Genomic DNA, 72,089 nt, shown 5'->3' on the forward strand with positions numbered 1-72,089 from the left:
AGCACGGTGTGCAACTGTCTCAAATTCAGTTTTACAAAACCTACATTTGTCTGTTTCTCCTACATGTTCAATGGACTTTATAAACCAACGTGTATGCAGCCCACAACCTGTATATATGTTTATATGTGAGTGCAGTGAGCACTGTCGAGCCATATTTTATTGAGTCCCATATCATTCAATCCAGTCCATTAAAACTCAGCATATCAAATACCAAGAGCAGAACAGTGGGATTTACCCCCCACCTGATAACCCATGCTGTACAGAGCTTGATGATCTAGGAGTCAATAAAACATGACTCGACAACACCCACTGCTTATATATATATATATATATATATATATATATATATATATATATATATATATATATATATATATATATATATTTATGTCATTGTCATCATGACCATCTACCTCCTTTCTCCCATTTTCTACATGGGGTTGGGATGTTGTGTAAATTGATGCCATTTCTCTTCACTTGGTGCCACTGTCCTACCTACCTTCTTTGACAGCCATGCTCGACTGTCTCTCACACAATCCAACAACTTCTTTACCAGTTGCTCTCATTTTCTCTTGCCTTCTACCTGTCAGTCCTAAATCTTCTTCACCAGATCATCTTTTGCTCTCCTGCCCATGCACCCGAACAACCATAATCTGTTCTCTTTGACTTTTTCTGCAATTGGAGCTAATTTGGGTTCTGGACTTAAGTTGTCATTTCTTCATCTGTCCCACAGTGTGCATTCTACCTTCCATCTCATTCACTTCATCTCCATCACATCTAGCTTCCTCCACTGCCCAGCCTGATGTACCATACAGCAATACTGGTCACACCACCATTTTAGACACCTTACTTTTCAGTTTCTTGGGCACTCTTCTATCATATACTGTCCCTGACGCACTCTGCCAGTTGGTCCTATTTCCCCATGTCCAGCTTTGACTTTCTCATTTAGAGTTCCCTCTTTTCAATCATTTCTCTCACGTACTTGAAGCTGTTAACCTTTGCGCTGTTTTCTCTTCAATCTCAGTTTTCAGACTCTTCTGATTTTTTTCCACTTGCTACCATGACTATGTGTGTGTATATATATATATATATATATATATATATATATATATATATATGGGTCCCCCTTTACATTACCGAAACAACACTTCACCGACACGCAGAAGACCGAGACGAAACGACCGACAAGCAGGTTGATCAAAAAGGTGATTTGCCGACAGCCGAAAGACCGACAAGGGTAACGTGTGAGCACGACTCGGTAAGTGTGCGATAGTGACGGAGTTAGGAGCAGTCAGGTAAGTGTGCGATATTGTGGGATTTTGGGTTAGGGTGAGGGAAAGGTGAGTGTGTGGTAGTGTCGGAGTTAGGGTTCGAGTAAGGTAAGTGTGTGATAGTGACGGACTGTAGTTTAGGGATGGGTTAAGTGAGTTAGGTTTAGAGTGCGGGTAGGGTGAGTGTGCGATAGTGACGGGCTTTATGTTTTAGGGTGGGTTAAGTGAGTTAGGGTTAGGGTGCAGGTAGGTTAAGTGTGCGATAGTGACAGTCTTTAGGTGTAGGGGTGGGTTAAGTGAGTTAGGGTTAGGGTGCGGGTAGGGTAACTGTGTGGTAGTGTCGGACCTTAGGGTTAGGGTTTGGGTTAGGGTTAGTGGATATGTCATTGTGTGTCATGTGTAGTTTACATTGTTTGTGTCGGTGTAATTGTGTTCGGTTTTGTGAGTTGTCGGTGTTGTGTGTTGTCGGTTATTTGGGGTCGGTGTTTTGTGTGTCGGTGAAGTGTCGTTTCGGTAATGTAAAGTAGACCCATATATATATATATATATATATATATATATATATATATATATGGATCTACTTCAGTAGATCGAACATATAATAAGTTCGAACCACATATGGCCGAGACCATATGTTTGAACTTGTAATAGTTCAAACACTGAAGTAAAAAAAGAAAAAAACGACACAAAAACAAAATTAAATGTCTGTAGCAGGGGTCGGGGTCTATGCCCCTCTCCACCCCCCACACCCGCTTACTTAAATATGCCAACTCCAAGATTGCAGTACAATGTGGAAAAGGGAAATCTTCCCGTTCCGCACTGTATGGAGATCTCCATTCAGTCCAACTGAACATTTACAAGTCCAAACATATGGTCTCGGCCATATGAGGTTCGAACTTGTTATATGTTCGATCTACTGAAGGGGACCCATATAAATATATATAATATTTATTATATATTTATAATATTTATAATTAATTTATAATTATATTTATTTATTAAATGTTTATAAAATGACAATGTTAAAAAGGTTCTAAGTATATCCTTATTGATTGTCTTGCATATATTGCATATTTCACTTTTAGAATTAATATTTTTACCTCTTGAGAATGAAATCTAATAAGTATTCTCAATACTCTTGGTAATATTTACGTTTCTGCGGTGGTGGTGCTGTGGTAGCGTTGTCGCCTCACAGTTAGACATTGCCCGTTCGATTCTCAGTTAGAGCGTCTTCTGTGTGGCAACATGCGTGAATGGGCGTTCCTTCGTTGAAGGTTGTGCGTTAGGCCTGGCAAGCCAGTACGTAAAAATCTACTGCCAATCATTAGCGGACTGGAGTTATGCTGTGGCGACCCCTAACCGGGAAAAGCCGAAAGACACAAACAAAAGTAACATATATATTGTGGGAGGCAATGTATTCGATTGCTACATTTCTAAAACCTTCCCATATGAGTGGGGTTGCAATAGTCCAATTCTTTGTAATATAGAATTTGAGTAGAGAACATATGGTGGTGAGGATATGCTGTAAGACTCTGGGAAGATTATTCATATTTATGTGCAGTATAACTGTTTAATGTATAAATGTAATAAAGTTCATAACTTATGGTGTTCACTAAGGGCAAGACTAGAGAAAATGGGCTACCAAAAAGTACTTTATCCTGGGAAACAGTGACACAGCAAAATTTTGATGACAAGAACATTAACCATATAAGATTGACAACGCAGACCTTGACATTCATCTAAGTATCTGAATATACCCATGGAAAATCTTCACTGCATGCAAAAAAACAAACCAAATAACATTATTTTTGTATGTGCAACCCCCCGTTGCACGCTCATAGCTCCTGCTAATTATATATACTTAAAATGAGATTGCAAAGTTTGAGGGGAGAGAGAATATTCCCCCACCCAAGAATTGTCAATTTTGCATAGCTGTCAGCCATCTGCATATCTTGACTAAATGTGGTTGACCAAATTCAGGTTTGAGAGAGAGAGAAATCTCTCTTTGTCTATCTCTAGTATATATATATATATATATATATATATATATATATATATATATATATATATATATATATATATATATATATATACATACATACACACACAGATATACACACACACGCACACACACACACACACACACACACACACACACACACACACACATATATATATATATATATATATATATATATATATATATATATATATATATCATATGATTGCATCATAAAAGTTTTGAAAACTCAAAACAAAGAATCTGAAAACATATAATAACAAAGAGAAATTCACAAAACATCAAATGACTTATACAGGAGAATCACAAAAGACTGAATACTTCTATCCCACTAAAAAAGACATATTTCAGTAAACCTCCACTACAAAATCATGAACAAGTGTGACCTTAGTCGTGATACTGTTCTGGAAAGGGTTTTTGTAACTTAATGTGTAGAGTTCAGGTGGGGTGCAGGTAGTAGGGTTAGGGTTAGGATTACCATGCATGAGTAAAGTGGCCATGGGAGCAACATCTTGTTCATTTGTACTAACCCTAACCCTAACCCTAACCCTACACATTATGTTACTAAAAATCCTTTTCCTAACTGTAACACTACACAGAACACACAACACAAAGGATGCAGAGCAGTAAATCTGTCCCCTTACCTAACCCTAACCCTTACCTAACCCTAACCCTAACCCTTACCTAACCCTAACCCTAACCCTATCTAACCCTAACCCTAACCCTTACCTAACCCTAACCCTAACCCTAACCCTTACCTAACCCTAACCCTAACCCTAACCCTTACCTAACCCTTACCTAACCCTTACTCTAATCCTAACCTGCAAACACTTGCACATGCACACCAACAGCTATAACGCAGTCTTGCCCATATTCACAACCACCACTTTTTCATTCAAATAACCATTTTCATGTAGCTCTTCCTACTTGCATTCATTATATAAAATGAAATACAACTATACGTGATACACACAAATGAGCATTCACTCACTTGTGCATTCTCTGTCTCGTTTGCACTTAGAAAAACTTTTTTAAGCACATGTAATTGGCCTATTGAGTTACACCCATGTTTGCATATATATATATATATATATATATATATATATATATATATATATATGTATATGTGTATATAAATATATATATATATATATATATATATATATATTTATATATGTGTGTGTGTGTGTGTGTGTGTGAGTGTGTGTTAATTTGCTATTATCATGCTTCATCTCGCCTCTTATACTGATAGTACACGACTAAGCTTTTACTACTTTGTTATTTCAGACTGTTAACTGTTCCTGCCTTGTTGCTAAGGCATGTTTCTTAACCAGCAGTGGTACTGGTCCTAAAGCTTTCCTACAAACACTGCAATGTTTCTAAATGCCATTTTCCTTCACTCGTGCTGTTATTTATAAAATCCCATCTTTTGTGTTAAAATTATATCCCCACTTAAGTACACTTCATGTATATCTAACAGACAGCACACATTCAAAGAAATGACTATAACCCAGCTGTAAACATTGGGGAAAATCTATCACTGTCTGATTAAACTCCCAGAAATCAAAATAAATTGCCCTGCTTATTGCTTGTAAATATACGCAGATTTAATACATTCCTCAGAATTATGCTCTACCTCTTACCTTTATTCAGTTTACTTTTATCTTTGCTTTTTGCTTTCATCTCATTCCCTCAAGGCATTTCAGGAGACTTATGCTTTTTATATAACATCTGTCATATAGTAGTAGGCTAGATTGCATAAGTGTTACAAGAAAAACATTGTCAAGCGTTGTGGCTGTTGTTACCAATGCTGTAGCATTCCTGATTCCTGTTGTTTCATTATCTAGTTTTAAATCACTACACAGTGTATTTTTTAATTAAATTTTAAAGAGAGCTAGTGTTTGAACTCAGAGATGGACTGTGTCTAGACCTTGGAATGACATTTCTGTTCTATGAGATAAATTGTTGTTGCCAGTTGTGAGTTTTGATGAAAAACTCCCCTCGTGTGGGACCACTTGTTGAAGCCATCCAGCAGAGTGGTAAATACACTTAAAAACAAGTGCCACTATGATTGAGGCTACATGTGTCGGGTACCTGTCAAATCTTCGAACGCTCAAAATTTCGAACGTTACATGGTCGAGACCAAACATTTGTAATTTTGAGTGCTCAAAGATAGACTTTCAATGGCACTGTACAGTGCAGATAGGGAGAATTTCCCTTTTCTGCACTGAAGTGCGGTCTTTGAGTTGGTATATTTAAGTGGGGGGGTGGGGGGCACAGGGGGCTTGCCCCCCTGCCTACACTGGTAAAGTGTTTTTTTCTGTGTTTTCTTTTTTTTTTTTTTTTTTTTTTTTTATGTTCGAACATCCAAATGTCGAACATTTGGTCTTGACCATGTAATGTTAGACATTTTGGATATTCGAACATTTAACATAGACCCACATCTGTCAGTATGCACAAGCGTCAACAAAAATAACGGCATATGTTTTATCATCTTTATACGATCATTTACGTAACTGATGACTTGATCTATCTCAACATTTTAACACAACATCACAAAATTTCACAGCATTATTTAATGATGACCTAATTTAATGATGACATAATGATACATGACTAATGCTTGCAAAATGTAGTTGATAAAGACCATTTGCTAGAACAGGGATTGTTGGATTTGTTTTTACATGTCTGATTTTCTGGCTTGTATGTCTCTGATTAAAATACATATTTATTTTTACAGAATAAGACGTTTCCAGTTTGGAAAATATGCATTTATTTATATATAATTTGTTTATTTGGATTGACTAACCGGACATAATCTTTTCAGGGAGAGCCTGTAGAGAAAAGTTTCACACAAAATATATCTGTATGATTATACAGTATACATGTGATTACAATAGCACAATCTAATAAGAGACAAGTTGAAAGCCATGAGTTGTGTATAATAGGAAAAGGAGATCAAAGAAACACCAAGTCATGTGACTGCCTACGTGAAATATGGTATATTGATTACTAAAAGCTGACAATGTATTGGAATGGCTAGCTCATGACTATAATGTAGCGTAGACAACAACTGTACACGGCATACAGTGTGTATAATGTTTTGCATTCCATAAAAAGAAATAGTTAACATTGTGCCCTGACCTATGTCTAACTGTTTGTGCAGTTGCCACGGTAGCTTCTATTAGCATTTAGTACATTTACCATACAGGAGATATACCTTTTTCTATATGCAAAGAAAAACAAACTATCAGTATCAGTTAACATATTTTAAAATGCTATATGATTAGGTATTGATTATTTCTCTGTTCATAGGTTCATAACTTTATAGCAGCTTGTGAGGTTATTGATCTGTGAGGATCTTAAGAAGCCTAGCTTTACATTCCCATGGTAGTTTTTAGTCCTTATGTTTTGTATGCAAATAATCCAGTGACAAGCTAAACATGGATATGTTGGAACATGTATATTTCCTCTATCGATGAAAGGACAGGGGAGCTACACCAGGGGTAAATTTATGGTTACCAACCCATTCATTCAAATTACACTTGAATAGAGAAAGAAAATTATTTTGCTTTATGTGGAGTGTTATTCTTTGATTCATACCTGTCCCTCCAGCATTTTCTATTATTTTGCAAAAGAGATTTGGATGACTTGAATGGGCATTTATGGTGTCATCGGACTTGCGAATGTTTATTAGGTATGACAGAATAGAGTCTGCAGAAGCACAATATGTGATTCACAGGTCACATTTCAGTAGCCTGTATGATACACAGAAGAGATGCAAAGCTTCCAGATGGTCTGAATAGTTTCTATGATTTAGACTTTAGGTTCTAAACCATTTTAGAGAGAAAGTGTTATAGTGATTACAGTTGTGACTGTTTGCCTAGGTACATACTAAATGGGGTGTTATTCTTTATCACACTAATGAGTTCTGATTACACAGAGTAATTACATCTCTGGATCTGGATGTGATACTCTTAGATATAAGCTGTGCAATGAAAAAGGAATTCCTTACAACGGGATACATTGAGATCAAGGGACAGTTCATTTTCAACATAGATTCCTAGATCCCTAGATTCCTAACTACAGGATCAATTTTCAGGGATGTGTTGTCAATGTGATAGTTACAAGGGGAATCATAATTGCCAAGGGATATGATTATGCACGTCCTGAAACTTAGTTTTATCCTGCGATTTTGACAGCAGCAATTTCTTCAAGAGAGGCTCTCGTAGAGCATCATGGAGTTCTCAGGGTTGTTTATGATGGTACCAAGTTTGCAATCATCTGCAAACTTGGTCAGGCACAATTCTCTAACATTAGCTTTGACATTCAAGAAGTAAATGCCAAAGAAAAGTGGCCCAAGGACTGAACCCTGGGGTATGCTACTAGTGACAAGTCTTTGGAAGAGGAAGAGCCACTCTCCTTAACTTCCTGGGTTCTATTTTTGAGACAATTTCCTATTAAATGAGTAACATAGGGAATGGCATTTAGCTGGGAAAGTTAATCTACCATACCTGAGTGTAGGATGGTGACAAATGCCTTTGCAAGGTCTGGATATGCAGTGTGTACTGTTTTCCTTTGTCTTTTGTTTCAGTAACTTTTTCAAAGAAGTCAACCACTTGACTTTATTGCAGCCCATTTGGCGTAATGGTTAAAGTCTTTGCTTCCCATGCACAAGGTGTAAGGTCTGATCCTGGTTTCCAGGCAATACCAGTATAGAATTTGCATTTTCTCCCTTTGTCTCTGTAGAGATCTTTCCACCTCCCAAAAACATGCTCAATGTTTCCATCACAAACCGACCCAAGAAAGGAGTTGTAGACAACAGTGCAGACTCTAGATAGTGCCCTCTACGTAGAAAAATTGTAAAGACCAACTGTTTTGAGCATTTACTGTGGTGCACAGTATCCTCAACATAGGAGACCATAAATCACAGACTGCATGTCATGTCAGGGTTGTCCACTCTACAGTCTAAAATATGGCTCTAACTGATTCAGTCACTTTTCATAATGTCACCAAAATAGACATGTGGTATTTACTGGTGCCAAGCATGTTTTAGACCTGGCCTACTCTGAACTATCCCAGGGACCATTGCTAGTGGTGCAAGATTGTATGTGCCCCTATTTGCCAGTGTTAGCTTGCCATAAAGCCCAGTAGCCCTGGGCCAATAAGCTACTGTTCAATTGGTGTCCATTTGCCCAGCTTGGGTTACCTGGGATATCTCTGTAGAACAAAAGCTGGGTGTAAAACCAATTAACCTGCCAAACATAAACTAATGATTGTTACACTCAATGTAGGTTTACAAACAGAATGGAGCTTGGAAAAGTATGGAATGATAGGGAAGAGACGTGGCATCCTGTGTTTCCAGGAATCAAGACAGAAGGGCACTGCAGCAAAGCCACTTGGTGTGGGATCTAGAGTCTACTACTCATGAGGAGGACAGGCTGGAAATGATGTGAACATTTTGGTGAGGGAGAGGCTTCAGAAGTTAGTGAAGGAGGTCATCAAAATTAGTGACAGACTCATGGCAAACAGACCCTAGTGTAATGATTGGGCAATATACATAATCCTCAGTCTATGCCCCACAGCAGGGTTGTGAGAGTGAAGAAAAGAGTGCATTCAGATAGCAGTTGCAGGACCTACTAGATACAGCTGGACAACATGAATTGGTGTTGATAATGAGGGTCTTGAATGCACATATTAAGACAGACAGAACAAGATATGAGGACTGTCTAGGTCAACTTGAGTGGAGAAACAGAAACAAAAAAGGAGAGGCCATTCTAGAATTCTGTCTGGAGAATGGCTTGATGGGGCCAGCACATGGTTCAGCAAGAGGGACTGTCACAAGATTACATACAATGGTGGCCAACATTGAACCCAGGCAGACTTTCACCTAGTAAGGAAAGGGCACTGGTGTAGAATCAGTGATTCCATAATCATCCCCCAGTGAAACAGTCAGCTAACAGCATAAACCACTGGTTGCTGCAATTAGCTACAAGCAGTAGTCAGTGAAGGTTCTGAGGTCAATAGAGACAGGGTTAAAGACAGTTCAAGGTATTACTCTGGGCTCTAGCACCTCAAGAAGGACACAGGGGTGGCTCATGCTATAGGACTGCAGGACTGCAGCCCCCCACCTAGAAACGAAGAAGAAAATGGAAATAAAACAGAAAAATAAAAATAAAATGCATGAGTCCGGAACTCCACACATGCCTGCTGTGCTTGGAGTTCCAGGTAGAGTCTGGAACTCCACGCATGCGTGCTGTGCTGTGCTTGGAGTTCCAGGTATCCTATCAGAACTCCGGACTGCTCTACCAGGCAATCCAGATAAGGGAGAACAGTATTCCTGCCCTGCAGCCCAGAAGTCTATGCAGTGATGATGACCATGGAACAAAATGACACCGGACTGCATCATCAGCAGGCTGGGGCTTCCAGCCTACTCTCATGGGAAACCAGCATCATCAGCAGGCTGAGAAACCTACCAGGAAGACTGGAACCCAGCCATTAGCTTGCATGGGCTGAGGAGAGTGGATTGACTGTGTGGATGGGAATGGAGGTAGAAGAAGCATGTGTGTGTGTAGAGAATACCTCAGGCTTGAACCCTGCACCATGGATGCACATGGCAAAGGCCTGAGTTCCCTACCCACCACCATTTGTAAAAAATGTTTGCAGATTTTTGCCTCATATTTGTTCTGTTCCTCACTAAATATGTGGTTTTTGTATGTTTGTTTTTCCTTGCACAGTCAGTAGTGCAGTGGTGCACTGGTAGCATTATTGCCTGACAGCTACAGGTTCTCTGGTTTGATTCTTGGCTAGGGTGCCTGTGTGGAGTCTGCATGTCCTCCCATCTCATATTTGTTTGTTCCTCATAAAATCTGTGGTTTCTGTAGGTTTGTTTTTCCTTGTACAGTCAGTAGTGCAGTGGTGTACTGGTAGCATTGTTGCCAGGCAGCTACCGGTTCTCTGGTTTGATTCTTGGCTTGGTTGCCTTGTGTGTGGAGTCCACATGTCCTCCCATCTTACAAAGACATGTCTGCAGTGTTTCTCCCTGGGCCTCTGCTGAAAATTGGCTTTTGTTCCAAGTCAGACTTTCCTGGTTAACAAATGTTAAATAAATAAAAATAACAGGTATTTGAATTTTAGACTTCATATTCTTCAGAAAGTATATGGTAACACAAAACATTTTATTCTAGCAATTTTCTAAGTTTATAACATGAGTATTTGAAATGTGTCCCTATTTTTGGGACTGTATCCCCCCATTACTGGCTTTGTCCAGTTTTTTTTTTGTGCTAAGGTTGAGAGCTATGGTGAAAACTGAATTTGCTGAATATGTTTGGGGGCTGTATTCCCCCATTATTGACTTTGTTCAGGTATTTTGTGCTAAGTGGTTGACAGCTATAGTGAGAACTGAATTCACTAAATGGTAGCCAGTTAAGTTTGTCTTCCTCTCTTTCACAAAACAGCTCATTTTGCATAGTGGTATGTTGCTCTGTTTTGCACAGGGTCCTGGGTTTAAGACTTGGCAGTGAAATTTATGGTGGTCACACAGCATTTTATTCTAGCAACTTTCCAACATTATACAAGCAGTGTTTAAAATGTGTCCCTGGATTGTTGGCTCCCTCCCCTAAATACATTTTGGCTTTTTCCAGATTTCTTGTGCTGCAAAGTTCAGAGATACATCTGAGTGTTGAGTAGATTTTACAAGGAGCTGAGAGCTGCAGGGGAACAAAAGTTTAGTGCTGCTTATGCTGAGTCAGCTTGCATTGTTAATAGCACAACAGTTAGTGTACTTTCTTTTGATGAAGACGGCTGTAGGTGCTTCTTCCACAGTAGGTAGATGCATTGCTCATACTATACTATGTTGTAAAGGGGGTGGATGCAGCAGTCCTTTTTTGTGAAGATACCTAGTAGCTATGAACCTGTTATCAGTTTGCCATCCATTCCCTATTGCGATATTACTAGCTTATCATTTTTTTAATGCAACATAGGCAATTTATTCCTCAAGGGCAACAGGCACTTTATTTGTAGATGAAACAATGAGATATAAAGTTGTTTGCTAGCAGCAACCTCTTCATTAGTTACAGATTTCTTTAATGTGGAATTTAGATGATTTTTACTTCAGAGATTATCAATATTTACTGATACTGGTGGACTATAGAAGTTTGAGTAGACTTTTATGATGGAAATGTTCTGAATTGGGCAGTTTTGTCATTATTGGTTCATGCATTTTGTTTCATTGTTTACTGGAAAAATGTTCAAAACAATAAATTTAAAATGCCCTCTAACAACTGTATTGTATTGTACAAGGAATAGAATTTAATACAATCAGGAAGGTGTATCAAAGAGCACGTGTATGTTTCGTGTTCAAGGGGCCTATGATTTGAAAAGAGCCCAAAGTTAATCTTTATCTGCCACTGGCAAAATGCATTTTCTTTGAATGTGGGTTTCAATTGCTGTTTCAGTGAATGTGAATTTCAAGGGCAGAGAAGTTTTAATGCTAAGTCTATTTTCATTGTGAGACTGCATTGCTTTGTTTTGCAGATATATATTAGTGTTTGTGCTGTAAAATACAAAATAAAACGTTCAAATGAAATCCAAATCATCGCAGAAGTAAAGCAGTATGCACATTACAGTGTTTATGGTAAATGGGATGAAATAACCAAGGAATGGGACATTGGAATGGCTGCAGGGGGAGGCTCCATTCGACCATGATTTTGTGAGAGGGAAAGGACAGCATACTCAAAGACGGCCCTGGCTGAACTAAACCTCTCAACTGTCCAGATATTTGCTTCTTATTTTTGGTTTGTTTCTCTTAAAATTTGTGGTTTTCTGGCAAATCATTTAGGAATGAAGTCACTAAATAATGACAGACATTGAGTTTCAGACGTCATAACCTTCAGAAAAATGCATGCTAAAGCAAGACCTGTTATTCTATCAACTGTCTTGAGTTTATACAAGAGCAATTTTTAGTACTGTTTGTATGTTTCCCCAATATATTTGGCCTTATCCAGATTTCGTGCATTAAGAGGTTGAGAGGTACATGCAAATAAATTGCTTTATAGAATTAGGAATATCCAAACCTCTCAACTGTCCCCAATTTTGGCTCAAAATGTTGCTCTTCCACTAATAATCCCTCTGCAAAATGGCAATTGTGGTAGAAAACATGGAGGGTTTACAGTGTTATAAATAACTGTAATGATCTGAGTTATAGATTACATTTATTTCAGAAATGCATGTAGATGTTCTTATTTTGTCAGCTGCTTTAGTTAACAGTACTAATATTAAAAAGGTATCCCTTCTTTGACAGGTTCCCAGCTGTATTCTGTGACAATTTTATATTTTTGCATCAAATTTTTGGTCCATTTTTCATAAAAGTGTGGTTTTCTGGCAAATTAGTAGCAAACCATTAAAGACTGAAGTTAGAAAATAATGGCAGACATTTGAGTTTCAGATTTCATACCCTTCAGAAAATTCATACTAATGCAAGACCTGCCACTAGTCTATTATCTTTCTAAGTTTATAAGAGAAATATTTAAAAATTTTTCTTATTTTTGGGCCTGTCCCACTTCTATGTATGGCTTTGTCCAGATTTCTTGCTCTGAGGTTGGGAGGTATGCGCCATCATTATCAGCCAGAGACATTTCAAATTGTGACATACTTGCTGCACCCCACTCCCCACTGTAGTGGCTTTGGATGTGTCCAAGGAAGGCAAGGAGAAGTTATGCAGTGTAAGTGTGCAGAGTATTTCCCATCCAAGGTAGACCACAAGTACGACCGTGGCTTTTCACCTGTTCTTGATTTTGCAGAATGTTCTGGTTTTCTGTCATATTTTTATAGTGTTGATTTATGCTTCTTATTATTCAGAAAATGCATGCTGTTGCAGTGCCCTGTTGCTCTGTGTTTAAGTAGCAATTCTTTAGTGATCATCAAGTAAGCTTGTCTGAGATTGTTAAGATGCAAATAAGCTTTAATAAGCATACTGTTAAAGAATTACCAACATTGAAAGCCTTTTTGTTATTGCCATGCAGAGAATATTTACCTAACTAGATAACGTATAAGCCTTAGGTATTGAAATGCATATGACAGAATTTGTAATAAAGGACAGGATTACAGTATTTTCAGAAGCTCATTACATTTGTTGGAGACTTGCAGTTATCTTTGCAGGCTTTACCCGTAAACTAAACAGAATGCCAATCTATCATGTGTGGTCTATAACTTGTGCAGTAATCCTTTAAGCAATTTATCTTGAGCTTGTTTCTTGTTTGCTGTTCATTTTTTACTTTGATAATGTCTTCCCTATGAAACAAGTAGATAGTTGTTGTCGGGCAGCAGGTCTTTTTTGGATAAGAAACATTTTTACAAGTGGGGGGTATCACAGAGATTGCTATGTTCAGCATGTTACTTGGTAATTTTATAAAGCTGAATATAAATTATAATTGGAACTGCTTTTGACTGGCATTCCAGTCATTTATTTAAAAAGCAATTTATTTTTTCATGCCTTACATCCTTTGTGTTTCCATCTAGCTATTAAGTAAGTTGTCATGTAGACAATGCATTGAAATATTTTTTCTTCTACACTTCATTTTGTTTTGATTGGACTCTTGAAATGACAGTTTGGCACCCAGGGCAGTGTATTTAATTAAAGTTCCAGTTGTTGTGGTTTTGAGCATAGCTCCACCCCTTTTAGTTGACCACACCCCTTCCCATTGGCCCCACCCATTCAGCTGTCTCCTGCAGCCCCCCTTTAATTTTAAGTTACCAGCCACCACTGGAAGGACAGGAGAGAAAATGAGTGGAGTTGAAGAAGAATGGCAGTGATTCAAAACAACATGTTTGAGGACTGCAAAACAGATACGAAGCTGAGCCAGGTATGGAAATAAGGTATATAAGGAAAGCTGATTGTAGAATGCTACAGTACAGGAAGTCATCAAAAGAAAGAAAGTATGCAGGAAAAGATGAGAGATACAAAAGATGGACCAGGCTAAGAAGGAATATTCATCAGCTAACAAAGAGGCTAAGAGATGAGTTGCAGTCACAAAGAACAAGGCATTAGCAGCACTGTCTGATACTCTAGTTGTCACAAAGAAACTCTATCAGGTTACAAGGCAAAGACCGAAAGATAAAGAAGATAGTCAGACAGCCTTCATAAGGGATGCCAGAAACAACCTGCTCACCAGTCCACAGGACATCAAAGGCAGCTTCTGAATGAAGCAAACCCCACAGAAGCTGTACTGCCAGAGGCACATCTTACAATGAAAGAAGAGGACGAGCCCACCTTAGAAATATTAAGAACAGTGTTAAGGAAAAGGAAGTCAGGGAAAGCAGCAGGCCCAGATGAGGTCACAGTAGATATGATCAAGATGTTGGGTGAGATTGGGGAGAAATGGCTCCTGAAGGTACTCATAGCAGTATGGAGAGAAAAGCATATCCCAGATGACTGGGGAATAAGCATACTCATGCCAGTGTACAAGAACAAAGGGGACATCCACAACTGTAGGCCGTACAGAGGTATCAAACTCCTGTCACACTCCATGAATGTTCTGGAGAGGGTTATTGAAAAATTAATATGCAGAGAGGTAGAAAGTAAGATGGAAGTGGAGTAGTTCAAATTTTGATCAGGATACTTAAGAAGAAGCTATACATGAAGAAAGAATTCAATTGGGCATTCCTAGACTTGGAGAAAGCATATGACAAAGTCTCAAGAAAGCTGATTTGGACAGTCCTGAGGTGGTTCAATGTCCCAGAAACATTGGTAGAATTAGTGCAGGCTATGTACAAGGATCCAGTGACTCAAGTATGAATAGTGTTCAGTCTCACAAAGGGGTTCTCCATTAGGAGTAGGTATGCATCGAGGTTTAGGTCTAAGCATACTGATGTTCATACTGGTGATGGACTACATTAGTAAACAGGTCAGAAAGGATAGATAAGCAAAGTTGTTGTATGCATATGATGTGGAAATGCAAGCACATTTTGAAGAATATCTTCAGCAAAAGATAGAGGAAAGAAATGCAAAACTGAAGACACATGGGATGCAACTGACTAAGATACGATAGTTGCAAAAGCAGCTAATGGGTTAGAAGATGCTGAGAATTGAGAAAGACAGGGATATAGTGGAACAGGCCAACAGATTCAGGTACCTGGAAGCAGTGGTTGAAGAGAAGGGAAGTCTGAATGATGAGGTCAAAGCTAGAATCAGAGGGGCTGCAGCCAGCTGACACAGAGTGGCAGGGGCAGTGTATGACAGAAGAATGCCAAAGAAGCTGAAAAGTTATGTGTACAAAACAGTAGTGTGATGAGTACTACTGTATAGTACAGAAACCTGGGCAGTAAAGACAGAGCAGATGAGGACACTAGACATGATGGAGATGATTTGCCTGAGAAGCATGGTAGTATGTACATTGTGATACAGACAAGGAAATGAGGATATGAGAGCAGAAGCCAGAGTATCTGCAATTGCAGAAAAGGTCAAATAGAACAGATTCCTGTGGTTTAGGGTACATGTGCAGAAAAGCAGATGACAATCTGGTGAAGAAGGCTTGGGACAGACAGGAAAAAGATAAGAGGAAAGTAGGGCATCCAGCAAAGAAATGGTCTGTGACAGTCAGACATGAGTGTAAAAGAAGCTAGAAGAGTGGCATTAAATAAAGAGAGATGGCAACAGCTGACACAACACCCCAACCCCATGTAAAAAATGGGAAAAAGGAGGCAACGAAGATGATGATGACCAGGTTACATTGATAGGACCTGCCTGTGATGAATCCAAGCTGGACCGGATCAAGAGTCTTTAGGTTTCCTATATCCTTTTTAATTAATTCCATAATGATCCCAAACATAGGTTTGCCAAAGAGGATGGTCAGACTTATGAGTCTACCATTACTTGGGTCCATTGAAGTCCCACCTTTGTGCAAGGGAACAACTGTTGCTTTCTTCCATTCATCTGGTATAAAGGAAATTTAAGACTGAAACAGAATAGCTTGTGTAGGGGATCAGATCAGACATTGTACATTCCATGCTGACCATCAGGCAGCCTGGTATAATAGCTTGTGTAGGGGATCAGATCAGACATTGTACATTCCATGCTGACCATCAGGCAGCCTGGTATAATAGCTTGTGTAGGGGATCAGATCAGACATTGTACATTCCATGCTGACCATCAGGCAGCCTGGTAGTTAGTTTGTTAGATGTCCTCCCACTTTCCTTCTCCAAAGTTGATGTTCTTTCTTCTCTTTTGTAAAGAGAGAAATGAAGACATCATTTAGAATTTCTGCCCTTTCCTCCTGCCCTTGCTGTACTCCTCTCACTTTTTAACCAGTCACTGTAGCTATCTCTTGTCCTTCCTTCTTTGCCTTTTGCATCTGAATAATCTACTTTCCCTTCTCTGTCTTCAGTTTCACAGATATTTGCCTTTGTTACTACCTTTCCATGCCTCTTTTCTCATAATTCTGTGTAACTTCTCCTCCCTCCTGTAATTTATGAGATACCATTTACCTTGTACAGACTAGCTCCTTAACCTCCCCGGTCATGTCTACCTGCACTGATCGTTTTTCTCATCCTTTTCAATAGATGATTGTATGACCCTCCTTATCTTTATTCACAGGCACTTTCTTTCCAGAAGCTGTTTCCAATCTCCCATTTCGGTCTCAGAAAATTCCCCCTAGCTTAATGTAGATTGACTTCTTTTGAACCCCACTTTTCAGTGTTCATTTTTCTGCAAATATGCTATTTTTTCTAGGTATCGCATGACCTTTTATTTCTTGAGTTTAATGTCCAGTGCTGCACTTTTCCATAAATTTACCAGTAGCAGATGAAGACAAGTTCTTTAGTAGCATTATTTATTACAATGTGGAATGTACTTACTAATCAAACAAAAGGGAGAAAAGAGAGATTTACATTTACAGAAAATGTGTTTTAAGACATTTTTATTTTATTTATTTATTTTACATTTGTTGACCGGGCTAGTCTAGCTGGACATATATCCGTTTACAGTAGAGGCCCGGGGAGAAAAGCTCCAGTATGGACAAAATCACAGTGATTAATAACAATTTTCTTAGTAGATTTATACAAGGTACAAGAGAGGATATCTATCACATTTTAAAAAAAAATAAGTTCAAGTTAACAACAAAAAGCAAGAACTACATCGTAAAGTTATTAAGAGATCTAGGAATCCCTTAGTATTCACCTCTCAAATCCAGAAAGCTTCAGGTAGGGCCAGTATGGGGACAGGAATAAAAAATAATAAGGTGTATTGAGCCATACTTTTAATCGGGATTGGTACAGGGACATAGCCATTGAGAAGTAAGGTGTGCTTTGATTTGTCTTTTGAAGAGAGAGGTGGACTGAAGAGTCGCTATTTCTTGAGGGATTAGATTCCAGTGTTTCTCTATGGAATTAGAAAATAGTGCATCACCAGCTTTGTTATGTGATTTAGTTATAGATACTAGAAACTTGTTGGCAGAACGAAGTGTGTTTAGGTTCTTATATGGAGAAATAAGTCTAGCCAGGCTTGGAGTATTTTCAGTGAAGTGAAGGGTTTTATGAATTATAAGTAGTTGTTGGTAAAGTAATTGGTTATTTAGTTCTAGCCAATTTAGTTGTTTCAGGTTATAACAGTGGTGAGTTCTAAGGGGAGTTGCATTAATGAATCTAGCTATACTGTTATAACAGGTTGAGAGTTTATTGATGTTATTTTTAGAGAGTGTGGTATAAATGGTCGAAGCATAAAAAAGAGTGGAGAGCAGGTGGGTCTGAGCAATGTTTTTCTGGCTGCTGGGGTAAGGAAAGGTTTAATTCTATAGAGTGTCCCAATTTTTTATTTACAGCTTTAATAGTACTATTTATTTGTTCATCAAAGTTGAGATGGTTGTCAATGGTTACCCCTAATAGTCGAGTGGTATTATCAGGGTTAATGCAGGTTGAATTATTTGAGGTGATAGTAAAGAGAGGTGTAGGAGATTTATTAGTAGGAGTAAAGAGAAGGAGCTTTGTTTTTTTGGGATTAAGGAGGAGGCAATGCTGCATAAACCATTTTTCAACGTTATGAAAGGTTGTCTGGGTGATGGACTGGAGAGAGGGAGTATTTATGGCAGAGCAGATCAATGTCGAGTCATCTGCATATTGGATGCAGGTTGCTTGTGGTATATTCAAATATAGGTCATTAATAAATACTGAGAAAAGAAGGGGTCCAAGGATAGATCCTTGTGGAACCCCTACATTTACTGGGAGTAAAGATGAGAGGTTGTTTTCCCATAGAACTGCTTGTTGCCTATTTTCCAGATAGCTTCTAAACCACTGTAGAGTATGAGAGCTTAAAGAGAGGTCGTTAAGTTTGTCAAGGAGTATGTTATGGTTAACCATATCAAAAGCTTTTGATAGATCTATAAATAGAGCAGATGAGAGAAGGTTACTGTTTCGATTTTTATTTATGGAGTCAGTAAAAGACAGAAGGGCAGTGGTAGTACTGTGATGGGGCCTGAAACCATGTTGACAGTCAGCTAGAAGGTTGTTTTGAAGAAGGTAATTCAGAAATTGTTTGTGTATACACCTTTCCATTATTTTAGCTAATGGGGACAGTAAGGCAATAGGACGATAGTTGGATAATTCGGAAGAAGGGCCTCCTTTATGAAGGGGAATTATGTGCGATATCTTCCAGACTGAGGCGATTTTCCTTTCAGAGATGGTCCTATTTATTAGAATAGATATTGGGTGATAGATAGCTTTAGCAGCAATTTGTAAGTATTCAGAAGGGAGCTGGTCAGCTGATGGGGTGCATGGTTTTAGTTTTAAGAGAAGCTTATATATGATAGAAGAAGACACAGGTTGGATTTGAAAGTGATTAGTAGAGGCTGGAGAGGTATCATGTGAGGATGCAGTAGGTGTTGGTAGAGAGTTTGCTAGTGTTAGAATGGCTTCTGTAAAGTAGTTATTAAAGGCATTTGGGATCAGAGTAGAGGTATTAGGGTTAAATCCTGAGGGGGTAGGAGTAGTAGAATGTCCTGGTTTAAGAAGGTTATTTATACCTGACCAAACTTTTTGAGGGGAATTTTGTGTAGTTTGTTGAAGGTGGAGATAAAATTCCTTTTTGTCTCTAAGAGTGTCTTTCTTGGTAGTATTTCTTAACTGTTTATAGAAGAGATGGTCAGATGGAGATTTGGTAGCTTTCCATTTGGACCAGGTTTTATTTCTAAGGATCATTTTTTCTTTTGTTTGCTTAGTAAGCCAAGGGGCAGTTTTGGCTTTTATCCTAATAGAGTGGAATGGAGCATGATAGTCAAGGATTTGCAGAAATTTTGTGTTGAAGAAGGAAACTGCTTCATTGAGTTCGAGGTGTGATAAAGGTGACCAGTCACATGCATGTAATTCAGTAAGGAAGTTATCAGGGTTGAAAAATTTTTTTGAGCGGCATCTTTTAAGTTTATGCATATTAGGAATATTCAGTTTTTGTCTGATCACATATGTAAGTGTGTGATCACTAATACTATCAGGAAGTGTACCTGGAGTATAGTAACTATGGGCGTTATTAATTAGAATCCAGTCCAGAATTGTTTCTTTCTTATTTGGTTTATGTGTTCTAGTTGTAGTTGTTATTAAACAAATATTAGACATCAAAATATGTACTAGATAAAACTCTATGCCATCTAATTAACATAACTGACTCCATCATCAGAGCACCATAGGGAAAGAGGATGAAGTAATTTGAATATTCCACTTTGCCTGTCTTCTTTTTGCCTCTAAATACTGTTTGGGTTTCTTGCTTTTAAACAAATGACCATTTGTCCAACTTTTTCAGTTTTTAATGTAGCAGCACAAACTATTTTTTATAGTGGTAGTATTCTTTAGGTTCTAGGTCTTAAACTGAATTTTATAAGGTGCAGTAAACACGTGTTTGTAGTATTTTGTAAACACCTTGTAATTAGTGTTCGCTCGTGATATTGGACTGCAGTCCCCCCAGCTGTAAAACAAAATAAAAACATCCCCAGCTATAAACCAAAAATCCCAAAACTCCACACATGTATGGAAACTTGAATCTGGACTGCTGTTTAACCAGTCCGGATTCGGAAAGAAAGCAGCAGTCTACAGATGTCCCAGAAGTCTCTGCGGTTACAACCGCATAAACTGGAAGGGGATTGGACTGCAAGGTCTGCAGTCTGTGCATGCTTGGAACAAGCAGAGACTTCTGGCTTGGCTTATTTTGAATGTGGAACTATCTGGCACTTTATTCTGTGGACTACTATTTATTCCAGGATTTGCAGCACTGGAAAGAGGACAGCAGATGGCTTATTTGTTCTGTGGACTATTTTCCAGCACCAGAAGGAGGAAGACTCAGGAAACTGGCTGTGAACATTTATTCTGTGGACTATTTTCCAGCACCGGGAGGAGGACAACTTGGGAAAATTTGAGCTCAGGTACTTATTTATTCTGTGGAGCGGAAACTGGACAAGCCCATATTAACTTCAGCTTGGGAAACTTTGAGCTCAGGTAGTGTGTGTGTGTGTCTCTGTGTGTATAAAATGCCCTAGTTAACTGTAACTGGTGGCTAGAGAGTAACTCAGGCTCAAACCCTCAACCTTGGGTGCAGGTAGCAAGAGCCTGAATTCCCTACCCACCACCACTTGTGAAAAGCATTTAGATTTTTGCCTCATATTTTTGTTCTGTTCTGTTCCTCATAAAATCTATGGTTTTCTGGATTTTGAATTCACTAAATAATGGCAGATATTTGAATTTCAGACTTCATATTCTTCAGAAAGTACATGGTAACATGAAACATTTTATTCTAGCAATTTTCTAAGTTTAAAAGATCAATATTTGAAATTTGTCCCTATTTTTTGGGGTTGTATTTCCCCATTATTGGCTTTGTGCATTTTTTGTGCTAAGAGATTGAGAACTATGGTGAGAACTGAATTCACTGAATATGTTTGGGGGCTGTATTCCTCCATTGGCTTTGTCCAGGTGTTTTGTGCTAATACGTTGAGAGCTATGGTGAGAACAGAATTCACTAAATGAAATCCATTTAAGTTTCAGTCTTCCTTTCTTTCAAGAAACAGCTGATGTGGCATAGTGGTATGTTGCTCTGACTGTAGTGCACCGGGTCTTGGGTTCAAGACTTGGCAGTGAAATGTATGGCGGTAGCACATAATTTTATTCTAGCAACTTTCCAAGGTTATACAAGCAATGTTTAAAATTTGTGCCCCCCCCCAATAAATTTTGACTTTTTCCAGATTTCTTGTGCTCATTTGCTGCAAAGTTGAAAGATACAGTTGAGTGTCGAGTGGATTTTACAAGGAGCTAAGACCTTCAGCGGAAGAGACGTTTAGTGGAGCTTATGATGAGTCTGCTTGCATTGTTAATAACACAACAGGTCGTATACTTTTTTTTAATGCAGAAGGCTATGGGCTCTACTCCCACACTATGTAGATGCATCGCTTATACTGTACTGTTTTGTACTTTTAAAAGGGGGTGGATGCTGCAGTCCTGAGAATGTACTCTTTGGTGGAGATACCTAGTAAAGATCAACCTGTTAGCCATCCATTCCCTATTGCAATATTAATAGCTTATCATTTTTTAATGTAACATGGGTAATTTATTCTTCAAGAGCAACAGGCACTTTATTTGTATATGAAACAATGAAATATAAAGTTGTTTGCTAGCAGCAACCTCTTCATTAGTTACAGATCTCTTTAATGTGGAATTATTTAGATGAATTTTACTTCTGCAAAGATTGTGCATATCTACTGATACTGGCGGATAGTAGAAGTTTGAGTAGAGTTTTATGATGGAAATGTTCTGAACTGGGCAGTTTTGTCATTCCTAGTGCATGAATTTTGTTTCATTGTTTAATGGAAAAATGTTCAAAACAATATATTTAAAATGCCCTCTAACAACTGTACAGTATTATATAAGGAATTTAATTTAATGCAGCCAAGAAGGTGTACCAAAGAACGCATGTAAGATTTTGTATGCAAGGGCCATATGATCTGATAACAGCCCATAATTAATCTTTATCTGCCACTGGCCAGATGTTTTTTCTTTGAATGTGAGTTTCAAGGAATGTGAGTTTCAAGGGTAGAGAAGTTTTAATGTTAAGTCTGTTTTCATTGTGAGACTACATTGCTTTGTTTAGCAGATGTCTATTGGTGTTTGTGCTGTAAAATGTAAAATAAAACTTTTAAATGAAATCCATATAATTGTAGAAGTAAAGCAGTATGCATATTACAGTGTTTATGGTAAATGGGGAGAAATAGCCAAGTACTGGGACATTAGAATGGCTGCAGGGGGAGGCCCCATTTGACCATGAATTTGTAGGGAGAAGGGCTGTAAACTCAAAGACAGCCCCAGCTGAACTATACCTCTAAACTGTCCAGATTTTAGCAGAATTAATAGATTTATGCTTCTTATTTTTGGTTTGTCCCTCATAAAATTTGTGGTTTTCTGGCAAATCATTTAGGAATAAATGACAGACATTGAGTTTTAGACTTCATACCCTTCAGAAAAATGCATGCTAAAGCAAGACCTGTTATTCTGTCAACTAGTTTATATGAAGGACAATTTTTAGTACTGTCTTTTTGTTCCCCCAATGTATTTGGCCTTGTCCAGATTTCCTGCATTAAGAGGTTGAGAGTTATGTGCAAATAAATTGCTTTATAGAATTAGGTATATCCAAACCTTTCAACTGTCCTTGACTTTGGCTCAAAATGTTGCTCTCCCCTAATAATCCCTTCACAAAATGGCAATTTTGGAAGAAAATGTGGAAGGTTTACAATTAATAAATAAATGTAATGATCAGAGTTATAGATTACTTTTATTTCAGAAATGCATGTCAGTTCTCTTATTTTGTCAGCTGATCAACTTAACAGTACCAATATTAAAAAAATGTCTCTTCTTTGACAGGTTCCCAGCTGTATTGTGTGGCTATTTTATATTTTTGCATAACTTTTTTGGTCCATTTTTCATAAAATTGTGGTTTTCTGGCAAATTAGTGCAAATCATTAAAGATTAAAGTTAAAAATAGACAGACATTTGAGTGTCAGATTTCATCCCCTTCAGAAAATTCATACTAATATAAGACCTGCTATTCTATTATCTTTCCAAGTTTATAAGAGCAATATTTAAAAATTGTCATTATTTTTGGGCCTGTGTCCCACTTCTATTTATGGCTTTATCCAGATTTCTTGCTCTGAAGTTGAGAGGTATGACAAATGTCACATGTCAAGGCTATCACTGTCAGAGATATTTCAAATTGTGACATACTTGTTGCAACCCACTCCCCCATGTAGTGACTCTGGATATGTCCAAGCAAGGCAAGGAGCAGTTATCCAGTATAAGTGTGCAGAGTATCCCCCCATCCAAGGTAGATACAAGTACTATGGTGCTTTTCATCTGTCCTTGATTTTACAGAATGTTCTGGTTTTCTGTCATATTTTTATACTGTTGATTTATGCTTCTTATTATTCAGAAAATGCATGTTGTTGCAGAGCCTGTTGCTCTGTGTTTATGTAGCAATGCTTTAATGACCATCAGGTAAGCTTGTCTGAGATTGTAAGATGCAAGTAAGCTTTAATAAGCATACTGTTAAAAAATTACCAACATTGAAAGCCTTTTTGTTGTTGCCGTGCAGAGAATAGTTACATAACTAGATAATGTATAAGCCTTAGGTATTGAAATGCATATGACAGTGTTTGTAATTAAGGACAAGATTACAGTATTTTCAGAAGCTCATTACATTTTTTGGAGACTTGCAATCATCTTTGCAGGCTTTACCCGTAAACTAAACAGAATGCCCATCTATCATGTGTGGTCCATAACCTGTGCAGTAATCTGTTAAGCAGTTTATCTTGAGCTTGCTTCTTGTTTGCTGTTCATTTTTTTACTTTGATCATGTTTTCCCCATGAAACAAGTAGATAGTTGTTGTCAGGCAGCAGGTCTTTTTTGGATAAGAAACATTTTTACAAGGGAGGTATCACAGAGATTGATACTTTCAGCATTTTACTTGGTACTTTTATAAAGCTGAATATAAATTATAATTAGAACTGCAGTGCAAGGAGAAGTGGTTTGAGTTGATTGATGCTTGTATTTTTACTTGATTTTGACTGGCATTCCAGTAATGTATTTAAAAAGTAACTCATTTTTTTTATGCCTCACAACGTTTTTGTTTCCATTTAGATATTAAGTAAGCTGTCATGTAGCCAATGCATTGAAATATATTTTTCTTTTACACTTCATTTTGTCTTGATTGGACTCTCATAATGATGGTTTGGCACCCAATTAAAGTCCCAGTTTTTGTGGTTTTGAGCATAGCTCTGCCCCTTTCTCATTGGTCACGCACCTTCCCATTGGCCTCACCCATTCCTCTGTCTCCTGTAGCCCCCCTTTGATTTGAAGTCACCAGCTGCCACTGCTTGTAATATCTCTGCAACCATTCAAGTTACATACATACTGTCACCAGCATTTTATTCATCTAGCTGAGAGCCTTCATAAGAGGCCACGTAGTTCTATTTGTGTTACTTGGTTGTTGAGATATTTAGAAAAATGTGAAAATTATATCTATATAAATTAATATCATAAAAACAATGGTTAATATCTCTTCACCTGCACCACACAGAGGTGAAATATTAATGAAGTTGAGTTTCCATCATGTAAGCTTTAAGATAAAATCTTTAAAAAAAACCATACATAGCATGGTTTTGGAGTTATTGATGCAAATCCAAACAAGCAATATTTAGCACCTAGAGGCATCAGTAGGAGTTAACTGCAGATGCACCTGGAGGTGTCACTCGGATGTAATGAGATAAAGATTTAAAGGTTTGCTTAAGTATCTGGTTCAGCATTTTTTTTTTTACATTTTATTGCTTTAATTAAAATACTGTTTGGGTTATTAGTTAAATTGTTGCATAATAAAACATACTTTTTTTACTTCCCTCCTTGTAATTGAATTAACTGGCGCAAGTGTCAAAATTTAGTATGAAATAATATGGCTAGACTGTCTTCTGTCTATTGTATTGCGCATCATATTCTCAACATCCAAACTTTCTCAGAAACTGTAACATTGCTATTATACTGCAAAACTGCTCACACCCCAAGTGTACAGCTGGTATAGCTGAGAACTTCCTTATCAATGTGTATGCACAAACACACACACACATACACACACACACACACACACACACACACACACACACACACACACACACACACACACACACACACACACACACACACACACACACACACACACACGCACACACGCACACACACACACTGGCAGATTATAATAAAGAAAATAGGCAGCTGCTCAGGGCCCACGGCTTTGTGTGTGTGTGTGTGTGTGTGTGTGTGTGTGTGTGTGTGTGCGTGTGTGTGTGTGTGTGTGTGTGTGTGTGTGTGTGTGTGTGTGTGTATGTGTGTATGGGGAGGCTCCTAGCCAGCCAACAAAACAGTTTAATTATAATTCTTTCTATTGCACACCTACATTGAGACCAAAACAGCACCTCTCTTTTCCACAGATCAATGCACAGCCAAGGTATCAGTTGCCACAGTGAGTCAGAAGCAGAACAGAACAGGAAGTAGTAACATAACCAAAAAGGGCAGGAAGGCAGGATTAGATGGCCAGCTTGAGAAGAAGGCAGATGTACAGCCAAGAAGTAAAACAGTTCTACAGACAGGTTTCAATGAATCACTGCAATGAATGTCATGATTATGACTGCAAATTTAAGCAATAGTAAATATATGGGTGGAGATAGATATGGAGAAATGGAGGAACTGCTTCAACAAATGCAAGGAAATTTGAATGGACATGGAAAAGTAGAGAAACCTAGGCAAAAATCACTGCCAGGAATGGTGAAGATGTAATCTGTGATCGCTAGGTTAAGCATATGATTTGAGTGTGTATATGTTCACAATGATAATTGTGTGTGTTCTTCACTCCAGATGGTAATAATACTTGCTTTCAGGTGGAAAATGAGAGTCCTTAGAATTATAGTTCTTAAAACAGTTTTTACATCATAAGGAAAAGCGTTGTCTGATTAAATGACTTGCTCAGATTCACACCGCAGGCTAGTGGAGACAGAGAGAATCAAACCATATATTCTTGACTACAGGAAGCACAGCTCACTAACAGTTTAGCACCTCAATCCTCTTCTCTAACCGCCAGACATTCATACATTTGTTTTTCATTTTCTGTTAAATCTTTGAATGTAAAAAGTCACTTTTACAATCAATAATGCCAGACATTAAAGTTTTTAGCGAAATTATTGCACTACTTTCCTGTAGTCAAATAATTAATGAAGACCAAACTGGTTTCATACATAACAGGCATGCACAGGATAATATTAACAGAGTATTAACTATGATAGATTACCTCAATAGAGGAAACCATGAAGCACTGATAATAGTTCTAGATATTCAAAAGGCCTTTGACTCCTTAAACTGGGGTTATTTATTTAAAGTCTTACAGTTATTTGATTCCCCCTCCTTTTTATAACAATGATAAAGAAAATCTATGAAAATAATCTAGCATATGTCAAATTAGGTCTCTTTACTTCCAAAGCAATCCAAATCGCTAGAGTTACTAGACTAGGATGTCCCATGTCCCCTATCCTATTTGCTCTGGCCATAGAAATACTTGCCATTTTAATACGTAATAACCCAAAGATAAGAGGTATAAATAAATATGACCAATATATTTCTAAAATAATGATGTTTGCTGATGATATCTTATTTACCTTACCCAACTCTAAGGAAGTGTTAGGTAAAGTGGATATAGTAGCAACAGATATCCATAAAATCTCAGGACTCTCCTTCAACAAATCTAAATCAAGATATTTATTATTAAATAAAAAAAGAACATACAGGTTCCAGTTAATCATATTATTGGAAACTAAGATTTAACTCTAGACTATTTAGGAATAGTCCTAGGCAAGAATGTAGAGGAAACCTTACAGCTTAACTATGCTAAAGCCATAGACTTAATCAAGACATTAATAAGCAAATGGAATAATTTGTTTATAATATTTTATGGTAGGTTACAACTGATAAAATGGTTTTGTTACCTAAAATATTATATATAGCACAAGCTCTTACACTTCCACCAGGAAAAAAAATCCTTAAAGAAATCACTTCATCTCTGATGAAATTCCTATGGTACCCCAAAAGAAATAGAGTGGCATATTCTCATCATATCAGAAAATGGGAACAAGGGGGGTTAAAATTCCCAGAGATTGAAACTTATATAAAGGCATCTATAATTAAAATAGTGATGAATTAGATAAATCCTAGATACTCTTCCAATTGGAAACAGTTACACTCCATTATACTAATGAATGAAAATTGTTTATCAAAGCATGCTTTGGTAACTAACAAAGATAACAAGATATGGCACTATTTAAGTTTAAATTTACAGTACAGTACAACAACATTAACTAAACTAACACTAATAAACAATATTTTTGATGTGTTTAGAAAATGCATTAACACAAATTTAGATGTAAAGCTGTGACATAGATTTTTAATACCATTTACTATTACAAGGGATTTCCCTGATAAAACACGCAGAGAGATTTTTGATTTATGGGAAAATAATAACCTATTTTGTTGGTTGCAATGTATTGAAAACCAACAATCTTTGAACACACAAAGTATATTGTCAACCTATGGCCTATCCCCTAATGACTGGTTGGTTCTTCACAGTGTCACAGCATACACTAAGGATCTGTGTAGAATAATACATAACTCATCCTTCAAAACCATACCCAAAATTATAAACTGGATTTTTGGAATTCTATATAATAATATCAATGTTAAGAATTAATTATCTTATCTATATAACACTTTGTCTATAAGACAGCTCCTAAAGATTCTTACTGGCAATACCTAACTAAAGGAAGATAAAACAAACATTTTATTTTCAGTTAAACTAACTTCTTACTCACAATTCTGAAGGATTTTTCATTGGAAATTTCTACACAGATCCTTTTTGACACCTGAGAAACTCTCAAAAATGAACCCTTCAAACAGCAAGTTATGTTGGAGATGTCATCTGTCTGCTAATGCTGACTGGTCTCATATTTTTATGACTGTACTAATATTAAACCATATTGGAACGAGATTAACAAATTTCTTCAATCTATCTATACTGATATATTTGTTTTGACAAAGTCTTTAATTTTATTGAATGTGGTTAATAGTAATAATATGAAGAAAGATGACCTGTATTTGTTGTGGACAATGTTATCAATAGCCAGAAAATGTATAACTAGAAGATGGAACTCTAATGTAGCACCCACAATGGAGGAATTCCTATCATCACTGAAGAAATGCATACTAATGGAGAAAAGAACTAAAGAGTTAAGAACTTTTCCAAAGCCATTGGTTAATAGTCCGTGGAGGAAAGTTTTAAATTTGATTGATACCCTACAGATGGAACCAACCTCTTCCTAACTATTATAGTTTATATATTAACTTATTTAACTACAAGTGTTTTAGTCTGAATCCTTTTTGTCAGGCTGAATGTAAATTCTGTAAATAGTTATTGAATGTTATGAATGTATTAAATTATTGTGTTATTTCATCAAAATAAAAATCATTTGAGTAAAAAAATAAATAAAAAGTGTAGGGTTTAAACCCTTTTGCCTCCATTTGCCTACTGTGCGACTTTGTGCAACCTGAAGTTTATGGCCACGCCTGTGTGTGTGTTTTAATAAATGGTAGGTTCCTTCTTCCCACTATTCCACTTGTAACATATGAAGTCACACAGTTGGTTAATGTACTTTGTCAGTGGTGTGTGGTTTGAATCCTTCACTTCCCTTTCTACTGTAGCCTAGCAGTTAATACAGGGGGTTAAGGTGTGCTACAGGGTTTGATTCCCTCAGCCTCCTAGTCACTTAACAAGACAGTGCTTTGGAGCAAGTAGAAATTTGGGCTATGCTCCTCAATACACCCCTGAACTGCAAGCCTAGTAACTACATATGAACTAGAGTAGTTATGGTGTAAATGAAGAAAATTAACTGTATTAAGCAGGAGTATCATCATAAAAGACATATTTCTGGATGTGATCCTTTATTACCTTGTTTTGTTGAATGTTGGCAATGTGTTTATTATTTATAAATTCAGCAGCATGAAATCTATGAGTAATATTTAAGTATAAATGCATTTTTAATTTTGCTTAATTTTGTAGGCATGTATTTGAGAAATACACTATGTTTGGGCTACAGCAATTTGTCCAGCTCTTAGTGCAGATTTTTATTTTATTTATTTTATTTAACATTTGTTTACCAGGAAAGTCTGACTTGGAATGAGTCAATTTTCAGTGGAGGCCTGGGGAGAAATGCTCCAGACGCATGTCTTGTAATGAATACATCTATGAGCTATTAAAGAGTTGCTTCTTGGAGTACAAAGTTTAAATTCCTCAGCCATCATTTGCCTTCTGTGTAACTTTGACCAGGTTACATCACCAGGAAGTACTCATGGGCTGTTCCAGAAAAGAGGTACTTGTGTCCAGTAGGCTGCCTCAGGTTCTGACCAAATGTTTGCCTTTCGAATTTCTGCACCCTTCATATACCCACTAATTAGTGCTTTACTGTATGCTACTTCATTATGAATCCCATCATGTACCTTGCAGTTTACTGTGTTGCCAGATGCATTTTTATTAAATGTTAGTTTCAAGGGAAGCGAAGAGTGGTTTGTTTTATTTGGAAAATGGCTGCCAGTGTTATTTGCTGTAAAATTTGAAATAAAATATTTAAATAAAATCCAAATCTCTGTGATGATTGTTAAAGTAAAGAAAAAAACAGCATGCATAGTGTCAGGTTTGAACAGTGGTTTATCATAATTGGGAAGACAGCCAAGTAATGGGATACTGGTATGACTGATGGAGGCTTGGTTCATTATCCTGCAAAGGGCCCCATTATACCACTATTCATTTCTGTTACTCTGGAGGCATATGCTCCAACAATATGGCATCGGGTAGGTCGTGTAATGCCTGAGCTGTTAATGAGCTACTTCCTGTGTCAAAGGGAAAGTGTTTGAATTTTCCTGCCTTTATTTATTTACTTACTGTGTGACACTGAGTAAGCCACCTAACCATACAGTACTTTGAGACAATAGAGTTATACATATATATTTTGCCAGCACTTCCCTATTGCATAGCTTATTTAGTTCAGGTAATGTCATTACAATATCTTCAGCACACCAATTCTTTAATGTAACATGGGTCATTTATTCTTCAAGGGCAGCAGACACTACAGTTGTGGATAAAACACTGAAATGCAAAGTTGTTTGCCATCAGCAATTTCTGCATCTGTAATAATTCTATTTAATGAGGAATTGAATTACCTTTACTTGTGCAGAGATTGTGCATATTGACATACCGTATTTTATCAGGTGGTTTATGTTAATTATGTTCTCATCATAAATATGCTTCACTTTAAGCTGTTCTACACACGGTTGTGTTGTTTACTATGACACTCATGATCTTTATACAATTTCATGTGTTTCATCCAAAGCTATCAATGAAGTACATGTGGATACAAATGACTGGCCCCGCTGAATTGATAAAGTTAAAAAGTCATTACTTTGTCTGTGCAAGACTAGCATTTATATGTTTGAAGTGAAGGAGATTACTTTGCTTTGGTCATTTTTGTTACAGTAAGAAAAGTAATGTGTACGCAGTCAATAATTGGCCTTAATTGATGACACAGATATTAGTGGGTTATAATGACAAACGTTTGAGTGGCTGTTTATGCGTGAAATGTTCTTAACTGAGTACTTTTGTCATTATTTATTAATATATTTTGTTTCACTACTTACTGAGAAAAAATTATCTAACTACAAATTTAAAGCACCCTCTAAGAATGGTGCAGTATTAAACAAGAGATATAAATTAAACAATCAGGAAGATGAATCCAAAAACACACATGCATTTAAAATGTGTACTGAAGGGAACCCATGGTTTGAAAAAAGACAGTGCTCATGATATACTTAATCCACAGCTAAACACACACACACACATACACACACATACACACACACACACACACACACACACACACACACACACACACACACACACACACACACACACACACACACACAAAAGTTATGTTGACTGTATAAGAAGAAGGACATTGTGCTGCTGGAAGGAGCCCATAAAGAGAAGGACATTATGCTGCTGGAAGGAGCCCATAAAGAGAAGGACATCATGCTGCTGGAAGGAACCCATAAAGAGAAGGACATCATGCTGCTGGAAGGAGCCCATAAAGAGAAGGACATCATGCTGCTGGAAGGAGCCCATAAAGAGAAGGACATCATGCTGCTGGAAGGAGCCCATAAAGAGAAGGACCATGCTGCTGGAAGGAGCCCATAAAGAGAAGGACATCATGCTGCTGGAAGGAGCCCATAAGGAGAAGGACATCATGCTGCTGGAAGGAGCCCATAAGGAGAAGGACATCATGCTGCTGGAAGGAGCCCATAAGGAGAAGGACATCATGCTACTGGAAGGAGCCCATAAGGAGAAGGACATCATGCTGCTGGAAGGAGCCCATAAGGAGAAGGATATGCTGCTGCTGAAAAGATCTCAGAGGAAAATTACAAAAATAGCATTTGGAATGGAGAAGAAACCTATTACCAGAGACTAGAGGTGCCTGAGTGCTTCTCTTAACACAATAGAAAATGTAACAAGAATATGATGTTAGTGTTCAAATTTATGTCACAGAGATGCAACTGGGTAACCCTTGATAAGCTGTAGGGGGATAAGCAACACAAACAGGAGTCCCATACTCAAATGCGTGGTGAAATGGAATTTAAAGGAATTCAGAAAGGCATTGAAAAGGGCTTCGACAGGTGAAGAAAAGGTGAGAGTAGGGACAGATGGGATGCAAATGGGGTAGAATTTTAAATACACTTAGACCAATTGTATGACACAGAGAGATAGATCCCTGGCTATGACCCAGATTACCTGATTTCAAGTAGCTGTTTATGCAGTGGAAGAGCTGGGCAGGTTAGGATTGGTGTGATTAGATAGATAATATTGGCTCACCCAAGCTGTTAGAGGAAGAGCTGGTTCCACTATGCAGATTATCATGATGTAGGCAAAGCTGTGCACAAAACCTAAAATCATCCAAAACAAGGGACGTAGGCTTCATCATCCCAAACCTGGGCATGTAGGAGGAAGTATGGAAATTCATACGGAGGATACTAGAAGTCTTATAGTCATGCACACACTCATATCAGCCATTAATTTTGAGTATATGTCCTCACTATAAATGCCTTTAGTGTCAGGATGTCTGTAAAATGACAAACCTTCTGCGTGGCTACCTGGATGATAGCCCTTGAAGTCATTTCTTGCCTCCTGCAGATATCCAATGGGGGGGATTGAGGGGTTGTAAACTAACAAGGGAAGACTTAATAAACCTAAAGCAGTTCAGAATGGAACACTCCCAAAGTTACCACAATCCTAACTAACTTAATAAGCAAAGCAGAAGTATGAACAACAAATGTTTCACTTCTTGTCTTCCAGGCCACCAGTGGCCCTGAGATGCCACTGCACAATGCCCACTACAGATAATACAGGACAGTCAAGTCCTTAAAGAATGAGGAGCCCATCATACATAGAAGTAAAAAAGCCACCATGATATGAAACCAAACTGAGATTTTTGTGTTGTCCCCAAAGCATGGGGCTGACACACTGCTAATGATGATGCATACCTGCACGTGAATAAGCAGTGGACTTCTGCGGCAGTTACAACTTTGATCTCACTGTCATGAATCCCTAGATAAAAATCATGGTAATTAGTAAGACAAGAAGAAAGAGAGGAAAGGTGGGAGCGTGGGTGGGTTCAGTGAAGCTGTATGCTTCATAAATGACCTTTTGAAGAACTGCAAACCTGAAAGTACAAATATAGCCCAGTCTCAATTTTTAGTCAGATAAGCATTTTCTGTACCCCTGACAATGCTCAGTAGAGACTGTGCTATTAAAGGTAGCAGGTGCCAGACTTTATTCACTTATTACATCCTAATTTTCACTGACGTGCTGCTTGACTTTCTTTCTTTCTGCTTGCATCTTGAATTCCAGTATGAAAATTTTTCTGACAATGTAATTTACTGTTCTGACTTCACTTCTTTCGGGACTATGCAGTATCACTTATCACATGTTCTTCTTCGTTTCCTAAGTCAGTGTAAAATACTTGTAGCTAAAGGCTTTTAATCTTATAATAATGGCATAATTCCATTTCTAGAAGGATATGTTTGCAATATTCTGTCTAGTAAAAAAAAAGTGGCACAGAAGCAGAACCAAGAGCCACTTAAACACAAACACTGCCTTCAGGAACACCAGTAGCAGAAATAAGTAGTCCGTAGGTGTGATCCCAAATTCCTTAATAAATCACAGCAAGCAAAACAAAACAGTTTAGCACTTTTGTTCAAACACCTTGAACGTCATTTGAACTAAAGACATAAAACTTCTAGTGCAATATATATATATATATATATATATATATATATACATACTCAAATTAAATGATCAGCAATAAAAAAGCCTTTTCAATAAAACAATCAAAACTTATTTAAAGATACTCCACTATTAAAACCAACATGTTAAATATAAACATGAAATATGAAAATGTAAGTGCGTAAATAGCTTGAAAAATAAACGTTTTATAAAAGCAATGCCCTAAAAACACTTGAAAAATATGTTTAGATAATGCTTATGAATGCACATACTATAATTTTGCTATTCTCAATCTTAAAACTGGAATAACAGAAATGACTTAATTTAAGCCTGGATATCTGTTGGCTTGTAAAGTCAATTGCCAAACAGCTCTGCATACTCTAGTTTCACCCTCTTGGATTTTTTTGTACTTGTTCTAAAACAAAAAAAACTTTAAATGAACATTATCACAACTTTTTGTATGCTTATCCAAGCATTAGTCTCTACATTTTGTCATAAACATGTTCATATTTACACGTTTTAGTGCCCTCTCATGCTTATCCAAGCATTAGTCTCTACATTTTGTCATAAACATGTTCATATTTACACGTTTTAGTGCCCTCTCAGAAGGTATCACATCTACAAGTGCAAATGTAGATTAAACCAACAGAATTATAGTTAGAATATGATTGTGACCTCAATTCTTTAGGATTGCTTTCCAAATAAATAAATTCAGCATTACTGATATAAGTGCAGTGTTTACAGCAGCCATGTGTAAACATACCAGTTTTATTTTGATGGTTGAGCAGAGAGCTACCTGTACTACATTCAAACATATCTTTTAAACAATCCTGTATATGAACTTGGGAATTTATTTTTAAAAATATTTAAACTCCCAGTTAGTTGGTTAAATAACTTCCAATATTTTAAAATAATAGGGGGAATTCAATAAAGCCCACATGGATGTATTTTCTGTGTAGGCATAGTGGTATGGAGCTTACACAGAAGTAAGCAGCCATGTGATCCAGTAAACAGAGCTGAGGAGCATGCATGAGCATGTCAACACGGAAGTGTCCGTGGCATGCAAATCACCTCATAAGCAGGGGAATTGCATGGAAATGAAGGTGCTGAAGTGATCCAGCAAGCAGATAGTCCTAGAGAGCCTGTGTTGGTGTCCAAAAATATTAGTGTACAAGAAATTAAAAAGTGAACGGGGGCTGTAAAAGCCAAGTTAGAAGGTCAGAAATAGCACAAAGGCACAGATGTGTGTAAAACTGTTCCCCGTGTGTCCAAATAGTAATGAAAAATAATGTAATATAAATATTTTTAATACCTATATTAAGTTTGTGTGGTGCACAGCAGTGAGCAAACATGCCATTACGCAAAAAAATATTGAAAAATGTAAAAATGCAAAATAATAAATATGTGAGATTAATGCATTATATGTCCTTGCATGGAGTATGTACAAAGGTAGATTTCTGTGGTTGCTAAGGCAAGCCCTGGAATAGTGTAGTATCTAGGTTATGTGCACAGATCTGTATGCAAATGAGATGGGGTTACTGAATAGCAAAAATGGGTTACCATGTCGGCAGATAAAATCCATGTAGCCCCAGAACCATGCTGGTGTCCACAGGAGAGCTAGCTGATATAAAAAAGGGTTGTGTCACTAACTGTTTAATCACACTGGAGCTCAGCAGATCCTGTTTGTGCTGGGCGCCACTCAGGTAAGCAGGGGTGTGTCTAGTGCTGCTAAGCTTTGTTTCACTTCAGGGCATGTGTTTTAGCTGGTTTGAGCTGTGCTGAGCATGCCTGTTCATGTCGGTGTGTCTATTGACTGCTTAGCATTGTTTATATCTGTGGCGCAGGTTTGCGTGCTGTGCCTCAGTGCTTAGCAGTGCCAGCTGTTTAAAAAAAAAAGATAGAAAATTGCCTGGAAAAGCCAATCATGTATAAATTACTGATGACCTCTGTCCCACTTAAAGTGAGCCATTAAAATCCCTCAGTGATGTACTTGTCAGGTGGAATACATCATAGTTAGCCAATCACACAGGCTGCACCTACAGCAGAGCACTATAAAGTGTGCAGGCACCATACAATCTGATTTTTCCCCCATACTCTACACCACTGGAGTACAGACTTGGGAATTTTAACTGACAGAATGCTAGGGGCTGCTGCAGCTCTGCTACATCCATATGTGCTAGATGCTGAGGTCAGTACTGATGCAGCTCTGCTACATCTGTATGTGCTAGATGCTGAGGTCATTACTGATGCAGCTCTGCTGCATCTGTATGTGCTAGATGCTGAGGTCAGTACTGATGTTGATGTAGCTCTGCTACATCTGTATGTGCTAGATGCTGAGGTCAGTACTGATGCAGCACTACTACATCTGTATGTGCTAGATGCTGAGGTCAGTGCTGATGCTGCTGCAGCACTGCTACATCTGTATCTGCTAGATGCCAAGGTCAGTGCTGATGCTGACAAAAGGCCTAGGCTGAGAATGAGAAGAGTGTTCAGGCCCAGGGTAACCTTCCAGGAGCTACTTGAGCTGGAGATTGTAGAGCACTACAGGGTGGACAGGGAGATACTACAAGAACTCACCAAGCTCTGCCGCCCTCAACTCAGACCCATAGCCAACAGACAGGAATCCATCCCAGTGGAAACAAAGGTATGTGTAGCCCTTAGGATACTAGCTACAGGTACTTTCCAAAGACCAACTGAGGACATGATGGGGGTCTCACAGGCATCTGCATCCAGGGTACTCTACCAGTTCCTGGATGCCATGCTGCCACATGCCAGTGAGCACATTGAGCCCACACCCCTGAGGAGAAGGCCAGCTGTATGCGTCTCTTCTGCCATGTAGCACACTACCCTGAGGTACTGTGTGTCATAGACTGCACTAATGTACACATCAAAGCAGCACCTGGTGAGGAGGGTAGAGTCTACATCAACCACAAGGGGTATCACTACATCAACTGCCAGGTCGTGTGCAATACCCAGGGCATTATCATGAATGTGTATCCTGGCAGCCCTGGCAGTTATCACAACTCCCATATCTGGCATGCATCACAGCTGTACCAGATGTTTGCTACGGGGACGGTCATCTGCTGGGGGATGCTGGCTATGCAATGGAGCTGTGGATGATGACACCCATCAGAAATGCACACACACTCACAGAAGAATGTCATAATGAGGCACATGCACAAACTAGGAACATTATAGAGCATGTGTCTGGGCTGCTCAAGTCACGGTTCTGGTGCCTTGATATAGCTGATGGAGTCCTGCAGTACTCTCCAGCCACTTGTGCACAGATGTTCACAGTATGTGCCATGCTACACAATATGATCCTGTGGAAACAGCTGCGGCAGAATTATCACAGGGGAGGGACACACAGGCTCCCACCAGTGTCTAGGTCCCCACAGCCACACCCTCAGGGGGATTTGGAGGAGGAACCCCCTGAGGCTATCCCTGTAGGCAGATGTAGGCATGCCCAGTATGGCCTGCCTTGGCAAATAGGCAACACATAGGACATGCACTGACAACCTAGGGTCTTATGGGCTGAGACCTTACTCCAACTTGCATACATAGTAAAAAGGATAACAGCCACACCACATGACCTGTACCTTACCATGTATTGGCTGAGTACTGCATGCATCAGACAGATTCACCCTTGAAATACAGTTCTCTCAACTGCTCCATTCACAAGGTAAGTCACTCTCCTTTACAACAAATGTGCAGGGTACTAGGCTATGGTAGCATATGTATGGACCTGCTGCATGTGTGCAAGGGAATAGAGTGAGCTGCTGGGCTACTTGTAGAAAAGTGGCAGATACATGAGCCAACAGGTACTCTGTCCAATACTGAGTGCCCCATAATATACATTAGGCTACATGGCTGAAAAACCCATTGCAGTATGTAAGGGAAATGCCAAACAGGGGGGATCATAGGTCAGATGCATGACTGTCAATGCCAGAGTCCCTTAACCCCAACACATCAGTGTTCCCATACAACTGCAATAACAGTATGTTTGCAAGGATATATCAGCAGACCACACAGCCCTAGGGCTGTCACAAAGAACCTGGCCACAAGTTCTATTTTCCACAAAATGCAGGGGTCACAACAGGGGTCACAGTGTATGTCTGTCTGCTGTTGACAGTGTGAGGACTTAAACCCCACTTTCTGGTGGCTAGTGTGGCTCACTGGGTGAAGTACATTAACATGGTTGATGGTATTGATGGTTTGAAGCTGGCTGCACCTACAACTTTTGCATGTGAGGTACTTGTATGGTAGGAGTCCCACAGACCGTCAGTATGCCACAAGCTGTTAGGGCAAGACACAATGGAGGACAGAGGGCCAAATGTACAGACATTATACATGTCCTGGGTCACATAGTAGGTCGCTAGTATACCAGCAGGTTATAACAGGTCAGATTAGCAGCAGGATGTAAAGGCCATCACATAACTGTGTCAGTACTTACAACAATTCAGTTAGTAATAGATTACCGGCAAGACACAACTGTATAAGGAACAGAGCAGGCATATGGGGTGGAATTCTGGACATCCTGCAAAAACATGTAGAGTGACAGGTGTGTAGACTGTCACCCTGTGTGTGGTGTTACATCATGTACCAAAGTCACATCATACCTACAACTGCTTGCAGCAGGAAATCTGGACAAAGCCATGAGCAGTAGTGGGACAAAGGCCCAAATATAAGAAGGATTAACTACTGGACAGACAAATGTAGAAAGTTTAGACAATAACAGGTCGTTCATTAGCGTGGGTTCCCTGATGTGTATGGAGTGAGTAACTTAATGTCTGTCAAGATGTCCTAATGTTAATCTATAATACTTTGCCAATAATGTACCAGACAATCACAATGTTATGTACAACATAACATACATATGATGCAAAACTCTGTACATTCTATTACAATCTGTACAGTTGGTAGGTATGGGACATATATTATGGTCAGCACACAGCCAGGGAATGCCTTGGAGAAAATATCATGGAGGAGCTGGACTGCTGAAGCAGATGCAGCAGCCAATTGGCTGTAGCACACACAATCCTGGACTGAAGTACAGGTAGGTCTGGCCTGGAGTCACGTTGTAACTACTGATAGCCACAATGGGCATGCTCCTACACTTAGCTAACTTGAGCCCATGTATGATGCCTCATCTGCCTATAGAACTGAGATGTCAATATACCTCTGTGCATACAGACAGCAATATATACGTATCTGTCTCTCCCTATTCCCCTCACACATGATTACCCTATCAGTATGTGGCACATGTGTATATATATATCTACAGGTAACACACACACACACATATATATATATATATATATATATATATATATATATATATATATATATATATATATATATATCTACAGGTAACACACACACACACACATATATATATACACACACATATATATATATATATATATATATATATATATATATATATATATATATAAAGAGTGAGAAAGCTGCATAAATGTGATTTAGACCCTCCACATATTTGTATATCACAGTCACATAACACATACTCACATCTACAGTTACATCCCTTATATATAAGTGTATATATATATATATATATATATATATATATATATATAGAGAGAGAGAGAGAGACACACAAACACACACACATACACACACACACATATGTATATGTGTGTGGAGATGTACGAATGTCCACAAGTACATGCAGAATGCTGGGTTTAACTGCACCTACGCACACAACAGTTGTCTGATAGTAACAGACCATCATGACAGAATCCGCCCAACCACAGAAACCTGTGCCTGTGGAATGTCACCGTGTAGACTGATAATGGTGAGCAGGTGTTGTATTGTGCAATGTCTTCAACGCAGGACTTGGACAGGCCATAATGTCACTGTCAGTTGTCCACCTAGCAAACTGCAACCAGCCAAACATGGCGAAACTGGTACCAGTACACACATAGCAGGGATATTAATAGGTACCCCACTGCTAGGACACTAGGTACACTAACAGCATAAAGCAGGTCCTCTATACAGGCCACACATGCTGTGTAATACAAAGCCACTTTGCATGGTCTACAAGTACTGTGGCTGCAGCCATATGTACAACAGATATAATCTGTGGCACATGCAGTAAGTATTGTGAGCTATAGTGTGTAATAGTAGGTAGGTAGTGGTTCTAATCTCACAACAGGCAAGTGTATGTGTGTGTGTGTGTGTGTGTGTGTGTGTGTGTGTGTGTGTGTGTGTGTGTGTAAATGTATCCCCTTACAGCAGTGTACACATGCCTGTATCGCCTATCTCTGTGCAATGTTTATACATTTTAAAGCTGGGTGACTACCTGTCAGCCTCCCCACTGGCCTCCTTTACAAGGCTTGCCAATGTCATCCACCTTAACAGCACTGGTCGACAATTTAATAACAGATAAGCTCCATGGCACATGTGATGAGTACCTAGTGCTTTAGTGTATACTACTAGATAGGTTGGGGTTCAAATCTCGCAACAATAAACTCTTTGTGTTTGTGTGTGTGCGTGCGCAAATATATTCATATGCTGCAATGCACATATGTCCACATGGGTGTGCAATGATCATGCATTTTACTGCCCTGTGACTAGCTGCTGGCCCTATAGCCTACATTTACCTAGGCATAAATGCTATCCACCACCATCTACATTTGTATGTACACTACACCCAGTGACACATATCAAGGATAGCAGGCCTTGTCACATGGTATGCATGCATAATGACCCTGACTGCCCTCATTGTCCCTAACACACTCTTCTACACATATGCACCCAAGTAACCATGCATGTATACAGCCGTACCTTGCTGATGTCATAGATCTGCTGTGCTGCTATGCCATACTGTGCCACTGTATTGCCACAAAGTCTCCACAGTTCAGCCACTCAGACCCCAGGAACAGAAACATACACAGTTATGTGAGACACCTGTCAGTCTGTAACACTACTGGCAGTGTAACAGCATGCAACAAACATACATAAACTTTGATGTGTACGCATGACACATGACAGCATACAGCACCTGTCATGCCCACAACAGCTCACATGGCACAACACTACTGCACTACAAAACATACTGTACATGTAAAGTAATATAGTCACCCTGTGCATCAGTCACATACTTGCATATCCCTGCATCCATGGCATGGATGTGGCACAGGTATCAACACATGCACAGGGTGTGGTGTAGGGGTGCCAGACGCCTAGGCTGTGCCAAACAGTTGACAGCATGTGTGTGTCAGGAAGGGGTGTTGGTTTGGTGGGCCATGGAGAGGTGCTGTGTGTGTCTGTTGGTGATCTGCATGTGACAGTGATGTTTGAGTATGTGTGTGTACACAGTCAAGTCCAGTGTTAGCCCTACATGTGTATATGTTGGACAGCTGTGGACTGTACATGGCAGAGTGGAGAGTTCACTGTCTCTGGCCATGAACATGGGAAATGGTTCTGCAAGGAGTGGCACTGGCACCACCATGCCCAGGGTCAGATGTGGTGCAAGTAGCTGATAGTGATGGCTGTCTGCATAGCCCATGTCCCCCACAGAACTGCCCAGGACCATGTGCCCATGGCCTGCCATGTCATGGTGTGGACAGCAAATTCCCTTCTGTGGTGCTGGAGGTACTGCCACTACAGGAGCGTGAGTGTGCAGAGTGATATGGACTCTCAGCAGATGATGTTGCTGACCTACGTCCATGTGTCCAATTCCCTAGTCCAACCAGATGTTCCAGCACAGAAAATGATCAATGAAACACTGACACTGCCTCATCCCACCATCTGTCCATTACATCAGTGAAATTATCCATGGTGTCACCTATGCAGTGGAGGCAGTAATGGATATCAGACTGTACTCAGTCCATAATCCTGAGCATCCATCTGGGGTTGTGTTCAGAATGTGCCTGTGCCTACATGATGGACTGAAACATGCGGTAGGTGACCTGTGATGTGACACCTATGACAGGTGGTGGATGGGCAGCAGTCCTCTGAGCACTCCTGTTGACCTTGCCAGGTCTCTGGCTATGGCCACTGTCTACACTCACTGATACCATAGTTGCCACACTGTTCTGTTCAATGTTGTCACACTCTGATGTATATCAGTGGCCTCAGGTGACTGGGTATGTGTGGGCATACTGACTGTGTGCGGGGACAATGGGGAAAGAAGTGGGATGTCAACCCTTGGAACAGACTCAGCCCCCAACAACCCCACCTGTCCTCACTATGGCCACCATCATCATCATCATCAGAGTGCAATGAGACACTGATATCAGGTTGTGAGACGGACAGACTCCAACCCACATGTTCACCTGTGAGGAGGAAGAAAATATAAGTACATTACTACCTGCACTGTTATGTATGGTAACCCACACAGACACATACACGTGATGATCCAGAACTGCATTACACATCACACATCTTATTTCTGATCCCATGCATAACACACAAACACACAACAACATACACATACAATACAGGCTCTTTATAACATGCACTGCAGCCACATCTGGTTAATGTTGCAAGTACGATACACCTGTGAGATAACCAATATGTCAGTGTATCTGATCGGCCTACTCCATAAATGCTGTGCACCCTTCATGACCATATTATGCCAGTTATAGTATCACTGTCCTAGGTATGTACTATCTCCATACTGTGTGTGAACAGGCATCTGTGAGTGATTGTCTCCTGTATAGCAGGCTGCAGAGTCCTTTACAAAATTCAGTGCAGATGTGTTAATGTTCCTGAAAATACACAACTTTAATTACCCATTCAATGCACTCCAGTTAACTGATTCAAAATTGAGCATACAACCTAGTCTACTCTGGCTAAACATAACAGTTGTGCATAGGTCAAACTGGCAGTCCTTAAAATTCTTAGGGTGTATATCATCCTTAAAACAAGAGTATCACACTTACCAGGTACACGACCTTGGACTCCAGCCACACCTGAAGGACCTATGGAAATATGAGGGAGAGGTATTGTCAGCAATACCAAATGTGGCATTGTTACAGGGTAATATGTGCATATATCCACATGTACAGTAGCTAATGTGATACTGCCTACATTGCTGACATTCTGCGTATGTGTGCACAACTGTGCATTAAAACCAAACCCTTCCCACCACAATGCAGCTAGACCTGACACCCATGTGCTGGTATGCAGAGGCTGCCACAGTGACTGATACAGTATTACAGTGATGAACACAGGAAGCTTACCTGGATGCTGTGGCACCCACCACCATGATGTATGGGGTGATGGATGCTTGTGAGCTGGTGGTTGTTCTCAGGTTTGACAGGAATTCCTCTATGGCTGACAGTGGTTATTCTGCTGCAGGCCCTCTACTGGAGGTAGCAAGGTCCCTGGCCACAGCAGCTGCCTTTTGCCATGCAGAATTGACCATATCTGTGGCTCAATGTCAGACCTGCTTGTAGGTCCTGTCCTGTTGGCCTATATTGTTGACTGCCCTGATGAGGTCAGCCCACAGTGCTGCATGTTGTGCACGATGTTGAAAACCCCTGGACAGCAAAATGTTGTGATCCAGTCTGAGGCCGTCTAGGATAACATTATTTTCAGACCCTACACAACCAAAATGGCCTGCACTATCCACTGCTACTTCCCACATCATACCCCACAGTCTATCAACACACTACGTGTTTGTCTATCATCAACACAGCAGCAATATTGTTTATGTCCTTGTGTGCCATGACTGAGTCTGCTGTGTGTCTCCTCATCCATCAATGCCATCTACTGTGGTGTGCCACCATGGGCAAAGTCTCACTATTGTGTCATACAGCCATTATCAGACAAATAGGTGTGTGTTATTACAACTATATGGGGGCAGTCCAGCAACACCAGTAGCACAATGACAGATAGCAATGCAAACCTGCTGTATTATATCTTCCCTGTAGGCATCATACTTCTCCAATACACAGATGTTTGCATAATGTGTATGTGTGCCTGATATATGTGGTCCTTTTGACACACACATTTGGATGTCTGGCAAATGGTTGGCCAATAATTGATGGATGCTGTCAGAATATAGAGAATCAGGCTGTCATATGCCAGACCTACACTTATTCTACAGTGATATCTGTTAGTGTATATATAGTATTACTTTGTATGGCCAAAATGCACACTCTGTCCCTGAAGTTGGGCCTGTGTCCCCCCACGAATAATGGCTATGTTCTCAATACCTGCTGTAGGGTGTTGCATCATGCTGTGTTAGTTATAGCTCTCAAGTGCTGAGGTACAATTGTCAACAAAATAGTGACCTAGCCAGAGTACATCAGGGACACCTTTACAACATCTGAACTATTCCTTTGTGACATTCACAGAGTGAGAGGAGCTGAATAACAGTATATCATGTGATATTACAGCTATGTCCAACCTGATTTACTGTCAATATTTCTAACTCATAATCCACTATCTGTCGTACAGGGGCAGATCATTGTAGGAGGGAGTAAGAGGGCCACAGCTGTGATTTGATTCAAAGCAGGCACAGCTGGGAGGCCTGCCTGTAGCTGTTGGACATCAGAGTATCACCAGTATGTCATTCCCATAGATGTATTACAGGCAGACCTCCCAACTGTCCCGAATTACTCGGTTTTTACCGAGTTTTGGGGTCCAAATAATGGGGTGCCATGATTCCCGAGTGGCACCCCTTCATTTCCGATTTTTTTCCTTATTGCGCTTTATTTTTTTTATTTTTCGCGCTATGTGAGCTGATGTCATCGCATGCGTGATGACGTCAGCTCTGTCAGGGCTTACCAGCCTGTCGGAAATGAGCTTGCGCTGGTTCAAATACTTTGCGATTGCGGGCGAGAACGGCAAGGATTTATTTAAGAGGCTTGCTGTGGATTTATTGCTCCTGGCTGGTTATTTAGCTGTGTGGATTTATTATAGCTCCTGGGTTATGGCTTGCTGCTGTGGATTTATTGCTCCTGGCTGGTTCTGTATGGTGAGAATGGAAAGGATTTATTATCGCTGATGGCTTTATTTAATTGAAATGGAGAAGGAGAAGTAAGTATTTTATTAGGTTCGGAAAGGGTGTGGATGCAACTAAGTGCATTTTACATAAAGGAGTTATAGAGGTAGCTGATAATGAGAGAGAACCAGGGTTTGTATGAATATCTCTAGATTTTGTGATATTTTTAGTTAGAAGGTACACAAGACACTGCTGGCTTTATTTAATTGAAATGGCGAAGAAGTAAGTATTTTATTAGGTTCGGAAAGGGTGTGGATGCAAATGAGTGCATTTTACATAAAGGAGTTATAGAGGTAGCTGATAATGAGAGAGAACCAGGGTTTGTATGAATATCTCTAGATTTTGTGATATTTTTAGTTAGAAGGTACACAAGAGGGGACTGGAATGTGTTAAAGTTTAGGTAAGATTTTTGCTTATACAGATGGATTTTGGTATTTGGTATATTATTTTGGATAGGCTGTTAGAGGTAGTTTGTATCTTAATATTGAACAGGTTGTTAGTGGCTATATTAAATGGGTTTGGGGCAATTGTTATATTACAGATCTGTTTATTTATAAGATTTGATTTGCTGATTGTAAGAGAGTACTTGAAGGCTTGGATAGGTTTATGACAGCAAATAAGGTGAGATAGGAGAAAAAGTATGGATGTGTTTAGATAGAGAAGAAGCATGATAAAAAGAGAGGCGGGGTGTGTGTGTGTGTGTGTGTGAAAATGCCCCATTGTAGGCTCAAACCCTGTACCTTGAGTACAGGGCAAAAAGAGCCTAAAGTCCCTAGCCACCACCAATTGTAAACATTTGTCATAAAAATCTGTGGTTTTCAGGATCACTGCAGGATTGAATTCATTAAGTAATGACAGGCATTTGAATTTCAGACTTCATATTCTTCAGAAAATAAATGGCAACACAAAACCTTTTATTCCAGCAATGTTCTAATTCTTTCTTTTTTTTTTTATAAGATCAGTATTTGAAATTTGTCACTATTTTGGGGCTGTATTCCCCCATTATTGGCTTTGTCCAGGTTTTTTGTGCAAAGAGGTTGAGAGTTATGGTGAGAAGTGAGAACTGAATTCACTAAAAGATAGCCATTTAAGTTTCAGTCTTCCTATTTTTCAGGAAACTGCTAATTTGGCATAGTGGTATGTTGCTCTGATTGTAGTGTATATGTACAGGGGTTCTGGGTTTGAGATGTGCCAGTGAAATGCATGGTGGTAACACAGCATTTTATTCTAGCAACTTTCTAAATTTATACAAGTAATGTTTAAAATGTGTCCCTGGTTTTTGGCCTTTTGTACGCCCCCCCTCCCCCCAAAAAAAAACTGAAATTGAAAATAAGTGCGAGAAGCTGTGCAAGATGCTTGTGGCTTACACTACTGTCATTCTATTTATAGTGTGGGTGTGGATGCACTAGAAGTAGACTTTTGTGATGGAAATGTTCTGAATTGGGCAGTTTTGTCATTATCTGTTCATGCATTTTGTTTCATTGCCTACAGCCTACTGGAAAAATGTTCAAACAATAAATGTAAAATGTGCAAAACATGTATATTTCTTGTTTTGTGTACAAGGGGCCAATGATTTGAAAACAGCCCAAAGGTAATCTTTATCCACCACTGGCCAAATGCATTTTCTTTGAATGTGGTGTGGATTTCAATGCTGTTTCAATGAATGTGAGTTTCAAGGGCAGAGAAGTTTTAATACCAAGTCTTTTTTCATTGTGAGACAGTGTTGCTTTGTTTAGCATATGTCTACTGGTGTTTGTGCATTGGGCTGTAAAAATAAAATCCAAATAATCATTGTATTAGTAAAGCAGAAATAGCTAGGACATTGGAATGGCTGCAGGGGGACTCTGGTGCCATATTTTGGTTATCTGGTCTTCAGTTTGGATTTGAAAGTTGGTATCTCACAATCCCACTGGAGTGGGCGTGGTTGCATAATTATTTATGCAAATTTTATGTTAATTGGCATACAGATTTGTACCTATTTTTCATGGGCCGTGTCCAGATTTTTGATGTTTTCAGGTTGAGAGGTATGATTACAGGCCTGCTGTTGTAATCCCTGCTCACCATACCTCCTTTCTCCCATCTGCGTCCCATATATGGGACAAGTATTACATACCTGGTAGAGAGATGTAATCCTTTTGTCAAGACATCCTCAAGAAAAGTTTTGCTAACTTATAGTCTGTCTTGGTAAGGCAACATCCAGACCCATAGGCAGTTGCTTGCCTTTTGTAGGTAATGCTCATTAACAGGTAATTACCTGTGCACCAATCTGTGACTCAGACTTTCTAATTGCATCCAAAACAGCTTTGTTGCACTTTCATTATCCAATGACATGACTCCACAGTGCAATATATACAGCCTTCATGTAGGCCTTGGTCCCTTTCCTAGTCTTTGAGATCAACATTAGTGAGGTGTGGAGACTACAACATCACAGCGGATAGGTACAAATACTGTCCACTGTTGAAATTTATGAGGTATACCAACAGCTTTGCATGCTATGTGTGGCCATTGTCCCATGTCATTGTGATTATCTGCCAGTTCAATGTTAAACATTGTGGGTTGAGGTTAGTAAGGGGAGAGAGAGATGTGAGTGTCAGAAGTCATACCCATCAATATATGCATGCTGATGCAATAGCTGTTATTCAATGAGCTCACTCATTGTAGGGGCAAACTGTGAAACATGTCCCTGTTGCTGGACCTTTGCCCCACCTTTATGTATGGTTTTGTCTTGCTCCCTTGTTTTGTGGGTGTGAGGTATGGTAGGTCTGTAGCAGGTAGCTTAACATACAGCTGCTGCAACCTAAGACACATAGGGGAGTGTGAACACTTTGGAGGACAGCAAGCTGCATGTGTGACTGAGGCAGCAGTGTCAGCTCTGTCATTACAGCAGAGCCAGGGTGAGGGTACCCTTTTCTGTCCACTCGAGGGATGTGCTTAAGGTACATCTGTTATATAACAGTGCCTATCACAGAGTAGTAAGTGACATATTGTTAGGCTACACAGATATGTGCAGTGTGTCCATACATACAGGTCTTTGACTTGCAAAAATGGGTACCAGTTAATTCAGTAGCAGCAACCTGTGTGGGTTAAAATTGCATGACTCAGTCATTATTTGCTGTAGTTACAAAAATGTAATTGAAGTGCAACACACTGGATTCGAACCCGGGACTGTGGGTGGCAAAATGTACTGCTTGCAAGGCATTTAACAGACTGAAGTACTGAATCAGTGCTACAGCAGGTGTATTTGCAAGATATATGTGCATGCATGCAGTCTGTGACAGACGTCTGCATCCATCATTATGAGCATGGCTTTGAAATGCAGTTGTTGTGCAGCAGGATCGCAGTTGTACACATATGTACTCTGCCACTGCTGCCTTAGCAGGTGTGTTTAAAATATTGCTGATGAAAGGAGACTGTTACCTGCTATCATAAATGTCAACCTGTTAGAGCAAGAGCTCTGGACGAAGTCATAAAAACAAGTGGGACAAAAGCCCAAAACTAGTGACAATCTTTACATATAGCTCCTACAAATGTAGAATGTTGACAGAATACCGGGATTTGCATTAGCATGTGTTTTCTGAAGGGCATGAAATGTGACACTCAAATGTCTGTTGTGATTTCCTCACCTCAGTCTTTGATGATTTGCCAGTACTTTGCCAGAAATATACAATGTTATGAAACCCAGGCCAAAAATAGCGGGCAAAGCAATCTGTACAGTTGACAGGTATGTCTGTTATCACAGGCCTGATGTACATCCATTATTATTTATTTGGCTGTATACTGATGCAGTTTGCATCACAGTCTCAGGTACACACCCATTTCTTTCATTATATGTACTTGCAGTCTGTCAGTGGCAGTCAGTACATTTTGCTGGTAACACCTGTTTTAATTCGGAGCTGAGTGGCCTATTGGGCTAATGCACAATACTGTAGTTGACAGGGGCCTGTGTTTGAGGTGTGGCAGGGGTGATTATTTTGCTGATCTGCCTAACACTGTGAGATGCACATAAGACCATTAAGGCACTTTTAAGCACTAAGTGGGTTTGTGTGGGTTTGGATGATGTGCCGCATTGTGGCATGCCAATTAGCTCCACTTAAACCAGTGTTAACAATTATTAAAGAAAAGAAAAAGGGGTCATAGGACAGTAGTGAAATGAGGGCAAGCAGGGGGAAAAACATACTGAAAGGCATGTAGGGTTGTGCAGGAAGGGTGTAGGAAAGGAAAATAGCTCTCCATTTCTTGTACAGCAATAGCTGTGTAGGTTTTACAGAATTTGGAATTTGGAGCCTCACACCCGAGAGACAGAGGTGAGGGCAACATAAATGTGTTCATTAATTAATGTAATAATTAGTTGTGTCTGGTGGACAGGTGTTCCAAATGGAGAGCTATGTATGGGGTGATTTTTTTTTTTTTTGTGGGACAGGTGCCCACTTATTTTTTTAAGGAGAGAGTGGAATGGTAGGGAAGGGATCTAAGTATGTGTGGGGAGGTAAGTTGGGTAATTGAGGTTGCATTTGCAGACTGACATGACAGCTGACATAGGTGGTGGGTTACACATGAGGTGGTAAACACCTTGGACGGGGAGGGTGTTGTAGAATCTTAGGTGCATGTGCCTCCAGACGGCAGCAGCATGACTGAGATCCCCACCCCATGGGCAGTTGGCACTGCACCTTTACTGCCCTGAAGGTGGCTGTGCTGGAGGCTGGGTGCCAGGGCCACAAAGTCCCACCAGGTTGTCGAGTCTGTTCTCAATCTGGTGCAGGCACTGTTCATAGCTCCTATGAACAATCCTGCACACCATAGCTGGTAGGTGATCCTGGGTGACAAAGCCCCTCTGGCCTTGCTCCCGGGGGGGGGCAGGCCCCTATCCAATGAGGTGGCTCCTCCCAAAGGTGGTACAGGAGCAGTGGAGGGGGCAGCACTGGCTTGGGTTTCAGATATGCTGGCACCCGGTGCTACAGCAGGCTGAGGTAGAGTAGGCAGATCACCAGGAACCAGCCTACCATGACGTTCTGTGGTTATGCAGGTAAACCAATACATATAGGTGATATATAGCTGAGTTATGAACAAAACCGTTGTTAGTAATAACAGCATGACAGTTCAATGCATATCATGTGAAACAAAACAATATATAGCAGAACAGTCAGTATAATAACTGCATGCCAGTAACAGTTAAGGCATAAGGCCAAGAGAATAGGTAATTCAACAAGGTATGTTAATATGCAACCATAATAATATATAACATTAATAAAGCCCAGCATAACATTTATGGAACAACATATGTTAATAGTAAACCATAAACAACATATAAGAATAATAAATGTATGAAGATAAGGGGTGGGAAGAGAGAGAAGTACAGTCCGTTAACACCATCATGAGCTATATCATTGACTACAGTAATGCTATCTACTCTGCAGGTCTGACATTTCTTTATGTGCAAATGTGCCCTATAGCTGCTGCAGCATGTACATACCTCTCAAGATATCTGCATGCCACACTATGGACCAAGCAGTAATACCTGCAGTTACACAACTACAAAGAACCCTTGCACATCAGGTGGACCTATATAGCTACCATGGTGTACTGTGGACTGATGTACTCTTACTCTGCTAGTGACATATAACTATGTTGTTAATACATCTGTGACAGAGGGATTAAACAACAGTCATTACATTCTGTGACAGCGTGACACTTGAGACATGCATGTGTACAGTAAAGAGAGTAAACAACTGTCATGCCTTGCTTGGCAGGCATGGGAATAAAAACAAATAGCAGTGACTGCAGGGGACATGTGCACAACATGTATTAATTGACAGCAGCAAACCTTCCAAGACACAGCAGGCATACAATCATACCAAGAGTACACATTGTATTTATTTATTTTATTTTATTATATGTTACTATTATTTCATGTATTTCCTTTATTTTATACATTACTAGCACATTCGTGGTAATGATTTTAACAGTTTGTGAAATCTGAATACACAATTATTTACACATAATATAGGTAATCTCACCCATGTACCAGTAGTCCCTGTGTAGAAAATATCTGTCATCATAACATAACTGAATCGGTAACATTTATTAGTATATAGCACTCCATTCAAACCCTGGTCTGTGTGTGCAAAAATGTACTTCGTACACAGCATTTAACAAACTGAGCTACTGAGTCACTGCTGCAATCTGACTGACTGATGTTTACCTAGAGCTCACCTGGAAACAAAATATGACCTGATAGTACTACTACAGTGTTATAATGCACTGCAGTGACAGTTGAACACACATGAATATAATGCAATCATGACAAAGATACTAGGTAACCTATACATTACTAAGTAAAATGCAGGTGTACAAAATATATTGTTACTGGGTTGAGATAGCAACTCTAATTCCACAAGTATTGCACAACAGTTTATTGCAGATACCTTCATGCAGTTACTGCAATAGTTTAAACTTTTTCTTGCATAACAATTGGCATTATGCAGCTGTAATTCCACAGTTATTGCACCACAAATGTTTTGTACACAACACTGATTCATACTTTAATCTTTTTCTGTGTTATTTGCATACTACAGCTGTACTCACCACACTCATGGTGCAACATGGACAGGCACCCTGTGTGCACCTCGACATTGCGAGCTTTCACCTCTGCAGCTATTGGGAGAGAAGCATGCCATTATGCATACCAGTTTAGCAGACATTTAAGATTAAACATTGGAGAAACACAGGTAAACATACTTATACATATGTGGAAAATTGCCCACCCAGAATTCTTGGACCCAAGTGTCCAAGAGAGCCCACTTCCTTCTTTTCATGTCATCATGGTGATGACAACACTACTCACCTGTGCAGGGGATACCAGTTGCACTGGTGAGGTCTCTTGCCAGCTGGTCCCAGGCCTCCACTTTGTACTCCAAGCCCCAGTAACCTCCCTGCATGAGCCAATCTTCATGGTTTTTGATTAGGAGTCTGATCATGACCCTGGACTCCTCAATGCCCCACCATTCTGCCTGAAAGCATGAACGCTGTCCAACACCTGCCATTGTATCCTTCAGAAACAGAACTCCAATGGATTATGGTGTATTCCTGCCTATTGGGCTTAATATAGCCCTTTTTTCCACCCTTACACACCATTAGGCAATATGTAAAAATGCAATGCATCGCTTAACTGAGCAGTGCTTAAACTGGCAATGCTTAGCAGTGTACAAACCAGCTAAGTACAGTGAAGCAGTACCAAGCACTGCTAAGTGGTGCTTAAATAGAGATTGTTTAAACAGTGCTTATCATAGCTCAGCAAGGCTTAGCAGTGCAGCAGATCATGATTTAAAATAAGTTTCATAATTTATCTTGCAAAAATAATTGCTTAATTTCCCTTCCATGTACTTAAACCCCACACCTACTGCACAAGAGGCTGTAACGCTATCCACGTGGCTACATAGATATGTAGAATGCTGCTATACATTTACATATACCTCTTAGCTATGTTTAAGCACTGGTAAGAACTGCTAAGCTATGCTTAAACTTGACTTTTGAATTCATAATTAAATGCATCCTGTTTCTATTTTTAGATGTCTGGCACATGTCAATTGCTGTGCGCCATGCTGCATCACACAAACATATGAAAAAAAAAGAATTAATTAAATAAATGTTACCACATATGCATACATTGTTGCTATACTGCACTTTGACAGTGCAGGGGTGTGTTATTCATCTGCAGACACAGATATTAACACACTCCCTACACTGATTCAATGACTGTGGTCCATGGCTCTTCCCTCAGTAATGCACCATCATTAATATGCATGGCGGGCTACTGAGGAGGGAACCACATACATGGCCATGGTACTTTCTCTGTAGGCTGCAGATTATGCCTACATGGATTTTATTAAACCTGGGGGAATATCTGTAATAATATTTTATTTATTTATTTATTTTATTTTTATTTTATTTTACATTTGTTGACTGGGCTAGTCCGACTGGATATATGTCAATTTTCAGCAGAGGCCTGGGGAGAAAAGCTCCAAAACATACAAATAGAAAGTTATTGCATATATGCATGATAGATACAGACAGCAAATTCATCTCAATATTTCAGTACAATAGACATTTAGCAAGACATATAGTTTGACATGTTAAAGCATACACAGGTCATGGACTAACAGTAACACTCAGTCTAAGTGAAGCAAAAAGTAGACTTATAGCTAGGGATGTAGGATAACAGTTAGGGTAAGAACAGGGACATAGCCAACATGTTTTAAAGTACTATTTAATGATGTTTTAAAGTACTATTTAATGTTATTTTTGAATTGGGTTATTAAGGAAACCAAAGTAAGATTGGTAGGCAGTGAGTTCCAGGTTTTGCAAACAGTTGCCAAACAAGGAGTCACCAGCTGAGTTCTTGGTTTTAACTGTTTGTACTAGTAGCCTGATGGATGAGCATAGAGTCTTGAGATTACTGTAGGGGGTGATAAGGTTATTGAGTATGGGTGTGTTTTCAGGATGGTAAAGAATCTTATGTGCAATTATAATTTGGTTGTACTGAAGTTGATTAGGTAATTCAAACCACCCTAAATTACTTAAGTTTTGACAGTGGTGAGTTCTGTATGCAGCTCCAGTGGCAAATCTAGCAATGTTATTATAGGAGCTTGATAGTTTGTTAAGGTCATTTTTACTCAAGTTTGTGAATATGAGGGAGACATAAAGGAGGGTAGAGAGTAAATGAGTTTGGGCAATAACTGTCCTGGCTAGTGGGGTTAGGAAAGGTTTAATCCTGTATCGTGAGCCAAGTTTTTTTATTGACTGTTTTTATAGTTTGGTTAATATGCATATTGAACTTAAGGTTATTATCAATTATTACCCCTAATAGTTTAGTACAGGGATCAAGCGATATGATGGTGCCATTGTTTGACTTAACAGTAAAGGTAAGTGAGGAGGACCTATGGGTTGGAGAGAATAGTAGCAGCTTTGTTTTCTTAGGATTTAATGAGTCGATGGTTAAGGAGCTAACTTTCAACTGTATCAAAAACATTTTGGGTTAGAGTCTGTAGATTGGGGGAGGGTGGTGGCCAAGCAAATTAATGTAGAATTGTCAGTGTATTGGATACAGGTTGCATGTGGAATGACTGTATGCAGGTCATTAATAAAGATCAGAAATAGGAGAGGTCCTAATATGGAGTCCTGGGGAACACCAAGGGTAATGGGAAGAAGGGTTGATAACTTGTCCTGCCATAGGAAAGCCTAATGCCAATCATTTAGGTAAGATTGGAGCCATTGGATAGTCAGATTATCTAGGGAAAAAGTTCTAAGGTGTTTATGAGTAGTTGATGGTTTACCATGTCAAAGGCTTTACAGAGATCAAAAAAGAGGGCAGAGGAAAGAATGCTATTATTGCAATTTTTGTTTATTTCTTGAACTCACTGCCAAGCTCTCCAGATGCAATAAAAGCACGTAACTAACGATGTAAAAATAAAATTTATTTAAGCATACTTATAAAATGCACTTTTCGTCGAGCTACTCTAGCTCAACTTCATCAGAATAAAAGCAACTTCAAGTTAAAAAACAGTTATATTTATATCAATGAGCTATATATATTCTTGGTATCTCACATGGTAAAGTTAGCGACACATATTTGGTGTTAAGGCGAGGTTTTAATACATTGCAGCTACACAGCTGTATTGTTATACCTCTGTAGCCTTTGATTATTTGGTGTGAAAATTTGGTGCAATAATTTATTAATTTATTAATTTATTAATTTTATTAATGTATTCATGCTCCATGTCATGTTTTGTTCTGTTACTATTGGTCCATTTTGGATATACGTATTTAACAAGTTAATCACATGGGGGAAGGATACGAGATTTAAATGTTAGCTCATTGATATAAATATAACTGTTTTTTAACTTGGAGTTGCTTTTATTCTGATGAAGTTGAGCTAGAGTAGCTCGACGAAAAGTGCATTTTATAAGTACGCTTAAATAAATGTTATTATTACATCGCTAGTTACGTGCTTTTACTGTATCCAGAGAGCTTGGCAGTGAGTTCAAGAAGTCTTCATTGTTTTGCATAGTGGTTTTAGTATTTTTTTCTTCAGTTGGTCAATTGTGTTTGGTGATGAATTCTGAACTCGTTACTGCTGCTTCTCCGGTACGAAGCCAATCAGATAATGAGTGCAATTTGACGGCACTCATTGAATTGGTCTCATAGAAATTAGATGGGCTAACTAAAAGAATGGATGCATTGTCCCCCCCTCAAAGTTCTACGCTTCAACTGCTGGGTTTGAGCCGACTGACTAACATCAGAGATGGAGGCTGTACTTCTCTGAGTCATTCAGCTGCAACATCTACTCCTAGTGGTTCGACCGTAAATGTGGAACATGGCATCGATGGTGCACTTCAGCATAGACCTCTTGTTCTGCAGGACAATGAGGGGTCACTGGTTGAGTCATTTAACTTGACTTCTTGGGTTAATAGACCATTTACCTTTGCACAAGTGGTCGCACAAAACAACGTAAATACGACCAGCGAGGTAGGACATGATTTGTCTTCTAAAATGAACTTATTTGATGTAAAACTTAGGAAAATACAGCTAGAAATTGCGTATTTCCAAGAATGTATACGTTTGCAGATTATTCCCAAAGGCTTAAGAGTGTGGCAATATCCATCTGGCCTCACAGAGGACTCTAAGTTTTACAAAGATCTAATTGACTTATATGACAAGCATGGAGTAGAGTTATTAATGACTTTCTGCCACCATTATCAACAAGCAGCAGAGTTATTAATAACAGAAACTAACCAGTTGGATTTAGAAATTAAAAATGATTTAAATTTTATGAGATACCAATATGAATATGAGAGAATTTTTAACAGTATTGATCAATACATGTTAAAAATTAACGCTACGAAAATTAAGAAAATTAAAAGAGACTTAAGAGACTGTGAACTAGGGGTAGCGTACCCTAAGCCCCCAACATCACAAGAGAATTTTTTATCTACTGAAGGTGTGTTCAGTGAGGGCCATCAGGATCGAGGTTTAGCCCCCTCGGTGAATGCTAACCAATAGCAACCTACTAACTCATGTGACAATGGTCCAACAGTAAGAAGGAGCGAAAGGTTAGCTGCTAAAAATAATAACAACAGGGGCTACCATAATGACTCTACTAATTCAGCTAACAATGCAGATTTTCAGAGGAGAGCCTCGGGGTTTGCCCCCCCCCCCGGGAGGGAAGGAAAACGGGGAAGGGCAGAATGAGGAACAATTAACAACGGACGGTAATTCGGGTGTAAACTCCACCATTGAACGGAAATGCCAGGTGTTGCAAAATAGTAACGTGGACTTTAAAAATTTTAATTACTTAGACCTTATTATTACAGAGGAGATGGTTGAATTATTAGCAAAAGGTCACTCTTTTGTTCCTTCAACGAACATAGATATAGCAAATACACTTATTGATTTAAAATTGTTTTGTAGGAAGTTTAATTTAGTAGCACTTATGGGTGACCATCCTAATGTTTCAAATGATTTTTATGTATCTAGTGTTTATAGCCCCCCACTGCACCCACTGATATCATTGTTTGAGCAAATCAATGAATTAGATTTACGTAATATGTCAACTGTACCTACAGGGAGGAGACAAGGTAGTAGGTACAGGCATAATATCAGGATTGAGGACAGAGAGTCCTTAAGATTTTTATGCCAGGCACCAGTTCGATTTATGAAGCCAGACAAAGGGGGTGGTATTGCAGTTATGGATATTTTGGATTATAACAAAAGAATGCTAGCAATTTTTGATTCTGAGTCGTATAGCGAAGTTACAAGAAATGAACTGAATGGTGCCTATAGGAGGATTAGTTCCTTTATCGAGGACTTATATATAGAAGCAAGAGTGGATAAATCGCTCTATAATTATTTGGTCCAACCAGCACCGAGAATCCCAATTTTATTTGGGATTCCGAAGGTGCATAAAAGTGTGGACAACCCACCAATGCGCCCACTTGAAAGTGATTGATACGACCTTGAAGAAATATGTCTCCTTAGAACCACAGATATCTAAGGACTCTTGGGCATTCCTTGAAAGATTAAATAAGTGCGTTTTCGATGAGGACTTTTTGTTCCTTACCATAGACGTAAAGGATTTGTACCCTTCTATCCCCCATAGTTTGGAGATTGAATGGGATTTGTTTATGTTGAGACAACATGGTGCTCCGGATACAGAGATTAAATTAATAGAGGAGTTACTCGACATTGTGTTGTCATATAACTATGTTACCTTTAACAAGAAGTTTTACCATCAACAGATTGGAGTGGCTATGGGCTCCCCATGTGGAGCCAGCTTTGCCAATCTGGTGATGGCAAATTGGGAAAGGACATATGTTTTATCACATCCTATCTTCCGGGAACAACTCTGCCTTTATACTCGGTTTTTGGATGACATTTTCGTATTGTTTAAAGGCAATGAAGATGAACTTAGGTACATGGTGGAGTATTGTAATAATAGTACCGACTTTTTGAAATTTACTTACACATATAGTATAAATAAAATATCATACCTAGACACTGATTTGAGTAAGGATTACGTGACTAGATCGTATGTGACGAAAATTTATCGTAAAGCAACGTATTCCAATTCCTTTTTGCAGTATTCCAGTTGCCATCCTTCACACCAGAAGCGTTCTGTAGTGAAGGGGCAACTGGTAAGAGCTGCAAGAATGGTTTCAAGGGATGGCGACTTTGTAGCTGAATGTGACACTTTGTTCACATTCTTTATTCAAAGGGGCTATCCAGCTCAATTAATCCATGACCCGATCGGTGAAGTAAGATTTAAAAGGGAAGTGGGTTTTTATACACCCATTATCAATAACTGCTCGGATCAACATGTTATGATAAGGAAGGAAGCAGTCACCTCCATTCCTCTTTGTTTTATTTTCACATTCACCCTAGATGCCAGTAATATTGTAAATATTATTAAAAAGAACTGGTCTATATTGATTGGAGATAACCAGTTGAGAAAGTTGATTCCATCTAGCCCTAAAGTTGTTTATAGGAGAGGCAGTAACCTGAAGGCAATACTTGAGAGGGAATATGTGAGTACACACCCCCGAGCAGGGATGCACAAATGTAACATGTGTAGATGGTGTAAGTTCATTGATGAAGGGGTGTCATTTTCTGTCAGAAATGTGCAATTTAAAACTAAGGACAAATTTAATTGTCAGAGTAAACAAGTGGTCTACCTAGCTAGGTGTAACTTATGCCACGCGTTTTACATAGGTAAAACCGATAGAAAATTATGTGAAAGGATATATGAACATCAATATTGTATCGGTAGGTTAAAGGTAGAAAATGCTTTAGCTAGGCATGTAAAAGAGTATGAAGGCCACAGTTTTAAATATAGAGTAATTCATCAACTACACAGTGATGACAGGGGTGGTCCCGAATCACTGAGACTGGAGAAAAGCGAGCTGTTATGGCAATTGCGTTTAAACGCATGCCAATTTCCAGGTATCAATGAATGCAACTCTATTATGTGCATTCTTCGCCTTAGGAACTTGCTTAGGTAACCAGGTAATTAGGTTATTGGCCAAGTATTAGAGAAGTAAGTGTCTCAACTTGTTCATTGTTATGTCTAAATTCAAATTTGTTTCAATATGTTTAAGTGTTGTTATCGAACTGCAATAAGGGTTTCGGTAGAGTATTGTGATGGAATGTTTTTTTTATTTTTAAACTGTACAGGTATAAAATTTAAAATATTAAATATAAAATAAATATATATATTCTTGGTATCCCACATGGTAAAGTTAACGACACATATTTGGTGTTAAGGCGAGGTTTTAATACATTACAGCTACACAGCTGTATTGTTATACCTCTGTAGCCTTTGATTATTTGGTTGACTATTTGGTGCAATAATTTATTAATTTATTAATTTTATTAATGTATTCATGTTCCATGTCATGTTTTGTTCTGTTACTATTGGTCCATTTTGGATATATGTGTTTAACAAGTTAATCACGTGGGGGAAGGATACGAGATTTAAATGTTAGCTCATTGATATAAATATAACTGTTTTTTAACTTGGAGTTGCTTTTATTCTGATGAAGTTGAGCTAGAGTAGCTCGACGGAAAGTGCATTTTATAAGTACGCTTAAATAAATTTTATTTTTACATCGCTAGTTACGTGCTTTTATTGTATCCGGAGAGCTTGGCAGTGAGTTCAAGAAGTCTTCATTGTTTTGCGTAGTGGTTTTAGTATTTTTTTCTTCAGTTGGTCAATTTTTGTTTATGACATCAGAAAAGGATAGGAGAGCAGAGGTGGTGCTGTGAAATGGTCTAAAGCCATGCTGAGAGTTGGCAAGTAGATTGTTTTGGATAAGGTAGCTCAGCAGTTATGGATACATTTCTCCATAATTTTAGCCAGAGGTTGTAAAATAGCTATATTTCTATAATTTGATAATTCAGTGGAGTTGCCACCTTTATGGAGAGGGATAATATGGGATATTTTCCAGATAGATGGGATGGAAGCTTCTGATATTGTTGTATTAATCAAGATGGAGATGGGGTATGCTATGGAATCCGCAGCTTTTTGTAGATATTCTGCAGGTAGGAGAGCAGCAGAGAGGGTGTTTGGTTTAAGTTTCTTAATAAGGGTTCTAACAAGAGATGTGGGGACTGGTTGTAGGTGGAAGGAGGGTTGGGAGCTAGGTATAGTAATAGCTGGAGTTGAGCCATTGGGAGATAACTGGTTAGCTAGGGATTGAATGCTCTCAGTAAAGAAACTATTAAAGGTATTGGCAACTTCTTTGGAACATTTGTGGTTGGTAGCTGAGGGGGTAGGAGTGGTGGACTGACCCGAGTTTAGGAGTTTATTGATACCTGCCCAGAACTTTTGAGGCTTGATTTGGTGTATCTGCTGTCGTTGGTAGTAACATTTTTTTTTGTCTAACAAAATGGATCTTTTTGTGTCATTTCTCAGTTGTCTGTATTTAAGTTGATCTAAAGGAGCATTTGTGGCATGCCACTTGACCCATACTTTGTTTTTAAGTAAGATTTTTTTGTCTAATTTCTTTTGAAATCCATGGGGCAGCTTTTGTATTAGTGCTAATAGAATGTGATGGCACATGGCAGTCAAGGATGGCTAAAATTTTGGTATTAAAGTATGTTACCACTTCCTCCATTGGCAGGTGTTTTAGGACTGTCCAATCACATAATCTGAGTTCATTATGGAAGTTAGTGGGGTTGAAGTTTTTATTGTTCCTTATTGTTTTATAGGTGGGTTGGCTAGGATTGTCAGTCTTATGCCTAATTATAAATGTAAGAAAGTGATCACTTATGTCATCAGGGAGGGTTGCTGCCTTGTATATATGGGGATGACTATTAATGAGAATCCAGTCTAAGGTACTTTCTTTGTTTTTGGGTTTACTGATCCTAGTGCGGGAGGTAATGGTCTGAGTAAACCCACATAGGTTTACATGGATAGTAGGGTGTTCTGTGGAACAGTTGTTCCAGTCAGTGTTGAAGTCACCAAGGACTATGGTTTCTTGGGGGTAGTTAGTTGACAACCAATACAGGATGTCCTCTAGGGTGTTTATGTTATTGCCTGGGGGAATATAGACACAGATGATGTATATACATTTGCATGTATTGATTTGTAGCTTAGTAACACGAATTTCAGCATTATTGACTTGGAGTGGTTGAAAGGATTCAGTGGTCACCTGCAGCCCAGTTTTATATAAAACAGCTACCCCCCCCCCTTCCTAGCTTTGGGGTAAAGTCTTATTATATTATAACCTGGAGGTATTATCTCATTGTCTGTAATTTATGGTTTTAGCCAGGTTTCTGTAAGACATAATATGTCTGGGAAATAAACATCTAAGAGTGCATGAAGGTAGTGAACTTTATTATTTATGCTTCTAATGTTCAGGTGTCCAATCAAGACTGAATTGGAAGATCTATTTAGGGTTTGTAAGTTAGAGGGAATAGTAGTGTTAGAGCTAGGGTCATTAGTAGTGGTTGGGCCAGGGTTAGGGTGTATGTCTCCATCAATTATGAGGTTGTGTTGTAACACAAAAATATAAGCTTCAGGAATTTGATTATTAGGTTATGGTATTTTTTGCTTTTGGGTGGATGTATCTAGATCTAATGGGTCGGTGATATTTTATATATAAGGAGTTAGGTAAGTAAGGTTTGTTTAATTGGTTTGCATATTTGGGCCTATTGGAGTAGAGGTTTGACTTCTATGGTAGTTCTGATATTCATAGGTGGTGAGTAGATATGGGATAATCATTCAGACTTAAGAGGGAAAATAATAGTATTAAATTGAAGGGAGTTGAAGTAAGTAGTAGTGGAATTTTAGCGATCTTGAACATTGACTAGGTTATAGGGAGGTAAGTAAGGTAGGGTAGTTAAGAGTAAGCCACTTTAAGGATAGAGTCTTTATTGATTTGTTCTAAGAAGTGGGGGTGTGGTTTGGGTCCTATAAATTTAGCACTACTGGGGGCGGGTGGTAATAGGGGGCAGGGTGGGGCGTGGAGCGAGGCTGATATAGACACAAGATACTTACAGCCTCCTAAAGATGTATATGCAAGGATGGTTAGAACTTATATGTTTTTATCTTATAAATCTTATATAATTCCTTATTATGTTCCAAACAGCATTACAAAAACCTTTGTCATTAGACAGACCCTGACTTACTTCAATATATTGTGCTTCACCTAAGTTGCTGTTGAGTATGGGGGTATACCTACTACCCCTTCCCAGACTTACTTCCTTAACAATATCAGTAAGAAATTTATCAGGGTAACCTCTCTGGAGGAACATCATCCTTAAATGTTCACACTCATCCAAAAAAATCTGCACTTAAAGAACACATATGGGCTGCTCTTACCAACTGGCCCTTTACTATACTTATTTTCTGTACTAAAGGATGTTCGGTACTAAAATGAAGGAAAGAATTACAATATGTCAGCTTTCAGGAAATTTTGGATACATATTTTTATAATTCCACATTCTTACAAATGTGTACATCTAAATAATTAAAATTGTCCTCTGTAATAAAATAGGTGAATTTAAAAAATTCAGTTGTGGAAGAAAGGTAGATAAATTCTATCAACAGCTCTTTAGCACTTGGCCAAGTGATACATATATTATCCAGGAACCTAGTATGTAAATTTGACACAAATATTAAACTATGTTCATCCAGAGAGGTTACCCTGATAAATTTCCTGTGGATATTATTAAGGAAGTAACTGTGGGAATGGGTTGTAGGTGTACCCCCATACTCACCAGTGACTTAGGTGAAACACAAAATATTGAAGTAAGTCAGTGTCTGTCTAATGAAGAAGGTTTTTGTCACGCTGTCTGTTTGGAATATAATAAGGAATTTTACATTATTAAAGATATTATTTTAGAATATTGGAAGTTATTTAGCTAAAACCTGGGACTTCAGATATTTTTTAAAAAATTCCTAAGTTCGTACACAGGAAGGGTGTCTGTTTAAAAGATATGTATGAACAAAGTGCAGGTAGTTCTCTGCTCAATAATCGAAATAAAACTGGTATGTTTAAATGTGGCTGCTGTAAACTGCAGTTATATCAGTAATGTTGAATTTATTTATTTGGAAAGCTGTAGTAAAGAATTGAGGTCCCAGTTATATTCTAACTGTAATTCTGTTGGTTTAGTGTACATTTGCACTTCTAGGTGCGGTGCCTTCTATATAGTAAAAACTGAGAGGGCACTAACAAGTGTATATATGAACACGTTTATGATATAACACATAATGCAGAGACTAATGCTTTGGCTAAGCATGCAAAAAGTTGTGATAATATTCATTTAAAGTTTCTTTGTTTTAGAACATGTGCAAAAAAATCCAAAAGGAGGAAACTGGGAGAACCTCTTGGAGTATGCTGAGCTGTTTTGGCAATTCACTTTACAAACCAACAGACATCCAGGCTTAAATGAAGTAATTTCTATTATTCCAGTTTTGAGATGGCGAGCGACAAAATTATAGTATACACATTCTTATACATTATCTAAACATATTATTCAAGTGTTTTAACACACTCATTTCATACAAATTGTTTATTTTTCAAGGTCTTTACACACATTTTCATATTTCATTTTTGCATTTAACATGTTGGTTTTAATAGTGGTGTATCTTTAAATAAGTTTTGATTGTTTTATTGAAAAGGCTTTTTTATTGGTGGATTTTAAATGATCATTTAACTTGTGTAAATATATTGCTCTAAAAGTTTTATGTCTTTAGTTCTGATGAAGTTCAAGGCGCTTGAACGAAAGTACTAACTGTTTTGTTTTACTTGATGTGATTTATTAAAGAATTTGGGATTGCACCTATGGACTACTTATTTCTGCTAAGTGGTGTTATGAAGGCAGTGTTTTGTGTTTTAGTATTCTGTCTAGTCTCAGAAATAAGTTTTTTGGATTATCCGGGACCATTTTGTCATGGTTTGGTTTAGGTAGAACTAGCAAGTATGATGGTCATTTTTAGTGATATCTGTTATTATTATACCATTAACCACTTATTTATTTGTCCTACAGGAGTATTTATTAAGTATTTATGAATACAGAATACCACAAGCACGTGTGTGTGTGTGTGTGTGTGTGTGTGTGTGTGTGTGTGTGTGTGTGTGTGTGTGTGTGTGTGTGTGTGTGTGTGGGTGAGCATGTGTGCACATGTATGCATGTGTGTGTGTGTGTGTGTGTGTGTGTGTGTGTGTGTGTGTATGTGCATGTGTGTGTATGTGTGAGCATGTGTGCACATGCATGTGTGTGAGTGTGTGAAAGAGAGAGCATGTGTGCACTTGTGTGTATACATGTGTGTGTGTGTGTGTGTGTCTGAGTGCATACGGATATGTATGTGAACACATGTGTCTGTGCATGAGCATTCATATGTGCTCATGTGTATGTGTTCCAACAAGCAGTGGTGAAAGTAGAATCCCAATCATTTTTAGAACAAATAGAAGTTCAAATTGTAAATTGCTATCTCTTCTTGCAGTCAGACATCACTACTGGCTCTCCGTTGCTGCTCCAACTCTGATCGTGCAAGCTAATTCACATCACAGCTGTTTAATCAGACATCCTTTGATGGGTATTCATAGTGTTCATAGCAAAGAAAAATGTGTGCATTCCTTAAAAATGCAAAAGTTGTTTGTTTTAAAAATATTACATCCATGCAGTTGCTATACTATTTTAGTGCAAAGAAAGAAAACAAGGTTTTAGAGTGTTATAAGGTAAATTCGATTATTTATTTTCCATTTATTGGTTATTCATATTTGACTTGCCAAACAGAGCTCTTTTCACAGGTAGATTTCTTAATTAATTGTTTGTTGCCATCCTTGTATTTTTTATTCCTTTAAGTTAAATTGTCTTCATAAAATGTATATGTATCCTTGACTACATAAACGTCTCTCTACTTTCAGTTCATTAACCATTCCTGAAAGAACTGGATTCATTTGTGCTGATATGTGATTTTGGCCTGGAAGCATTTAAAATGTAATATATTCTGTCTTCTTTTTAAACAAAGTTATCCATATCCTGTTCAAATGCAGAGATCTGCTTTCACAGCAGGGGAGTGCAGAAGCCTCACTTACTAAGCTAGCACAGAAGCTATACATTTACATGCAAGTAAAATATTCAACACCATTTTATAAGTGTAAAAAAGCATTCCAGGTAAGAAGATGTAAGCTAGACCTAATGCAAGAATCTGGAAGGAAATCAGTCAGCCTTTGGTTTTGAGCCTCTTTTCATACCTTTGTTGAGCATTAGAATTGTACAATACCCACATAACATATTGTTTACATCTTTATACATTTAGCATCATGTTTACCTCTTTCTGGGCACTTACACTACTATAACATTAGCACTGGCTTATTGGCTACATGCTGGTCATGTTTAGACATAAACAGATTCTAATGTAGATAAATACCATAGATGAAAACAGTATATTTGTGATAAAGTCTACCTATGGTAGGGCAGTGTTGGTCACTTACTCAAAGACCATTTGGTCAGAAACATCCATCCAAAAGAAACTTGCAATCATTTCATGTTATAGTTAATCACAAATCTTGTCCATCTTAGAGTTTAACTTAAAAAAGAGAGGAGATTAAACAAGCTCCCCTCAATCAGCTTGTTCTGGTCTTGAAATAAATATTTTTATTTGGTCTACCAAAGCTTATGATTGAACTCTGGCAAAAGTTCTTCACATTTTAGTAAAACCTTCAGCTCACCTCTAGAAGGGGCCATGAGTATAAACAAATGCCAATAGTTCAGGGGGTGATGGGCTGCAGGAGACAAGCAATTGTAAGTGCTGTGTCCACTGTTGCTGTATGCCATGAGAAGTGATCTGATATTCACAAAAGGAGTAAAAAGATAGGCTGGGATAACCTCTACTCTTAGTCACCTAGTCAACTTGCTTGATGTCCTGTAGTACACTGTGACCTTGCACTGATTCCTACAAAGACTGTCAGGTCATGCCCTTTGACTGAGTATTAACTTTGGCATTCTTAGTCAGTGGGGTCAGCCATTATAAAGATATTAAACAATGCAGGGAGTCTCTAGATACTGTTCTTGCACTAAACAGAGAATATCAAGTTAATAGAAAAGGAAAGGGGATGCTAGACCATGAACATTTTTCAACATTATACTCTCATCTCAGACATATGTCATTAGCTATCTATTCAGAATGTAGGCTATCTATTAGGTGAGATAAATGTTGCTAAGTATCTATTTATTTATTTGTATTTTTGTTATTTATACTTTGTTGACCAGGTGTTATACCTTGATGCTTGCACGTGGTTCTAAATTAATGTTTGCCTTCTATCATACCCATTTGTTAACCAGAAAGGCCCACAGGGCACACATTCTGTTTTTTGGGGTGATCCAAGAGCAATATGTGGTTAAGTGACTTGCTCAAGATCAAGAGTTGGCAAATGAGAAAGAAGGGGTGAGGAAGGGAATCAAACCCTGCAACACAACAACTAAGCTCACAGCCTTAACCCTTTGTGCCAACTATTAGATTACTCAGGGGGTTACCTGGGAGCAGTGTCTAGTTAAGTGACTTGCTTAAGGTCTCACAGTAGGCAAATGAGAGCTACGTGAATCAAACCCTGTACCAGAGCTCACTGCCTTAACCCTCTGCATCACATCTTATTAGAATGCTGAGAAGTTTTCATTTCCCTGTGTACTACAGTGATCAAAAGACAGGAGAGGCACATACTTCAAACAAAAAAAATGCTTTAAATAGGGATTTGCTCTCCACAGCCCCTTTTAAAGGCTTGAACTACACCAGTCCTTCCAGGTGATTAACTCAAAGGTTAAAGCTAGTTCTTTGCTACAAAAAGTAAGAAGCTCTGGTTTTGACCCTGATAGCCCAAAACTGATTAGTGATCTACTGGCTGGAGTAGTCAGATACAGAGCATAGGAATGAGAGGCTGATGTTGTCTACTCCCGTCCTGGATGGGGCAGCCCACACCCCACAACACTACTGACATCGAGCAAGAAGCCAAATTGCAGTGGATGCTGAGCATCATTTATATTGCAGCCATAGCAGCATGTCCATGGAAACTGTGGCAGTATAGCAGCATGTCTGTGGAAAGTGTGGCAGTATAGCAGCATGTCTGTGGAAACTGTGGCAGTATAGCAGCATGTCCATGGAAAGTGTGGCAGTATAGCAGCATGTCCATGGAAACTGTGGCAGTATAGCAGCATGTCCATGGAAACTGTGTCAGTACAGGTGACTGGTTACTGAGGGGGACTGGAGAAGATTAGATAAAAAATAAAATCCATCGTGAAGTGCTGAGAATGGTATTTCACTTTGAGGCTTACCTGTTTTCTTAGCCAGCCAACTTAAGTGATCATTCTTCATTTCTCTGCCTAATCATAGGAGCAGCCACAATCTGGTAGACAAAGTTGTAGATACTGGTCTGGGGTGAAGAAGGATCTCCCAGACTGATGTTAGCAGATGGTCAGAGAGCTACAGTAAGGTCAAGAACTGGACAAAAAAGATCAATTGTGATACCACTATTACTCATAAAAAGGCAGACACTTTTTATTTTATTTTATCTGTACTTCCAAATTAGTACGTACCTTTATTATTTCTCTAGCAGCTTTGAAACACAAAGATCAATTTTGAAAATGAAATATTCAAAATGCCTAGTATGTACACTTTAGTCCTGAGAAATTATATATGTCCTGCTTGCCTGTGTTTTTTTCCTTAGGGAACAAGCTGCTGCTCCATTATTGGTTTTATTAAGTAATTTATTAACCAGGCAATTACTTGTATTAGTGGAAAATCATATGCCACAACACAATGAAACTGAGGTAGTATAGATCAGAAAGGTACAGTACATGGCAAAATTAATACATAAATAAACATGATCGATAATTATATACCAGCACACTGGAATACATATTTTGTCATATAATATAATGAAATGGCTTAATCAAATTGATGGGCCAAAGTTAATTTAAGTTGCTACAGAAAGATACAACAGCACCACATATGGAATAACATATATCTAATAATATCATGTATTAATAACTACATAACTGGAATATATTCAGCAACATGCAAGTCATAAATGCAAGAGTAATGGAATATAATAGGGATGTGAACAAAACACTTACAAGCTATAACAAATATAAAAAACTACGCTCACAGCAGTAACATACATGAAGAGAAAAGCAATTCAGTAACACAATCCATGAATATTTATTAAAATAAAGAAATAATGCAAGCTTGTGTGTGTCGATCACACTTTCTGAAGTATTTCATTTGGAGTGCACAGTTATTGAGAATACATAGTTCTCTAAAATATAACATTAAACCATGCTACATTCTGAGATGAAACATGACAAGCATGACATAAGCCAAACCACAAATATACCCGGGGCAGTTGTTCATTAGTCAAGCTAGAAATGTGTCATTACTTAGAAGGAGTGTTTGTGTTACAGTTTCTACATTGCTCATATAAGTTGCACACAGAAGTACAAATTCATGATCAAGATTCTTCATCAAATCATGCCCCCAAAGCATCATGCAAAATAAAACATTATGTTAGCTGGAATGTCTGCAAAGCAGATTCAAGTATCATGATAAGTGAATATGGAAAATCGTGCATCATTTGTCACAAACTATCTCAACTCTATAAAGTATTAATATTGCTTCTGACTGTGCTTTGTGATGTACTGACTTTGAAGCTATTGTGTTTCCTTTTGTATCACCTCATGCTTGATTTGCACTTGTTACACATTACTAATTTAATTAATTTGCTAATTGCTTAATTTATAGCATGACTCAAGAGTCAGACTGCATAAAGGAGCAGAAAATCTACTGAAATTGAGATGTGTAAGAATTATTACAGAAAAAAACATAATTCAGGTACACATTCTATTCATGTTTATCTTACAAAGTCTGCAAAACTGCAAAGGAGAGGCAACGTCTGAAGTTTGATTTAAAAATAGACTATTAATGAAGTCTATTGTGCAACAACAGAAACATAAATTAGACTTATAAAAAGGTCAAGGAGATGTTGGAATGTGACTCATCCCTGAATCCAGCACCCACCTTATCCTTTTCTCTTCCGGCAGCCTACGCAGGGTAAAAGATAAACTGTGTGGGTAAGACAGATTGTTGGTCTCTGCTAAAACACATTTGTCTGAATTATAGTTTGTCTAAATATAGATCAGTGATGTGGATATTAAATTGCACTGAAGCTTCTTGTTACTGTCACACCTAGACATTTAGCACAACTGGGTGATGGTTAAAAGATGGCAGTTTTAGCCAGTCCCAGGAGAGATAGTACTGCTGCGATGTGTTCAGTCATTTCCTCTGAGCCATCAGATGACGGAAGCAGTGAATCATATCAGATAGGTACAGCATGGGTTTGTCAGACCTAGTACTTAAAAGACCGAAACCTTTTTTAGAGTCTCATGGGTATGAAATCTCATTTACAATTGGAACATCTGAAAGTTCTACACTCAGGTTCACTTCCTCTCATTGTGCAGTAGGAAAAAAGTTGCCAGTCTGGTAAATCAGCAGCAGAAAATAAAAATTCTTATAATGCTGAAAAACAGGTGCATGTGTTACTGATATACAATGGTGCAAAAATGTAATATATGAATTACTGATCGTGGTACTTGAATATCAAAAGAAATCCAAAGCACATTAATGCTTTCTATTTTCTGAGGTGTTTGAGCAAATTTATATTGGAATTGCATGCTGCTATTTTTTTCTGCCTGACTCATATTGCCTTTTTGTATACATATTTCGCTCCTTTGATAAATATAAAGTCATTTAAGGTAGGAGGAAAGAAGTAACAAGTTGCAGCATATTTTATCGATAGAGTCATCTTTTAATGATGTATGTTTAACCATTCTTAAAAGATTTGAAAACAAAATGCTTTTTTCAGTAGTTTTACCCCACGTGGAATGGCTATTAACATGAAATCTGGTTTAACTTCTTTTGTTGTATTGCTATGATAAAAAAAAAAGTTTTATATCCTTTTCAGTATGACATAACATTACAATGGTATATCATGAGCTATGACATTTCAGCTAATTTTTTCCAAAAAAACATTTAGTTTTGAAAGAAACATGCACAAAATCTAAACCAAGAAATGTGGCAAAAGTTTGTTTAGCTGTATGGCAAAAATCATTAACTAAAAGAATATCCTACCTCTGAAAAGAAATGTAAATGTTTCAGGGATTCTGGGATATCTGACTATCATGAGGTAGAGTTGTCACCTCACATTACGATGCTGTCCAGTTCGACTCTCAGTTAGAGCGCCTTCTGCGTGGAGACATGCATGAATGGGCGTACCTTCGTTGAAGGTTGTGCGTTAGGGCCAACAACTCAGCATGTAAAAATCAACTGCCAATCATTAGTGGACCGGAGTTCTGCTGTGGCGACCCCTAACCGGGAAAAGCCAAAAGTCACAAGAATTGTTACACAAAAAGCCTCGCATCCAACGATCCCAGGAACTAGACAACTTTTATCCATGGCTCTTGGTACAAACGTTTATGGGTGTGTGAACTGTCTGGATATATTGTATCATGCTTTGGTTATTTCTTTGTATCTTATGCTACCTGGTGTACTTACTGTAGTTTCTGAACTTTATGTAACTGTATACAGTGCAACACTGAAACTCTATAGATGGACTTCACATCTGGAAATATGCTTTATTATTGCTATGGGTTTTATGTGTGAATACATGATTTTTATGTCTTGCTTAACTTACAGAAGCCAAGGTCCTGGCTAAACAGAGCATTAGGCCAGAACACTCATGTGGGTAACAGATTAATAATTAAATTGGAAAAGATAGGAAGCAGACATTGGTTAACAATAAACCCTACTTAAACTGTTCCTACAGGTTTATTTGTCTTTCTTTGACAATTCCGGTTTTTATGCAAGGTTGTTAATGTGTGCCAATATGAAAATATTTTCCTACCTGTTTCTTTGTAATTGTTACCAGTCAATGTTGGGTTTTGGCTTTGTAACAGCTTGACTCTTTTTTTCTTACTGCATCAGATTTTTCAGTATCTATTAAACTGCATGATATTGCCCATCTCGCGTTTGACAAAAACTAAATTTTACTACTACACTTAAGTGGCCATCAGCAAACTAAATCCATAATAAGTAAATAATGAAGAACTGACATCCAGCAATTTTCATGGCACTGGTCAAAAACATTTATAACTAATTTACTAACTGAAAAAGTAATATTTTGAAATAAAATGAAGTTACCTGCTGTTCGTTATGTTTTACCTTTTGTGTAATAACTGAGAGTATTTTTTTTTTGACCTCCTGTTTGTAAGATGTAACTCCGGTGCCAAGGTATTGTAACACTACCTAATTAAATTTGTTTTAGTATTATAGAATGCAATGTGGTGTGAAGAAAATAAAAACATTGTCATCTGTGTTAGCATGTCTGGCAGGAGATTTGTCTATATTCTCAGATTAATTTACCTTGTATGCAGCATGTCTACTTGTGAAAATGTAAATACATTTTTAAAATGTAGAGTATTCCCGTTTATACAAAATGTTTAAATAATTTGTCAGTGTTATTTATAATTGCACATGTTTGTGAGGGAGATTCTAAAGTACAAATTGTCTGTGGAGAATCAGCTGATCAGTAGGTGACATCATCAGAATGCTCCTGGTTGCTATGTGATAATTTGAAAATATGATTGATAGGAAAAAGAACCTAGTCAAAAAACTGATTGTTATTTTTTAAATAAGACAGTTGAGACTTTTAACCTGGGCTATAAAAGAGACTCCTGAAGTCAGTTGAAGGGAAGATAGTTAAGAGTTACAGTCAGTTGCAATGCTGTGCAGTGGATACCCAGGAAAAAGGACTCACCAAAAACTGTAAGCCTGCCTTTGCCTTGCTGTTATGTTTTAGAATAGATCAGGGTCAGTATTCTCTGGTTAGAGTAGGAAAGTTTAGTTATTTAGATGGAGTTTTTCTAAATTGATGGACTTTTCTACTTACAGTTTAATTTTAAATTTCTGGTGATTGAATTCTGGTGTTTACTGAAAATTATTGATTTACATTCTTGTGATAATTTTACTTACTGTTACATGATTTTCATTACTTTGGATTGTGGCTGGACAATCAGTGTGTTCTTTAGAGATTAGAGAGTGTTTATACATGTTTGATATTCCCCAGATCACCTCAAATGCCTGGCTGCTTCTGATCATAGCTAACATTTATTTTGATACTTAATTTGTAATAAATGACCACCCTTTGAAAGGCATATAGACATGTTTGACTCTGGTGGCAGCATTTACCATTTGTATTGGGGAGGGGACACAGCTGGAAATCTGTGTCAGGCTTCCCATAAGTATTAGAGTGTGTGAGATTTAAATTTACTTTGAGTGCGAGTGAATCAGAGGTCTTAAACTGGAACACATTGCTGTGAAGTACGATAAGGGATTACATGTGGTGTGGATAGAGGTATATAGTCCAGTCCCAGTAAACAGAGAGTTTTTCTGTTGTGCTCTTAAGGGAAATTGTGGAATTTCACTCTTGTGTGCTCTGTGGTCTGGTGTTTTTCATGACACTCCCACACTGGAGTCAGTAGTGAGTATTGAGGCTCCTTAATTACTGAACTGGGTTTTAAGTGGGGGAAGTCACATAATGGTAGCAGTAACTGGACATCACATTATTAATAGCAGCTTAGTGGGATTTTTAATTGGATTTCAGTAGCCTGTGGGTAGTTGTATTAAGGTGTGCGTTCTTGACAGCCACAAGGCAAATATTCAGAATTTTAATCCACCACGGTTTTATTTGTTCATTTATTTTTTTAGTTAGTCGGGGATAGCAGACTGGGATGTCAACTGAAGATTTTAACAAGCTAGCAAAGATCCAGTTGGCTAAAGAGTG

The sequence above is a fragment of the Protopterus annectens genome, chromosome 12.part0 (assembly GCF_019279795.1).
Source record: "Protopterus annectens isolate FY-2018-M chromosome 12.part0, PAN1.0, whole genome shotgun sequence".
NCBI classification, from domain to species: domain Eukaryota; kingdom Metazoa; phylum Chordata; order Ceratodontiformes; family Protopteridae; genus Protopterus; species Protopterus annectens.